The sequence below is a fragment of the Cucurbita pepo genome, chromosome 11 (genome assembly GCF_057944985.1).
Source record: "Cucurbita pepo subsp. pepo isolate OVF chromosome 11, ASM5794498v1, whole genome shotgun sequence".
NCBI classification, from domain to species: Eukaryota; Viridiplantae; Streptophyta; class Magnoliopsida; order Cucurbitales; family Cucurbitaceae; genus Cucurbita; species Cucurbita pepo.
Window position 1 is genome coordinate 2,449,989 of NC_141808.1, and position 67,549 is coordinate 2,517,537.

Consider the following 67,549-nt stretch of genomic DNA (forward strand, 5'->3'; position numbering starts at 1 on the left):
GGAGTTTAAAACATTCCTTGGAATTTAATAGCCATTTTTAGTCATTATTAGAAGTAATTTTTGAAAATTGATTTCCATTTATTCTCTCTACTTTTATTAAAAAAATTATTTTTAAATGATGGAAGATATATTTGGGGAGTGATTTTAGATAAAAATAGTTTAATTATAGTAATAATTATTGTAAAGGCTTTTAATTATAAATTATTTTAATATTTGATTCCACACACCAGAGATTTCGATTTCATTTAGAAGTATTTTTTTTAATGATTAATGTTTATTTCCACAAATAATTTTAGAATCATCAAAAGATTAAAACAGACATTACCTAGATGTTAAAAAAAAAAAAAAAAATCAAAGATATTAAAGAATATTGATGACAGAAAAAAAGTGAAAAATAAATAAACATTTCAGAGGGAATAAAGTTAAGAATATAGAATAAAAACCTTGGAAATAAAATTAAGTTAAAATAAATAATTATGGAGAGAAAAAAAAAATTAGAAGGGAAATAGTCTAGTTTTCATAATTTTTTAGGGTAAAATAAAATCAAATGGGAATATATATTAAATAAAATAATAATAATTTTGAAACCAAAATCTCTTATAATCATTTATTAAAATAACCGATGATTAATATTTTTGAATTATTGTCAAATATTAGAGATTTAACACAATTATAATTATGAATATTTAGTGAAATATGTAGTAGTTATATTCTGTATATTTGTTTAATTAATTAATTTTATATTATTTAGATCTGTAATTATTACAGGTAGGTTTCTTAATAATTTTTTATTAGTCATAGCAACATTAAAAAATTAACTTAGTTGAAATAAAATTAATTTAGAGTATCAATTAAAGATTTAATTTTGAGTTTGTTAATTAAAGGGTAGAAGAAGTAAATTTGATACAATTTATTAGTTTAATTCATATTAGGATATAAATGTATTTTTTTTTGTTTTTTTTTTAAAAGAAAAATATTTTCGCTAACTCGCCAACGGCGGCGCGTCAGATTTGTTTGGTTTATTTCGTGGGCGCCGTGGGAAGGACTGCGAAAATTCTCCGAGCACGCGGCTGACGAAACACGGTCTACACAAAAGTCAGCTTAACATTTACGCAAACGTCTCAGATGCTAAACCGGTTCCATTCCTATTGCTCTCCCTTTCTTGAACGGCTACGGACATAGGCGCGTAAAGCATTTGATTCCCTCCAAAAGTGCGCACAAATGGAGAGTTTTGGAGCTCCGGCTACGGTTTACGGATTCAGGGATCGCAGACTAGAAGCTCTGGGGGATCTCCGACTGCTTCCCGACGAAGTCATCAATACCATCTTGGAGAATCTTACTCCTCGGGATGTCTCTCGCCTTGCTTGTGTTAGCAGGTCAATTCACTATTTCTCTGCCAATTGAATTGAGATTCATGGACTTTTCAATCTCTTCTGGATAATTTCTGATTGAAACCATTCTGAAATTCAATTAGGATTCCTTAATTCGCATAACTTACGTTGTAAAATAAGACCCAGTCGTGATAGATTGGTCTGAATTTTTGGATGCAAATTGGTGTGGAGAACACATTTCTATCTAAATATTTGAACAAGAAATTTACTGTGCTCATGTACACTGCAGCACCGCGATGAGAACTTAACTTAATTTTGAACTAATTGAAATTTGGTTTCAATAAAGACATTTGCCACTAGGCCAAGCTTCAACTAGAGCTTTTGCGTTATGCAAGCCAGTCAATCCATGGTGTAACCTGTATCTACGTTCCCAAGTCCCCAGTTACACGCTCATATCAGCTAGGATTATAACTAAACCATGGTGTAAATTAGCGAAAGTATATGTCTTAGATCATCAGTGGTAGTAACACAATGCAAACCCTCCTCTCATCTTTACGTGAATGGAATGATTTCATGGACCGGCATCTGATAAATGCAACCTTGTCATTTCATACATTATTTTTAGTTCTTAAAACCAGATATTAGTTTCTGGGTTATACATACCTTTTCAGATGAGCTGCTGGGGGAAGGTTTCCCTGGTAGATGCGTATTTTCTCTGAATGCTCTTTAATATCTGTTTCCTTTGTAATGCAGCGTTATGTACATTTTATGCAATGAGGAACCACTCTGGATGAGTCTATGCCTTAGCCGTGTAAAAGGTCCATTTCAGTACAAAGGTTCCTGGAAGGAAACGACACTCCGTTTGTATGTTTAAGCGAAACAAAATTGAATGGCCCTTGATTGTATTGTTTTCACGCATTCATCTTTCTTCATTTGTAGTTGAGATTCTTTTAGTCATTTTTATTTTCTACGAAAATTTTATTCTCTGTCTCATTGTTTTCATCTTCCATTTTCTTCTTCACTACAGAGAAAATGCTCCTCATGGATATGAAGAACCCTGTAGAAAGCAATTACAGTTTGATGGTAATGGTTATTTTGTTTAAGTGAATTTTATTCTCTTTGGGGATTTTTTTTTTTTCTTTTTCTTTTTCTTCCTGTTATGATATCAGGAATTCCATTCTGAGGTGGCTTCTATTTATTATTGACAACTTGTCATGGCCAGGGTTCAATTCAATATTCTTATACCGAAGATTTTACCGGTGCCATACTACACTGGATGGATTTTATTTGGATGCTGGCAATGTGGAAAGGAGAAACGATCTTTCTTTGGAAGAATTCCAGAATGAGTTCGATGGGAAAAAACCAGTATGTTTACTTAGTTGATATCTTAGCATGTCCTATCTTATTTGAGCTACATTAAGTGAACAAAATTGATCATTTTAGCCATGTGATACTAGAGGATTTCTTTAAAAGCAAAAAAATCATTTTTACTATCCAAAATCCTTCAAACACTATAGACCATCCTCTATTTATAGAGGATGCCAACCCACAAATTGAGAACCAATTATTACAAAACACTTTATTGACGAACAAACTAAAATAGAAAGTTACAATTTATCCATGGTCCTACTACATCAATAGGTAGGTTTTTTCACATGACTAGCATCTGGTTTCGGTCAATCTCATGGGCTATTTTATGCCAGATTATACTTTCTGGCTTGGTTGATTCTTGGCCAGCCAGGCGTACATGGTCACTTGACCATCTATCACAAAAATATGGAGATACTGCATTCAAAATCTCTCAAAGGAGTGCTAAGAAGATCTCAATGAAATTTAAGGATTATGCGGAATACATGCAACTTCAGCACGATGAGGATCCCTTATATATATTTGATGACCAGGTAGTCCAGGGAGATGATAATAATATATACGTTTTTTTTTTTTTTCTTCCTTTTTTCTATTTTAACTTCACATAATAAGTTTATATCATCCATCTTTTTCCATATTTTGTGCAGTTTGGGGAAGCTGCACCAGATTTATTAAAAGACTATGACGTGCCACATCTATTTCAAGAAGATCTTTTTGATGTTTTGGATGGAGATAAGCGGCCTCCTTTCAGATGGCTTATCATTGGCCCTGAGAGGTCCGGTGCATCTTGGCATGTTGATCCAGCGCTTACAAGTGCCTGGAATACTCTTTTATGTGGTCGTAAGAGGTATAACTCCTGAGCTATGGCTACTTCAAAGAAGCACTAATGTTTGTGACAATCCTATTACTGTAGTAACGCAACATACTTTTTTTTTTTTAAAAAAAAAAAAAGATGATTTGCAACTGCTTAGAGCTTTTTCTATATTTTCATGTTTTGTATGAAACCATGACCATTTGATATTGCAGAAGTTCAATACTTGGCTTAGGGATCATTCTATATATGCATATTATGGATGAATTCTTGTCCATATCATATTGTTGAGTTCAATATATGGTTTAGACTTCATTCTATGGTGCACGTTTTGGGCAAAACTGTGCCATATTATATTGTCGAAGTTGAATATTTGGTTTCTCTATTCCTCTATCTGCTTAACAATTCTACCTTGGAATTGTTCCTAGTTTATAGGGATGCATAAACATTTTTTGGCCAAGAAACTAATTAGGCTGTTTTAGGGGGGAAGTTAGTCATAAGGTAGAGAGGTTTCTTAGGGAGACGGTGTATGAGCCACTTCAATGTGTTGGATTAGGGATAAGTCCTCAAGTGACAGTATGCTAGAAGCTCGAAGGGTTTCAATCGTCTGATTGGTGGTCTTCTTGTTGATATTCCTCCCAATAATGTGGCCTTCACTTGGTCAAACGTAAATATCTCCCTTGTATGGGATTTTAGATTTGTAGTGTTTCAGGCCAGGATTTGTTTCTGAGTGTGCAGTGGCCTCTTATCTTCTACAACTTCTGATCATTTTTTCGATTTCAATTAGTTAGATAACTTTCAAATTGGTTTTATACCCTTTAGATTTGAATATATGGCTGGAGCTCAAAGATCTTCCCTTGGTTGACTTTTGGCGGAAGGAATTACCTAATCAGCAGTTGCCAGGTCTCAATTTCACGTGCAAGCGAAAGCATATTGAAGATCACGCATAAAGATGGAATAAGAGACCTTGAACAATGTATTTGTAAATGAGACTAAGATTGTAGAAGAGGCGGTGAATTTTGTAAAAAGTCGTGCCAAGAAATTTGGTTTAGTCTTGATCTAGAATGAGATTGTAGAAGAAGCTTTTAGTTTTTCTTATGCCTCTTTATACCAAGAAAGATCGGTTCAAATTCCCATTAGAGATGGCTTGGAGTGGGGCTTGATAAGTAGCGAAAATAGTATACAGTCGGAAAAACCCTTAGAAGAGAATGAAATCTTGAAAGCCATCGAAGATAGTGGCCCTCTTAATCTCCCGGTATAGCTGGTGATCTTTTTAATAAGACCTGGAACATAATCACAGATCTGATTTATTTAGAAGAAAGATGGGACAACCATTTGTGCATTTAGATCCATTTAATATTGGTATTCATTGTTTGATTTTTTCAATCTTTAATGGGTTTTTTCCGAAAGGTTCGAGCAGTAATGTGTTTTGGCTTTTATATGGTGCGGTTTTATCTTCTCAAACTACAAGTGATTATGAGCAGTAATGTGTTTTGGCTTTTATATGGTGTAATAAGATGTGTTGCGGTTTTTGCTGTGTGAACATGGGTGTTCCAAGAGCTTATAGGAAGATGTTGAGAGATTTCCAATGGAAAAAGTGGCAACAGAATGGTGTTTGATAATGTAGTGCAAGTCTAAAAAAATTTAAATCAAGGATTTTATCAAAAGAAGGAAGAAGGACCTTTTGCTCAAGTGGTTAAAATGGATGAGTGGGTCATAGATAAAGCTAGTATGCAAAGAACAGGAGGAAAAAAAAAGGAAGAAAGGAGGCATACGATTTGTCTCCAATTGATTGTGCATGTACCTTTGTGATTATAGGACTCCATTATCATGATAATTTGTATGCCACTTCTGGAAGCTTCAAGGAAAGTTACTAATGAAGATCGCATTCTCAATCCATTCACATTGTCAATGAAGCTATCGAGGATTCGTAAGCAAAAGGGAGTCATTTATAAAATTAACTACGATAAAGTTTATGGCTAACTGGAATTTCTTGGTTAGAGTTCTTGAAAAGAAGGGGTTTGAGTTTAAATGGAGGTCGTGAATTTGGAGTTTTGTGAGATCAATGAGTTATGCTATCCTCATTAATGGGATGCTCCGGGGCTAGGAAATGCGTGGCTTGAGGCCTTAGGCAAGGGAACCATTTCTTCCCTTTCCTCTTCTTATTAGTTGTGGATGTCTTGAGCAAAATGGTGTGAAGAGGGATATAGCGTAATGTTATTGAAGGGTTCACCTTTGGAAGGGTTAATTTGTCTCTTTCTCATCTTCAGTTTGCAGCGATGCAATCTTGGACAACTTTCTGGTTTTTCTTTTGAAGTTATGTTGAGTCGTAAGATTACTAGATGCAAGTACCAGTTGTTGGGTCTGAATAGTGATACTGTTAAGCTAAATACATGTGTTGATTAGGTTGTTTGTGAGGTTGGGCATTTTCCTTTGGCGTATCTAGGTCTAGGCTTGGTTCGTTTGGGACCCAGTTGTGAGTAAATTGTGAAAGAGGCTTACATCCTGGAGGAAAAGTTTCTTACTGAAGGGGGGTAGACTAGCTCTCATCCAATCGGTCTTGAGTGGTATGCTATTACATGTCCTTTTTACGATTCTTGTCTTAGTAACTTCTTAAAGAAGAAGATGAGGGATTCCTTTGAGAAGAGATTGAGGTAGAGAAAGTCCAACTCCATTTAACCAAGTGGCTACCCGACTAAAAAGCACCCTCCTAGAAAAGTTTCTCACAATCTTTCCACATCATTGATCACCATTACAGCAGCCTTGAAGACTGAAAAGCTATGAATAGAAAAGCTATTTAAAGTACAATTAGCTAAAGTATGCCTCTCAGCCTTAGACGGGTCTGTGCTTCCATTTTTCAAGTTTTGATTTGAATTTATCGATGATTGGATCCCAAAGACTTCTTGAGCAATAATTCCCTCCAAGAGGCGCACCTAAATATGTAATCAGAAGTTCCAATGTAGTCTAGGGATCAGGGATGTTCATTTTTTGAGCTTTTGTCCTTCTGAAGGTTTATCTTGCAAGTCTTTCTTTCGTTGTTTGGTCGATCCTTCTCCCTCAAGTGATGTCTTTGCCTCGCTATGGAAGGTGAAAATTTCAAAGAAGGTTAATTTTTTTTAACCAAATGCTTCATGGATGGGTTAACTCCTTGGGATAGAGTTTCAAGAAGGTTACATAATTTGATTGGGTCGTTATGTTGTATCCTTTGTAGGCAGGCAAATGAGGACCTTGACCACATCTTCTAGAGTTGTGACCTTGGGTAGGCGATTTGGAGTTCTTTTTTCGTGGAGTTTGGCTTGAGTCTGGGTTGTAGGCGCCATGCTTGAGCTGCTCCTTCGCCCTTCTATTTGTGACTTTTTTATGGTAGACTGGAGAGTGCACGGTCGTGTGGGATATCCTGGGGGAGAGGAATAATAGTCTTTCGAGGGCTTGAGAGACCTTGAAGTAATGTTCAGACCCTTATTAGATTCAACATCTCTCTGTGGGCTTCAATGGGTAAGAGGTTTGTAACTATTCGTTAAGTCTTATTTGGCTTGATTGAAGGTTCTTTCTTTAGTTTGCTTCAGTTTGTGGAACCTCTTTTTGGTGACATCTTTCTTTTGTGGGTTCTTTTTTGTATGCCCTTGTATTCTTTCATTCTTTCTCAATGAGAGTTTGATTATTCATCTTGAAAAAAGTCAGACAAGTTATGATGTGTAGAAAAGGAGGTATGGGCAGCATGGCAGGGATTTCTCCCTAGAGTTTGAAATATTGAGTGATTGGAAGCATGGAAACCAGAGATCATTCCTTGCACTAGGGGGCTTCCTTTTGAAATTTATTGATAATCTTGGTTGGATGCTTTAGTAGCACTATCCATTTCCTTGACTACCTTCTTTGGATCTGAGGTCTGTGATAGAGCTTGTGGAATCTCAATGATTTTGGAGATTAATTCATTATCTCGTCTAGAAACATAGGCAATGCTATTCACATGGCCGTCAACATTTTGATGCTACCTTGCCTTTTCTTTTGGCCAGTAATGTGTCAAGAACGGATATTTGTTATAAACATTCATTCATTCTTAATGTTTCTTATGTTTAGAATAATCATTGTGATATCTGATTGAACATCCAAAATTTATGAATCGTGCTTCTTCTGTGTATATGTACATAGAAACTTATGATGATTTACTTCTTTTTTTCATTGATGTAAAGAATTAATCCACACAAAGCAGTATAACAATGTTTGAACAGGTGGGCACTATACCCACCAGGTAAAGTGCCTCTAGGTGTAACAGTCCATGTTAACGAGGAAGATGGCGATGTCAATATTGAAACTCCATCTTCGCTGCAGGTATTGTCTTAAGTTGGTTTCCTTATCATTAATTTCACATTTTACTAAGGTGGTTGCATGGGCCCTTCCCTCTTTTCATACTGTTTCTTTTTGCAAAACAAAAAGATAAAAATTTACTCTGTGCTAATGTGTATATAGTGGTGGCTTGATTTTTATCCGCTTCTTGCTGATGAAGATAAGCCTATCGAATGCACCCAACTTCCAGGAGAGACAATCTATGTACCAAGTGGTTGGTGGCACTGTGTCCTTAATCTAGAATCAACAATTGCTGTCACACAGAATTTTGTAAATGTCAACAACTTTGAATTTGTATGCTTGGATTTGGCACCTGGTTACCGTCACAAGGGAGTTTGTCGTGCTGGATTCCTTGCTCTTGATGGAAATGGATTTGAAGATGCTGAAACTCCTATTCCCTGTGATAAGGGTAGTTTGAGTAATTTTGACCTTGAAAGGAAAGGAAAAAGGATCAAGGTGCACCAATGTGAAGATGATTCAACTCATCAAAATTCAATAAGCAGTGCCTCTAAATTCTATGATTTGTGGAAGCAAGGTTTTTCCTATGATATAAAATTCTTGGCCTCCTTTTTGGACAAGGAAAGAGATCATTATAATTCTCCGTGGAGCCCAGGCAATTGCATTGGACAACGGGAACTGAGGGAATGGTTATCCAAGCTCTGGTATGAGAAACCAGCAATCAGAGAGTTAATATGGAAGGTACAAATCTGTTGTGGCTGGTGCACCATTCATAGTGATAAGTATCATTTTTTATTCATTTTTATAAGACACTATCTTGTAATTAAGTTGGCTTGGTTGTTAATGCGAGCTGTAGGAGATCCAACTTTAGTGACCTTTATTTCCTTTTTACCCACTCGTGAGGGATTGTTTTTTCCTTTTTTGTCTTATGTTAATTAGCATAATACGTCATGCATAAACCATACTTCTTGGTCATTGCACTTGTAACAATTTTGTTTCTTTCTCCCTAATTAAAAAGTTTAAATTCTGGTGTATTACTTGTTTACGTTAGCCTTAACTCCTCTTGAAAGAAAGCGAACTATGGCAATAACATTGTTGAGACTTTTAGAGGTTTTGATCGGTCTTGGGATGTTCTTTGAGAAAATATAAGGTTTAATACTTCCTTGTGGGGGTGACCCTCTAAGGACCTCTGTAATTATCATTTAGGTGTAATTCTTTTTTACTGGAAGCAATTCTTATAGGTTGAGGCTACTTTCTTGTAGTTTTTTTTTTTTTTTTTTTTTTTTTTTTTTTTTGTATGCTTTGTATATCCTTTCATTCTTCTTATAAAAGTCTGGTTTCTTATTATAAAACAAAAGAAAAGAGAACATTGTTGAGATTTAACTTGGGATCTCTAACCTTATTGCTAGTTTAATTTTTACTAGTCACATATTTCATCAGTTAAAAGTATAGTTTAGGATAAGTTCATTTAACTTATTCTTAACAAATTATAAGTTATTGATTACTTTGAAATGTCTCAGGGAGCATGTCTTGCTATAAATGCGGGAAAATGGTTAGAATGCCTTGAAGAAATTTGTGCCTATCATGATATGTCTTCTCCCTCTGATGATGAGCGGCTTCCTGTTGGCACGGGTAGTAATCCTGTAAGTGTTCTGAACTTTTTACTACCCCAAGTTTCTATTCTCTTCCTTGTCGGAAATATTTCGTTTTCACGCTTGGTAGAAATGTTGACAGGCTGAGTTAATGATCTTGAATTTCCTTTTTGTTTTTTCTTTGTTCCCCTCCAAAACAAGGAAAAAAGAATGAAAGAAGTTCAATAATATATTTGGAACGCAGTACAATCCATATAACAATATCATGTGCACCTTTCCGGTTAAAAATATGTATACTTCTACTATGAATGCACAATGACAAGGGATAATAATAAAGGCGCCCCAATTAAGAAGGCAACACAATTAAGAAAAATGGCATTCGAAAAAGACTCGAATAAATTAGAAAAAGAACTTAGTCAGTGTTAATAAGAAAGGCAACCCAATTAATACAAATATCTTCATCGTCTTCTCTCTTTCATGAAAAAATTGTTTCTTATGTAAAATAGTTGAAATGTATCCAGAAGCCCGGGGATTGTGCCAGTGTTAATAGTTAGGTCAATGATCTTATTTTTCTGTTGTCTGTTCTGACTGGGACCAAAACACCAGAAATGGCAAACATCTCTAGCTTTGCCTGAACAACTTTCCTTTCCCTTGAAAAGTATAGTTCTAAACATTTTTTGGGGAAAACCCGAGGACCCTGAATAACGGCTATGCTGGTGCTCAAAACTTACTTGAATTTACAGCAAAAAGAAACCAGTGGTCATTGGTTCTCTGAATTTACCTTGGGCAGAATAATGAATATACTGTTGAGGATTAAGGCATGAAAGGCATTTCTATCATGTATACAATCATAGGAATTTATCATTCTGTGAACCATCAACCAAACAAAAAACCTCACTTTCTTGAGTACACGAACTTTCCAAATCCTTCGAAACAGGAAGCTGGTCGGGACAAGAGTTTATTGAAAGCCAAGAGTAAAAAAACAGTTTAATGGAAAAATCTGAGGGGTCCAAATCTAAACTCTCGATTCACAGGCTAGTGACAATGTAGAATGCACCCTGAGTAATTCTTTTAGAAGACACAACCAGCCAAATCCCATTCAATTCGTTGTTGATTTAAGTTTTGTAGTTCTGGTACAACATGAACGTGATCATAAATTCAAATGTAGCAGATAGTGATGGTAATTTAAATATCAGACACTGAACCGATCAACCCAGGCCATATATTTTACAACTTAGGATATGAAATAAGCCATTTTTGTCCTATTACTCGTATTGTTCATCGTGATTATTAGACACTGGTTATTGCAAGTTCTGCATTCTACTTGGAATATTATCAAACTGGGATGAATAAACTTATGATGATTGCTTATAAGAACTAAAGATGTTTGACTCTTTTTACATTTGAGCATTAAATTTCTAGCCAGCACACTATCACTATGCATTTTGTGTTAAACTAATGATGTTTTCTGAGAGGATGAAATTCCTTAAGTTTGGATCACCGTTTCTCTGTCTCTAGGTTTATCTCATGGATGATCGTGTAGTAAAAATATATATTGAAGAAGGTGTTGAAGCTTCACTGTACGGTTTAGGCACTGAGGTAGGCATTGTACTTATATTTTTATCCTAAAATATTATGTATATCCATCTAAATGCTGTGCTGCGTACTTCACAGCTCGAATTTTATAATCTACTATGTAAAGGGGATTCTCCACTGAAAAATCACATTCCTGAAGTCTTAGCATCTGGGATTCTTTATCTTGAAAATGGAGATTATAAAATTGTGCCTTGGGATGGCAAAAAAATTCCAGAAGTTATTGCCAAGGGCAACCTCCTTCCAGAGAGGTACCAAGCAAATGATTTCGCGTTTGGTGTATGGAGCAAGAAACAATTTGAATTCAGAAAAGCTGGCCTACCAATGTATGAACCAATGGATCCTGCTGAACCAATAAATATATGGCCATATATCATTACAAAGCGATGCCGAGGGAAGATGTTTGCTGAACTGTAGGATCGTCAACTACTTGTTTAATTTCAATTTCTCATCTTATTTTTTAAAGGATACACGTTATTTAGTCTTGAATGATTGTTGGAATGTGTGCAGAAGAGATTCTTTATCATGGGACGATGCTTCAAACTTGGCTTCCTTTTTGGGGGAGCAGTTGCGCAATCTTCATCTCTTACCTCATCCACCTTTTAATAATATAATGTCATCAACTAGCTATACATTGGAGGCTATTCCTGATGGCTCAAAAATTCCTTCCAAGTTGGATGTTTTAATTAAAACTTTAAATAAGAAGAGGAAGAGCACGTCAGATTACGTGAATAAATGGTATGTCTCCTTATGTCACTTCAATGATTTATTGACGCTCTCTATTAGTTTGTAATCAAACATTGATCAAATGGCCAATTTAGTGTTTGCAAGTGTGATTGATGACTGGGTTAAATATTTTATGCATTTGAGTGCAGATGTGATCTTACTGAATGGTCATTAAACGTGCAGTTAAATGTTTTTGAACTTGAGTAGAGATTCAATTAGAGGTTGTTATTTCAAAGCTCTTGGGATCACCTAGTCGAGATGTTAATATCTCATACTGATGCTATTAGTTGTGATAAATGTAATCTATGTTAGAGTATCTGTATGATGCAGCGAAGCATTAAGCATTCTAACGTGCCATGGAAAGATATAATTTGTCCCCCTGAACCAGTCATTTAAATTTTGCAGGGGTACTTCTATTCCAAGATCGCTGGTTGAGAAAGTTGATGAATATTTGCCAGATGACATGGCAAAGCTGCTTGAGACAATTGAGGTATGCTTTTTACTAGGTTTTCTGGCTACTTCATACGTTTTTAACTGCGTGGATAAGGAATATTGTATTGATGGAAAGGTCAGCCTGCTCTCGGGAGTGCAAAGATGAAATATCCACCACCATTACACAGTAGCAGAAAGAAGAATAAAGGCTTTTATGGCTTGAATAAAAAAAATGACCTTCATTGAAATTTTAAAAGTTAAAATATTAAAATGAAAAACAAGACTTAGAACTTCATCCAGATAGAAGCATCGGTGAGAATCAAGTTTCAATGTACTTATCATCTTCACGGAGCTCATGAAAGTTCTGTGAAGTAAAAAAAAAAAAAAAAAAAAAAAAAAAAAAAAAAAAAAAAAAAAAAAAAGAACTCAGCAAGTATATGGTATAGACCTTAGCTTTTCCTTTGAAATTTGTTTTTTGTGAACTTGCTCCAAGATGGTTTGGATCTTATGTGGCCAGCCCCATTTGACATCAAAGAAGATACATTTCTTGGTCTTTGCTATTGTTGTTGCACTGCACGCTTCAAGAGGGATTGGGAGATACCTAGATTTGAATTTCTTTAGGAGGGTTGGTTTTTTCTAAGAGCTAAACCCAATAACCTTGGCTACCAACATGTTCATACACTGCACAAAACTAGAGAGTCTCCACTTGTGGCCATCCACCATTGGAGTCTCCACTAGCCATTTCCTAATCCCTGATCAAGAAAAGTATCTAATTTTAGTCCTCATCCAGATCATGTTATACACATGGGAATGACCCTCTGCCAACATTAAGATACAAAATAACCTGTTAAACCAATAATCCAATAACTACATAGTCCTCGATGGAATAAATAAAAGGTGAAGGGTCTATTAGTAGATTGGCATACATCATTATAAAATAAGGAATAAAAACCTCTGGAAGAGAGGAACTGTCAAAAGAGAGTAGAACATGATTTGGGTCATTTTATTGGTCAACTGTTCATCAAAAGCCTATTTTGTTTAAATTGGTATTTTTCGTACTGTGTATAGCCTTCGATGATGTTTATGTCATTTCAGGATGAAAATGATCTCAACGACCGCATGGGTTTATCGTGGATTCATTCTGATATCATGGATGATAATATTCAAATGAAGCCATGCTTAGCTAAATCGTGCTTAGGTGGAACTACTGGAGATAATTACCTGCCTTCCAATGGCTCTAAGAATGGCTGGAATGACATTGAAGAGAGTGAATCTTGGTGTCCGAGTTACATACTTGATTTTAGCAATTTGTCAATAGGTTTGGTTTTCTTTTTTCCATTAACGTTGCATGGTTCATTTATATAATATGGGTATGAACAGTCTCATGCCTTTGTAGTTTACTTTTTTTTTTTTCTTTTTTTTTTTTTTTTTGGATTATATCTATACGTGGATCATGAAATTAGAAATCCCATGTCTTTTCTTTTTAGAAGTGTGACATCAGTCTTAGAGCCGAAGAGCTGAGACTCATAACACTAATTTTCTTTCCTTAAAGCAAGCTTGAAATGAGGCCCCTCTTTAAAGTCCTAAAGTGGTTAGAAAGTCATGTATAAAGTGGTTAGAAATTCATTAAAAAAAAATGAAACAAGTCGTGTATATAGGACAATGATAAAAATCATTTGTTTTCTTTTGCAGATGACCCAATCTGTGACTTGATTCCTATATACCTTGATGTATTTAGAGGAAACCCAAATCTTCTTCAAAAGTTTCTGGAAAGCTATAAACTTCCTCTGGGGAGAGGATCGCAAAAGTTTGATTCTGGTGACAAGTTACACAGACTTTCGTATCGTATCATGTAAGTGAATGGATGTATTTACAATGCACAAAAGTTGATCTTGTCTCTCTACTTCTCCTGTGGTTTGCAGATGTTTTAATCGTAATTGGTGGACAACAGCTCGTTAATGTTAACAATCAAATTCAGTTATACCTACATATTAGCTAAACAAGTAAAAGAAATAGGAAGTTTGGTAATAGTCATGCTGTCATGAAAAGTTGCCTTGATTTTTAAGTCTGACAAGTTCTCACCCGGTAGACCTCTATGACATATGACATATGACATGACATGACATAGTAAAGATCGAGGAACAAATGAGGTAATAGGATGTGAACAGCTAACAGAACTTTGTTATTCTACATGGGTGAATAAGTTGCCATGAATGATTAATAAGGATTTAGTTAGCAGATAGTATCCTAATACTTTAGGAATGATCAAATATATAAGATAGAGTCTATATGAGAATCTCTATTTTTCTTTTCTAATTCTTAGGTTAATTTTTTTTCAAGAGCCGCGTCCAAGCGCCATGTCTAGCTATGTCCAAGCCATAGAAATCCAATAACCATGGTTCACAAGATTGAAGTTTTAAGTGTTTGTTTCATAGTCTGTTGTCTGGCATTAATGAATTGTTTCTGTGGCTTTTTACAGTTGAAATTTTGAAAGTGGGTGTGATTACGGTTTTTTATCTGCAGGTGTTACTGCATCTTGCATGAAGAAAATATCTTTGGTGCCATGTCCAGCATATGGAAAGAACTGAAAACGGCCAAGTCTTGGGAAGAAATTGAGCTAACAGTATGGGGAGAATTGAATAACTATAAGGGGGAGAATTGAATAACTATAAGGGTCTTACATGATCCATTTCTGCATTTGAGACATAAAGTTCAAAGAATGACCCACACATTTGCGATTATATATAAGATCGATACACGGGCGGAGGCGATAATTTGTCATCAATAAGGTATGGGATACATAACTATGATAGAATTTTCATCTTGGAGTTTTGTCTTCTTTTTTTTCTCTCATATTACTTAAATGCTGTAAATTTGTCTGGATGAATGTTTACTTGTACAAAACATTCAATCAAATATATTAACACTCCATTTGTCTTAATAATTATTCACATGGGCCATGTGAGCTATAATGCAAAAATTGTAGGCTATGGAAGCAGGCCATGACCTTACCTCTTCAGTACAATGAACAACCGTTCTGTGCAATATTGTGAGAACGAACAGGAATATATGTTTTACCTGAACTGCGTACTTTCAGTCTATGGATGCTTTTGAGTCTTCTGCGACTGTTTAATGTAATATGTTATAGAAACCTGATTTGATTTGGTTGATCTGATTATTAATAGGATGGTTTTAGTGATGATCCTGCTTTTTATGTTTTTAAACCAACTCTAATCAACTACCAATGTTTTATGGTATTTTATGTGTTAATGAGGAAGGGTCTTTTTTTGGTAGTGATGAAAATGATAATAAAGGAGATATAATTATGAGTTTTCAAGTTAATGATTTTGTAAAACTCATGAACCCGAGTGAGATCGTTGATGCAGTTCAGTTATAAGAAACAATTCTTTTAGCCTATGTTTACATTTTAGTTTTTGATAAGAATGAATGGCGATTTATTTAAGTTTAAGTTTAAGTTTGGTCGGTTCCTATTCAAATTTATTCATTTTCTCCAAGATTCTAAGATTTCTGCAAGATTCAACAACTGAAGCTGAAATAGCTACTTTCAATCATGCAAAATTTTATTTACCCATTCATTGCTTCATAAATTGTATATAGTCCTTCATTACTTTGTACGTATATACTCCTTCATTGCACGTATATACTCGTATATAAACTTCTTCCAATTACTTGAAGAAATTATGATTGAAAGTGAAAAAAATTATTTATGAATTCAAAATGCCAAATTGAAGCAAGAGGAACGAAAAGACTATTGGAATTCGAAGAGAAGTCCCCCCACACCCACTTTTAAATACAAGAAATTTCAACAGTATTCTAAGTAGGAATAAAAAAACTTAGATATTGGAAACTAATAATTACATTCAAATAAGAAAAATAAATAAATATATTAAGTTGCACAATATATTTAATGAACTTTAATTTTAAAATTATAATCAAATCGAACTTGACCAAAAAAAAAAACATGCAGACAGACTAGTTAGAAAAAATTGAGCATATTAGGTACTTTAAAAGTTGAATTCTTATAAAAGTTTGAAAGACAACTCGTAATTAAACAATTTAACCTTGAAGGACACACTTAAGTTAAACAAACAAATGTTTTTAAATATCTTCTGAGGTTGGCTGACTAGTGAGGACGTGAAGCTAACCATGCTGGAATTTCAAAACTCCTCTCAACTATCATATCATAAAAATATGAAGTATGTCTAGAAATAACTGTCAATTAGGAAACAAAAATATCAAAACATTCGAGATGTCATGCAAGCAGCCTCAAAAAGTGGATCCTTTTAAAAGCAAAACAAGATGGCAAATATAAAAGATAACAGAACCCTGACCACATAAATAATGCGAACCAACTAAGCAGCAATGGACGGCTTTGAAGCAGCGGAGAGCCTGGACCTCTTCTTTGCCAAACTCTCACTGCGACGTTCTCTTTGTTCCTTCAACCTGGAGGCGAGGAGCTTTTGATACTCAGCAGCCTCAGACTTGGCCTTGGCAATTCTCTTCTTCTTCTCAGCAATTCTTCCACGCTTCCTCTGCAAGGTCAGTGGGGTAACCAACCTCTGAATCTTGGGAGCCTTGCTAACCTTTTTGCCTGACACCAATCAAATAAACCATCATAAACTTGAATCAAGAATGAATGGAACTAAAAAAACAATTTGTATGAACAATACTCTGTTCATAGCCAAAACAAGACGGCCAAATCCAGATTAATTAAGCATAATCCATCTATGGGTGCAAAGAGCTATACTAACCATTTGTAATACCTTGCCAACTTTATTAAAAAAAAAAAAAAAAAAGAGTACTTAACCTCAGACCCTTTATTTACAAAATCACAAGCACAGTGGAAAATCACAAACCCTCTAAATCTCTCCGACCGACCCCCAACCAAAAACAACCAACAAACAACAACTTAATCTTCTAAGACAGGTTTAAAAAACCCACACAAAAAACAAACAATAGTAAATCATACCAGCTTTTGTGGTGAACGATCTACGGTATGTGTTAACATACTTTCGAACATCATCCTCCTTTGACAGATTGAAAAGCTTGCGGATCTTGGATGCTCTTTTTGGACCCCTCATTCTAGGTTTCTCAGTGTCTGTCAAGCCAGGAAGATCATTATCTCCCTTCTTCACAATAACCAGATTCAGAACAGAAAGGTCCTGGCTAACAATGCATCCACGCACAGACTTCCTCCTGCGTTCTCCATTACGCCTTCCATAACCACGGAAACAAGGGGTACCTGGCCACAAAAGTAATACATACATTAATTAGGATAGTGTGCTATAAATTACTGAAAATAAATAAATGTAGACCACAAATTTTGATTAAATTGGTTGACCAATCAGTAGCACAAAAATTTCAACAAACCTCTGTGTAGCAAGAGACGAACACGTCCAGGGGTCAAAACTCCCTGTTTCATTGGGAATCCCTGCTTGTCACAGCCTCCCATAATCTTGAAAACGTAGCCCTTGAATTCCTGAAAAGAGGAAAATAATCAATCAGAACACTCAACCACAGCTGCTATAAGACTGAATTAATTGGATGACAGAAGAGAACACATACCTCACCGAGGGAATCTCCACTGACCTCCTGAGAGATCCTCTTGTCAAAAAAAGCACGGCTAAACAAAGAAAGGATGATTTTAGTCCATTATAAACACAAAAGTACGATAAATATGACGAAAAATATATGACAAAGAGAAAAAGGAATGGCTAAAATTATTCTTTTCGCACATTTATAATTTATAAAATTTTGTTGCTCGGGGAACTGTTGCTTTGCCTAAACAAATGGGGGAAGACATACAGGGAATGCTAAAAACAAATAACGACGAAATAACTACAACTGGATTTCTAAAAACCAAAAGGAAGTACTCCGTAGCATGCTGAACAATAACATAAAAATTTACACGGAAAATATATCGAATTAACGCTTTAGCAAAATGGAACCCAAACATTTACTATATATTTCAAAAACCCTAGTTCCAGCAGGACTTAGTATTTGAATCAACTAGAATGCACATTCGAGATTAAAACAACAAATTGAAGTACAGAGGGATTTGAAAGCTAACAGTTTCTGGTCATCATCGATTTCGAGCTTCTTCTGGCATCCAGTCGTCGGATTCGCGATATTGAACTGAATATATGAGAAGACAACGTTAGCATTGCATAGAAGATAAAGAAAACAGTGAGGAAGAAGATGAATCTAAGGACCGAACCTTCATCTTGGAGCGCTGGGATTGTCGTAGAGGCGGCCGCAGAAAAGAGAGGAACCAGCGAGAGAGCGAGCAACGCCTTACAGTTTAGGGTTTTAAAAGCAGCGCCTATGAGAGAATTTATATATGTGCTGCAATATTTTAATATTGGATCTGAAACATTGGGCCTAATCTATTCAATTATGGGCTTTCCACATACGGGCCCAAATCATCCACTAAGCCCAGATCATCAACTAAGCCCAAATCATCCACTGAGCCCAGTCCTACAAAGATATATACTCTCTTTTTTTTTAATATTAATATTTTTTTTATTAAATATATCCTATTATCTCAAAATTTTATGTAATTCTCAATTAATCAACCCTTAAATAATTTAAGTTTATTAAGTTCTTTCTTTAAACAAAATAATAATTGTTAGACGAACACGGCTCTCCACAATGGTATGAAATTGTCCAATTGTCCACTCTGAGCATACCAATGAAGTTAGTATTCCTCACTTATAAACCCATAACCATTCTCTAAATTAGCCAATGTGGGACTATCTTCATCCAACACCTCCCCTTCGAACAAAGTGCGTCTCTCCTTAATCAAGGCTCCAACACCTCCCCATTAGCCAATGTGGGACTATCTTCATCCAACACCTCCCCTCGAACAAAGTGCGTCTCCCCTTAATCGAGGCTCGACTTATTTGGAGTCTTAGTCATTTTTATGGCCGAGGAGGCTTGACTCATTTTCTTTTGGAGTTACCTCCTCCTAGAAGAGGGGTTTTAAAGCGCTTTGAGGGTAAGCTCAAAAGAGTTTGTTGGTTTCAATCGTTCACCATCCTTTTTGTGTGAGTCACATATTGGTTGAACGAAGCACCCTTTATAAGGGTGTGTTTTGTTCTCCTCCCCAACCAACGTGGGACATCATAATCCACCCCTCAAAGGGCCTAATGTTCTTACTGGTACACCACCTCGTGTCTACCCTCATTCGGGGAACAACGAGAAGGCTGGCACATCGTCCAGTGTTTGGCTCTGATACCATATTAGACGAACACGACTCTCCACAAATGGTATGATATTGTCCACTTTGAGCCTAAGCTCTCATGACTTTGCTTTGGACTTCCCCAAAAGGCCTTGTACCAATGGAATTAGTATTCCTCACTTATAAACGCATGATCATTCCCTAAATTAGCCAATGTGAGACTTTCATCATCCAACAATAATAACCCTTGGGATTAATTCATATTAATTATCTAATATCATGAATTATTAATACATATGGATTAGTTTAAGATAGGAGATAATTACTAAGTCATCTCGAGGGAAAATTCAATTGATTTGAATTTTTTTCTTATATAAATTTATGAAATATTGAGTTTAAATAAATAATAATAAATTTTTAATAATATGAGTGATTTTTTTCTTCTTTTTGTTTTATTTATTTATTTATTTATGAATTAGTGATAATTTTGCTTCCAAATTTTGATATAATATTGGGCGAAAATAAGTTTATTTAAATGATTTTGAGTTATTTAAAGTAAAATTAAACAAAGTCAATTAATCTTATAATTTTTAAAATTTTGGATGTAATATAGAAAGAGTGAATAGGCTGTTTTCGTCTATACATTAATGGTAATAACTTTTTTAACGTTTTTTTAGGGCTAAACCATATTAATTAAAATTTCATAAATATTTTTTAAACATGATACTAACGTATTTTTTTTTTAATATTTTTTAAAAATTGAAGAATATTAATGAAAATTTTCAAAGTTTAAATGTATTTTTTGTAACCACCGAAGATAAATTGTTTTTTTTTTGGAACATTTGAGAATATTTTTATTAATTTAGTTTTATATTTATATATAGTCTTTTACACACTAAATTTATTTTAGGCTTAAATATTATTTTAATGCCCAATCTTTTTAGTTTGTATAAAGGTTTTGGATCTTTATTTTTAACAAAAAAAAATTGATTTTAATACGTGTCATATTATTTTCCATTTAAAAAAATCAAGAATAAAAAACAAGTATGGTAACCATTAGGAGAACAAATAAAATAAATTTTAAAGATAGGAGAATTAAAATTGACATTTTAAAAATTTAATAATCAAAATATAATAAATTTGATAAAATTAGTTATTTATGAATTAAAATAAACATGTTCGAACTCGTTAGAACAAACTCTATCGTTAAATATTAAAAATATTAAAAAAAAAATTCATATACTAAATTCAAATATTTTTTTTCATTTTTTTATTTTCTTTAATAAATTTATTTACGTGAATATATAAATTTTATTAATATTTCAATATTTCATTTAAAATATCAATATTAAACTAGCTAAATCATAACTAAAATTTTGTATTTTAAATTATCTTTTGACTTTTGGAATATTAATCAATTAATATAAATTTATCATCGTCACCGTTTCACAATATACTAACTATATATATATAATCTTATTAAATGACCATATTTCAATCCACCAACTAATTATTTTATAATTGCATCATTATTTTATATTTGCATCATGGTCCACCATTGATTACCACTAATTTAGCGTTGACTTAAAAAATTTAGATGAACAATAATCAAATTATACGTATGAAAAATATTGTATAAGATTTAATTTATATTATGAATTTATGGTGCGTTAGTATAAGATAATTTTGGTAGATCGATTAGTTGAGACGATGATGACACGTGTCCTCTATTGAGTCTGACGTGTAGTGCCTCATAAATACATTTAAAGTCGGTTAAAAATTAGTTTCTGGCTCGAACCCTATCTTGGTATCCAATTCAATTTCAGATTTTCAGTTGCAAAATTGTCTCTAAAACATTGTATTAAAATATCAAGAATTCGAGCATAATAAAATAAAAAAATAAAAAATAAAAAATGGGTCGGGTCAACCAAGAAGGGCCCTTTTCGGCCCAGGCCCATTTAATTTTTTAATTCAAGTGGAGGAATACTTATTTTTTTGGTTATTTTATTCAAATTAATTTATAAAAAGAAAAAGGAAAAAAAATTCCCTGGCAAGCTGGTAAAATAAAAACGTTTTATTTAAATTAGTTATATAAATGTACAGACAGATTTGTCCGACCAACGGCTGAGATTGAATCCCTGAAATCTCTCTCCATCCCGACCGCAATTATCGGTCCACTACCTCCTAAAAAGGCCTGCATTCGGCATCAAAAGCTCACCTCTTCCATTCTCCGTCTTCCTCTCCTCCCCCTTTCCCTTTCCACTTTGATCCCAAACCACTAGACCTCGGATCTAATCTCCTTTCCCTCCTGCAATGGCTGCCACCCCCTCTGTTCGTGAGGAGCATGTTTACATGGCCAAGCTTGCCGAGCAGGCAGAGCGCTACGAGGAGATGGTCGAGTTCATGGAGAAGGTTTCAGCTGTCATCGACAAGGAGGAGCTCACCGTCGAGGAGAGAAACCTCCTTTCTGTCGCCTACAAGAACGTTATCGGCGCTCGCAGGGCTTCCTGGCGGATCATTTCCTCCATTGAGCAGAAGGAGGAGAGCCGAGGCAACGCCGACCATGTCTCTGTGATCCGTGATTATAGATCCAAAATTGAGACCGAGCTCTCCAATATTTGCGATGGAATCCTCAAGCTCCTTGATTCCAGACTCATTCCCTCCGCCGTTTCCGGAGATTCCAAGGTTTTCTACCTCAAAATGAAGGGCGACTACCACAGATACCTGGCCGAATTCAAAACCGGAGCCGAACGCAAGGAAGCCGCCGAAAGCACTCTCACTGCTTACAAAGCCGCTCAGGTCTGCTTCGTTGATTTCCGATCCATGTATTTGACTGCTATTTTGTCATTATAGTGAGCCTATTTCTATGTCTCTTTGTTTGTGTAATTATTTTCTTTATTTAAGATCACGATAGTCAAATTATTGTTCCTCTTTCTAATTAGAAGGTCAATTCCTGCTACTTTCTTTCCGCTCGATAGATTTTCGTATTGCGTAAAATTGAACGAACTTCCTATTTGATTTACAGGATATCGCGAATGCTGAGTTGCCTCCTACACATCCTATCCGACTTGGATTGACCCTTAACTTCTCTGTATTCTACTACGAAATTTTGAATTCCCCTGATCGTGCCTGCAGTCTTGCAAAACAGGTTAGCGAACTTCCGAAGTTTATACGCTATGTTAATCAAATGTTCAAATGATCTTTACCGTGTTTGGTATGAAATTATCATTACGTTACTCTTTTAACTACTCGGGCAAACTATTGAAGTTCGAATCATCTCATAATTGCCTGGTTGTCCGTTTTCATGTTGACTGAGAATCCGAATCTAGAATGCTCTGCTTTTATAAAGCCTTATGTAACAGTTTCTTCTCATAAAACCATTTAATTCATCCGTTATTTCCATGCTTAAATCAGGCGTTTGATGAAGCTATCGCTGAGTTGGATACCCTTGGCGAGGAATCCTACAAAGATAGTACTTTGATCATGCAACTTCTTCGCGACAACCTCACTCTCTGGACATCGGACATGCAGGTACAGAAATTAAATGCATCCCACTTTAGTATTATGGTAGATGTACTGAAATAATTCATTACTCAACGACACAGTGACCGTGGCTTAGTTATAATTTGAATTCAAATAATACGGTGAATATTTATGAACATATTACTCAATAAGCTATTTGGAAGAGCTACCATAGCTGTTCTATTATAAAATCTAATTGATGGCTGAAAAATCTACCATGCATTGAAGTACGTTGAAATTACTGATAATGGTCCAAAGGAATTACAAACCCTCCTTTCCCTTTTCAATCAATGCCTAAGTTTACCAGAATTACACCCTTTTAGGCTCTAATTTTTGTTTTCATGATCTTGTTATAGGATGATGGTGCGGATGAGATTAAAGAAGCTCCCCCCAAGCGTGAGGATGAAAAGCAGTGAGATTAGTGGCTCCCCAAGTAGAGTTAAAACTTCTCCTTTATATGTTTTTGATAGGAGAAAATGCTTGCTTGTTGTTGCTTATTTTGTACTGTCCTGCCTTCTCTAAGGCTCTCATGATATTTCGTTGCGATCCGAGCTGCTACAGAACCTTGTTTATCTTTTCTGATTAATTATTATATATCGAAAATCAGTCTCTGTGTTCCTTCTCATTTTTATGTTACTGCGTTCCTTCCATGTCCAATCTGAATGGATGCTATTTGAAGCTCTGATAGCATTGGCTTCTATTTTGTTGCCAAGCTATAATGGCTTCATGTTGAATCATCCGCTCTATTGATTGATCTTTAGTTATAGGTTGTATCTAAGATTCCACCTCGATTGGAGAGAGTAATGAGTGTCATACCTCTATTTGAGAGAGGAACTAGTTCCAGCTTGGGCTCGGATGAGAATGGATTGTGAAATCCCCATTACTTATAGAGGGAAAATAAATATGTTTTATAATGGTGTGAAAACCTCTTTTTTAAGGACGGCCTCTTAAAAACTTTAAAAATGAAAGTCCGAAATAGAAAGGCTAAGGAGGACAATATCGAGTCGTTGCATTGAAGTACAATAAAATCCGGGTAGGAAATATGAACTAATTTATATCACTCGTGTTTTTTTATTTAAAAATAAACTAATTTATTAATTATGTTTTAAAATAATCCCACCAAACAAAAAAACATATTCTCATTGACTAAATAAAAAATATTTAAAAAACAAATTGGAGACGGAAATTGAAAAACTAACGGTATTGCATTTTTAAATTCCAGAGTGGATAATAAAATAATAATATAATAGCAATTTTCCCTCTTTCTTTTCCGAGGCTTCCTTCTGACGCATAAAACGGCAGCGTTTCCTGAATGTACCCGTCCGAAGGGAACTAGTCGCCGACCCATCTAGGGCTTGACGCGGGTACAGTTGGCGAGAGAGGCAACTATGGAAACCCTAATTGACTTGTCAATGGCGAGAACATCAGATTTGGGGAAGAGGCGATGATGGCGGCATCTGAAACTGTGGATGTGACTGTAACATTGCAGACGATGGTGAGAGAGGCATCGAACCTTGCTGCTGTGTGGTGAAATTGTTCCAGCAGGACGAGGCTAGATGGTTGAGTGGTGAGAATCCTTGGGGCGGCGGTGGATTTGAATCGGCAATGGGAAATGAGTTTTGGATGTATCGCATGTATGCTGAGATAGGAGATTCGGCCGCTGCGTGGACGGCCGGGAATGTTGGCAACGACGATAGCGGCGCCATAGGCCGGCCGGTCAGGCCGAAATTCAGGGCGGTCGAGGGGTGGAAATGGGAACTGTTTGGCAGCTGTTGTGGAGGGGGACGATTAGTAACATGAGCGAGAGGAGGAGGGCGAATTCGATGGAGGCGGGAGCTTTGGGGCTTAGGAGGTTGAATGGACGGAGGATTTGAGAAGCGCTCGTGAGCGGGTGAGCCTGTAAGCTTCTGAACCACATCGCGGAAGTCATTCTTGTTAATATTATACACCGGGGGCTGGTGCTGTTGCGCCTTTAGATTCTGTTGCTGCTGCGGTTGAACTGCAGGGGCTGCCGATTGAAGTCGATTTTGGGTATGGTTGAAGCTCGGATGATTTTGATTCACAGGAGCATCAAAACAGGGCTTTCTCAGCTGGGATTGGGAAGTAGCCTTGGAGATCTTGTGGGATAGTTTGCTGAGATTGAGACCATTATTGTCTCTCCCTGTGACACTGCTACTGGTCCTGGTCGATTCCACAGATGTTTGACTGCTTTTATCCATAATGTATATTATCCAATACGTTTTTGTTGTCTAACCTATACACAAACAGATGAATCAGGCACAGGGCTCACAGCAGGCAGCTCTAGGAGTGGTGGGGATGGCGAAAGAGATGAATCAGGCACATGGGTCACAGCAGGCAGCTCTAGCAGCGGTGGGGATGGTGGCCTACGCCTTTCTTCTTGCGCGGCAGTCGGTAAGTAGGGACACAAACCCTCTGTGCTGCTCACAGTACATATATTATATCATCTCAAGCTTGAAATTGTAAGAAGATGGTTGAATGATAATTACAAAAGGGAAGAAGCTGTCCCTCATTTTCATTTACTAATACACTTTTAATCCAATGGCACTGTTGCTAATTTCGTGATTAAATGAAAGATAATCAAAGCTTACGTCTGCTAATTTGTTGTGTGATCTGTTTGTTGTGCCATAGGAAACGAATTAGAAAGCACTGTTGCTGGTCAAAGTTCAAGATTCGAACAGTGTTCTTTATGTAGGATTGAAAGAGAAAGAGAGACAAAGGCTGTGTAGATCATCATCATGTTCGCCTACATTGGACCCATTAGCCGTAAGAGATTTTGAATTTGAATTTGAAGCGTTTGGTCCTTTTCTATTGATTATTAAATGGAAATTCTGAACTCTTTGTGTTCCATGATTTTGCAATTATTTGTTGTAGAACATATGGTAACAATTTTATGCATTAGATTTCATATAATTTGACGATGATTTTTAAATTATTATATTATTTGTGACCTATGCTCGAAATCTTACTTTTGATTTTAATATACGTTTCAAAACTATTTCCAATTCCATTTTACGTCCAAAAATTGAAAAATCGATTTGTGCTTTACATCATTCTAACCATTTTAATTTTGTGTTTAGTAAAAAATATAATAGATTAATAATTGATGGCTCCATGAGTTCGTTTGATGGGTCGTTTGTTGATCTCGATTCATGAGCTACCATTTGAGTTTGCTTTGTGGGACTCGACCGAAGAGGACCACTCGAGTAAAAAAAAAAAATCCCTAATCTAACACAAATTACATTAATAAAATTTCATAACTCTGTCTAAAAAAAATTAAGTTATATCATTTTTTTTTGTTCGTCACTTTAATTAAAAAAAATATTTAAAACAAAGTTGGAAAAACTAAATTGACGAAGTTCAGGCAAAAATAAAAGAAAAGAAAAAGAAAACAAAATTCACTTATTGGGCTCCAATTTAAATAGGCGGCCCGTTCACTTGGCCCATCACAGCCCATTACCCAAATTAAAGGAGTGACGTGGCAATTTCTAATTGGAGAACCATTCTCGCTCTTTCGCCTCAGCTGGAATCATCGGAACCAGTGAGTGGTCAATTTTAACCTAACCAACGGGTTAGTGTTTGTTCCTCTTTGCTTTGCTTTGCCCTATCGCTCGCCTCTGGTATCATCGAATCGTTGGGTTTTGTAGCTGCAACCGAAGCGGATCGCTTCTTCTTTTTCCATACATGGCGGAAGCGCAGAGTGAAAAACCTCCTTCCTTGTCTGAGGTATTCTTTTTGCAGCTTTCATTATCTCAAATCTTTCACTTAACCTAATTTCTGTTTTAGTTACGCCCTTCCTTCAGTTTTTGTAAATTTTTCCCCGGAAATGTATTTTAATCGGTCGATTAACGGTCGATTTTGATAGATCGGTTCTTTTATTGTAGGATTTCTTCAATTATAATGACAGGTGGGATTTTTAGTTGTAAATTCATCATTTCTTAGTATTCTGGAAAAAAATTGTACAACAGTGGTAAATTCCCTGGATTAGAAACCCCGATTCCATTGGAAATAGAAATAGTTTTGAGATCCATTAGCAATAAATGGTTGGAGAATGCTTCCCGCGGGTTCTGGTGGTTTGTTTTGCTCTCTTTATATTATTTGTTTTGACAAGATCAATATGGTTAACCAAGTTTTAAAGAATTGTTACTTATAGTTTCCTAAAAGATATATATTTCTTCACTCCCCATTAAAGGAAAAATAAAAACCAATAACCCAACTCTAAGCAATGGCCATTGTTCTTAATAATTTCGCCTTACAGCTCTGTATACGATAAAGAACAAAAGAAACAGGTTTGAGCTGCCTAGTTTAACAGGGGAATTTGAATTTGAGGTCAAATTTTCTCCTTAACTAGAACTCCCAGCAGTAAATCGTGTTGGTTTGTTATATAAATCCTGGGAGCTATGCACCTTGTGGTTTCTCTGTGCTACTGTAATTTTGGAGAGTGAGAATTTTTTACCCTTAAGATCATGGTAAGAAGCATGTCTCGGTCATTATCGTTCTCATATCGGGACATTGTTATAGAGCCTTTACAAAGAAAATCTGGTAAAGTTCGGATTTGAGAATTGAGAATAACCTTTTGTTAATTTGGCTTTTAGCAATATTCCTTGAAAGAAAAAGAGGAGAAGGTGGATATACCGAAGCCCTCTGAAGTAAAAGAGGTGGATAACTCGGAAAATGCTGCCCCTGCTGAAGTTGTTGTGAAGAATGATGAACCACCTGTTGAAGCTGATGCTGATCAAGGCAGTGACAACACTCCTGCTGATGAAAACAATGGGGATGCTTCGGCAGCTGCTGCTGTAGAGGATTCTGAAACCAATGCTGCTGCTGGAGAAGAGGAAATATCTGGTGACCAAGAAAGCACGGATGAGCGACCTGAGATCAAGGTTGCTGCCCTGTTTATTTTTGAAATGCATGACTTGTAGGCATCTTGTAGTTTTGATTTTTGTGTATATATTGTTTGCTCATTCTTTTGTTGCTCATATGCAGCTCGAAACAGCACCAGCAGATTTTCGGTTCCCTACTACAAATCAAACTAGGCATTGCTTCACTCGCTACATTGAGTACCATAGGTAACGTTTAGCGTGTTTTTTGTCTACTTCTTGTATTCAATTCTTGGTCCTTTCATAATTTAGTTGAACTTCCTTGAAAGTATGTGCTCATCTTTGTGATGCTTACAGATGCACACAAGCCAAAGGGGAAGGCGCTCCGGAGTGTGACAAGTTTGCGAAATATTATCGTTCTCTTTGCCCAAATGAATGGGTATGTGTTTTCGCTTCTGGATCTATTTTCGTTCACTTAGAGAACTCAAGGACACTGTTATACATCCTACTGTTCAAGTAAGGTTGTGTTCGATCACTTAACTTAAACTTGGTAAAAAGTGGGAGATTAAAGTCAAGCCATATGCTTGATGTAAAATGTGCTCTATAAGACCTTTATGTTTGTCATTTCACCAACACCGGGCACGAGCTCGATGTTCATACGTATCCCTACTCATAGTTAATCAATCAAAGCACATTACTTTCTCGACGAATTCTGGCAAAAGCACATCAAAATTTGACATGAGAATTTCTCTTAGTAACGCATTCTTTGATAACTGTTGCAGGTAGAGAAGTGGAATGAGCAGAGGGAGAACGGATGCTTCCCAGGTCCGCTGTAGGAGTGTTGTCTATTCGAAAATTCATCAGCAGTTTGGCTCACGCTGCCGTAAGACAGGCAAATAAACTGGAGAATGTTGTCTCTATCAAACAATTGAGTTAATAATTTTCGGCTGGTTTTGTTCTTTATTATTCAAATCCATTTGCAAGCAAGTTTTGTTGATTCAGTACCAAATGGTTTTTCCATATTTAGATCACGTTTCATCAATGGCTACATGGAGTTGGAACCTAACCACTCCTGTAAGACCCATATCGGATGCACTGATACATGCTTTTATGAAAATTCTAATAAACTGTAGTTAGCTATTCTCTTTGTTCTCGAGCCATTCTTCTGACCAGAGCCTTGCACATTCTAAAGTTGATGGAGATCCGTCCTGAAACCAAGATGGAAGTTGTGTTGTTTAAAAGAAGAAATTGATGCAGAAAATAAAAACAATATCTACACGAATTACCCTCACAACGTAATTTTCATATGAGTTTTTGGTGTAAATGTACAAATTCTTGAACGAATTTAAATCCAGACAAGTAAAAACTCTTCGAAGTAAAAGATATAATTAAACATAGCATTTAACCAAGAACATATAATCAATTACTTAGATGTGTCAACGAAGGACTCGATTTGAATTCCGCTGAGGATCGTAGTTGACACAAATAACAATGTCCTTAAATGTATAACTAGGATTGTGTTTATTATCAAAACACAATTTACACATTGATTGCAATTGGAGCGTAAAAAAGAAAAAAAATAAAAATAAAAAACATTTATAGATCGACGCATAGTTCTTATAATCTGGAGATTCTGGTTAAGCTCTTTCACCACGGATTCTTCTGGCAAGTTGAATATCTTTCGGCATTATTGTAACACGCTTAGCATGAATGGCGCAGAGATTGGTATCTTCAAACAGCCCAACGAGGTAAGCTTCAGCCGCCTCTTGCAACGCCAAAACCGCGTGGCTCTGGAAACGCAGATCTGTCTTGAAATCTTGTGCGATTTCTCGGACAAGCCTCTGGAATGGGAGCTTGCGGATAAGAAGCTCAGTACTCTTCTGGTACTTGCGGATTTCTCTGTATCACATACATTACAGAGGGCATAAGATTCATGTAAACAAGAAACCATGATTGATTTTTTCGAATGTGTAAAGTAAAGATCAGATGTGGTAACATACCGAAGAGCAACTGTTCCTGGGCGGTATCTGTGTGGCTTCTTCACGCCTCCAGTAGTGGGTGCCGACTTACGCGCAGCCTGGCAAAATATTGGTCAGATTTACAATACATTAGGTCAGGAAACAAATGAGAATTCAGAACTAGATTGCTTGCTATCATCCTAGAAAATACCTTGGTAGCAAGCTGCTTTCTGGGAGCCTTTCCACCTGTGGATTTGCGAGCAGTTTGCTTCGTACGAGCCATCTGAATCAATGTCGTGCGAATTAAGTATCGTCGCTCAATCAAAACAAAACAGATCGCTAAGATAATTCCAATGTAAAGTGCGTATCCGCTTCCAAATTAGAATGAACAGATATATCTGAATCTGACGATTGATTGTTCCAAAAAACCTATAAATTAGAAGTAGCTACTAAACCTAACCAGCATTTAGCCTGCGAATATGAGATTATTTGACCTACTTCTCCCCATTCCTCTCCTAAAACTTTTCACGGATAAAAGCACAAGTTCTTCGACTATGTAGAGGTTTCTACAGATTAGTTATCAACAAACCTCAAAGTTCAAGAAATAAATTCCAGAAGAAAAACTAACCCTAACCGTAAACTACATTCGATTAGAACGAATTCGAGCAGAAGATCAACCATATCCTCCAGGAATGAAATTGAAAGGAAAACCAAATAATACTAATCAATCACAAGAAAATAAGTCGGATAAACGAGACGACGATGAACTAACCTGGAAGAAGAGGAGGGGCTTGACACGCGAGAGAGAATTTTCGTCCTCGGATAGATAGGGATTTCTTTCAAAATACGGATGAATGCGAAGAATGGGGAACCAAACCCCTTTATATAGGGCCTCCCGGTCCGACCCAAGCCTGTGCCGTATGGCGGCGGATGGACACGATTAACATTCACTGTGTTTCTTCGTGCTTAATCGGACGGTAGAAAGAATCCTACCGTACTTCGTACGAGTGGATCAATGGACGGTCACGATTCGACTTTCCGAAACATTGGACGGATCGTGAAAATGACGTGGTGGTTCCTTATTGGTGGTAGGGACACTAGAAAATTTTGAAGGCAGAAATGATTTTGTCCGTCTTATTATACTTTAAAATTATTTGAGATTTATTATATTATTTAAGATGAAAATGTTAATTTTCAACTAATTTTAGTAATTTCAAAATTGCAATTTCAACAAAATATAATTTTTTTTTATAAATATATTTGTTTACGAGTGATTTTAAATAGTTAATCATTATTGTCATATTTAAAATAACTTTTAAGGTAAAAAAAATATATTTTTTACTATTTTTTAATTTGAAGTTTAATTTTACACTTTAAAATATGATTTCATACCAAAATTAGAGTACATTTCAAAATAATTTTAAACTTGAAAAATATGATTTTTAACCGTTTTAATATCATTTCCAAAATTATATAGGCAACTTTCAACTTATTAAAAGTCAGCAAGATTACATAATCAAACTATAATATGTTGATGATTAATGGAGGTGAGTTCCACGTTAGTTAATTTAGTAGATGGTCATGAGTTTATAAACGAGGAATACTATCTCCATTGAGGCCCAGAAGCCCAAAGCAAAGCCATGAGAAGTTATACTCAATGTGGACAATATCATACCTCTGCCGAGAGTCTGGATTTCTAACCTAATATATTTTGCACAATTGAAAATCTGTCGAATTGTAAAAATAAATTTAATTGCTTCATTATTGCACTAATTTAATTACTATAAGATGCCAACTATCAAAACTCGGGTTATAAGCACTCCATTGTCGTCCCGTTGTAGCTGCCTTACTGTAACGACGTACAAAGCTGGTGCGACGATGGGGGGTGGAGGGTGGGGCGCCTGCATATACATTGAGCTGTAGGGGCATTTTATCTTGCTATTTAATGGAACTATCTGAAAATGGAAGTCATATTCCCATTTGGCAATTCTCTTTGACATAAACAATCTGGCAAAGGGTTGACATAAAAGGCTTCTTCTGAGCGGAACCTGTCCATGCCCTTGGTTCCTGAAATCGGACCTTTTCTCTTCCTCGCTGAGCCTTGCCTGATAAAACAGGTTAAAGAGCAAAATCAAATACATGTTTGTTTCTTTAAAGAAGATCACTAGAATTTGCTCCCACAATTCAATATCCAATTAACTAACAAACAACAATAAGAAGAAGAAAAACATACCTTCTCTTGTGCATTTCAATGATTCGGTGTGCCAAATTTTTCCCGTCTTTCATTGTTCCGTGATCAACTTTGTCGAACAAACGAACAAGCCCTTTCCTGGTTGACGATGACATGATGATACAAACAGTTTCAGAGGAAGCAATTTGAGGCAACATTCTAGTAGAAAATGCTTATAATGATAAGTTTCTTGCCTGTCAGGAGATATTGTTTTCCTATGTCCAAGAAATCGTCGGTGACCTTCAACTGCTCTTGCCATATTCCCGGAGTATGAAGGAACAAAAACGTCACTCTCAACAGACACAATGTAGTCCAGAGCAGCCATTTGAGATGCATGATTGACAAAAGGTTCGAGCTCCTCAACAGATGCTAACTGCTCCTGAAATTAGCAGAAGAAACAAATAAGCCTATCATTGCAAATTCACAAGCCATTCGACACTTCTGTAAGAAGTTTGTGTGGGAAATCCCAGGAACCCACCTTACTGCTAACACAGGAGAATCTTGAAAATGATCAACTATCGATCGGCATAGCTAACAGGACATGGGATTTGAGTTTTCTAAGTTCATGAAACTTTTGATATAATCAAAAGTTTTTAAAGAAATCTTGTAGTTTTCAAAATAGGAAATTAAGGTAGTGAGGTCCAAAAAGTTACAGTACATGTTCATACCTTGCTCATCAGTAATGGATACCGTGCTTGCAGATCAGACATGTGTGAATCACCACCATAAATCTCTCCAGCTGCAATGTATATAGGAGTTTTGGACGGGTAGCCAAGTGCACTAAGAAATATTCCGACCTCCTTTGGAGTTAGTGGGCAGAACCCTTTGGATCTTTGTTCCAAAGGATCAATCTCCTTTACCTTCCAATATGACGTATTTTCTCTGCAGGCATTGAACTCAACTCAACACATCACCAGAAAAACATGTACGATGTAACCAGACACATTGAGGTTTATAGGAAGGATCTTATACCTAATCATCCGTAGCTCGTCTGCTTCAGCAGGAGATAAATCATGTGTACACCCACTAAATGCAAGCATGTCCTTCTCGTATCGTAAATGTAGAGCAATATAAGGACCACGGGACCTCATTCGATCCACCAATAACTACAGTATGTATTTCAACTATTTATATAATTGCTAAAAGAAGGGACACGATCACTGCAGCAGCAAAATAAGACTAGAAAAGAATATTACTTTGCCCAAGGCTTCAATTTTAGGTGCAAAAAGAAGGGCTTGGTAGCAAGCACGGCAGCGGAGTCTCTGGATATCTAAAGGCAGATTATTGTTTGCTAATCGTGAATCAGATTTTGCAGCTCGAATAACCTACAAATAGCACATTAACTATTGAAGAACAATAATAGGGATTTTCATTGACAAGATCCAAATTTGGTCTAAGTACCTGATATTCATCCCAAAGGGTAGCAATCTCCTGCTCGTAATAATCCTTAGCTGACCAGCTTCTAAAATGCTTAATTATCTTCGTAGCAGTAGCCAATTCTTTAGGAAGTTTTTTTATCACTTTTACATCGTTAGCAAGAGCATTGATAAAATGATCTTCATCAAAAACATCCGAGAAGTTGCTGAAGATTAAAACAAATAAAATGAAATCAATCATGGACTGGGCAATGTGACACATGGAGATTGGGGAAAAAAGGATGAAGAAGAACAAGAAACCTAGTGTCCTGCCAGAACGATTGTTTATCGAGTTCTGGAATTACAAGGGTAGCATTAATGATGCGGGCTACAGCTACCATGTCACATATCTGCAATTCAAGAATGAAAATGGTTTTTAAAGACCAAAATTTCCACTGATTCAGTTATGAAGTACTGGAACATAATAAACACAAAATGACCTGGTCAACAACTCCGGGATCTAAAATAAGCTTACATAATCCGAAAGATACTAATTTCAGGACAAAACTATGAGCTCTAAAAATGGGAAGTTATATTGGGGGCTAATTTATGAATGCTTTAGAATCCCTCCTTCAAGCACTCAAATGTTCTTATGTTACAGTGTATACATGTACCATAAAATTGAATGATATTAGGACTAAACTTGGAATTTAATGTGTTGAATGACTGAATTGAGAGGTAAAGATGACAGTCCATGATGAAATGAATATAACATTCCAAAATGGAATATAGATCATCGACAAAGATAAAGTTAAAAACAATAAAAACAAAATAAAATAAAGTCGAGGAACTGAAACCGTACTTTGAGAACTCTGATTGAAATCATGTGAAATTTTAATAAAAACTATATTCTAGCAACAAAAAAAAAAAAAAAAAAAGGCTAAAACACTTTGATAATAATTAATGTCACTATCATAATGTAGGAGAGGTTACAGACCCCAGCGCGCATTTGATTGAGTCCCCCATTTGTATGAACTAGAAGGTAACCTCGTGACTCTACAGGAGCTGCATATCCGACAGAAGTTTTGAGATTAACTACAAGAAAATTTTGTTTGGAACGAGATGAACAAAGTAACACTCTTACGTGTATAATTGAAACTAGGCTCTACACATGGTAAAAAGTCACGGTTCGATGGAGGCTTCCATAGCTTGTCCAGATCCGGAACCAAGTTTGCACTGCCCAACTGTCAAGTCTAAAGGAGTGAAAACATGAAAGGTGCATAACTTCTTATCAATACCGAAATTACATCTGATTACCTATTTTACCAAAGACTAGAAAAATTATATTCTACTAATTGCTAGAAAAACAATGGTTGTCAAGAAGAAAAGTCTCAGACGGCATATTATATTTCCAATTCTTTTCAGTTCTCATTGCTATTTTTGAGTTTCCACCAAAAACTGAGGCCATTCTGGAAATGAATCATAACTACAGAGTTAAGGAAAGTAAAACCTTGCGAGAAGCAACAGGAGCTTTGGACAAATGAAGCGGAACAATCTCTTGAGTCCAGCTATTCTCGGTGCTCAACCTCTGGTGTTTAAATTCACGTTGCTACATGATGAAGAACACAATATATGTTAACGAAAATTTTCCAATATCAAAAGCAGCACAGCCTAAAACTTAAGACCACTCCGTCAAACATTTCACGAGTAATCAGTCAACAACGCAACTCAAAGTCAAAGAGTGCCCTACCTAATCTCAATTTACAATCGAAAACAACTCCCGACCGAGAGAATTAATGAATATAAACGTAAAATTGGAATGCATTATACACATCCATTTCATAAAAAATTGAAGCTATTCACTGCGTTCACTCGCTCGTCGATAAAGCAATCTAATCATTTCGAATCCAAACGCCATAATCGGGAATGCTTCTCAGAAAGATTTTAGAAACAAAAAAGAAAACGAAAATACGCGGTTAAAACACAGTAATACGTGAAGGAGAAAAGAAGAAAATGAAGAAATGAAGAGCGAGAGTAGAGATTAAGAGAAAAGATAGGTCACCGCAGGAAGCTTGTGGGAATCGGAGAAGCCAGGGACTTTGGAGGACGGAAAAAAGTGAAGATGAACAGAAAGAAGCGCTAATAAGGCTATAAAACATATGGCGCAGGTTAGCAGCTTCCTCAGCACCGCCACTGCTCTCCTCCTCCGCTTCAGCATCTCTTTCTCACCACCGTCACTCTGAGCAATGGCGAGCAAGCCGCTTAGAAAATACAACTCTCTGTTTCTCTCTGTCTCTCTCTGTCTCTCCGTCAGCCTCAACCTTTGGCTTTGTTCGTCTCCAGCAGCAGCAGCAGCAGCGGCGGCGGCGAGAAAGAGATCGGCGCGGCTGAGCGGTGTGTAGTTTTGGTTTTATTGTTAATTCTTGTACGGCATTCGGCCGCACACTGCCTTTTGCTGGATACCATTTCCGCGTTGAGGGACGAAGCTGTAATTAAATATTGGGATTTCGACCTTTCCTGGGTCCCACATCGGATTCCAAATACCCTTAGAATTTTCTTTTCTTTTTTTTTAATATTTAAATACGTGTTTTAATGCATAAATCCAAGCTTATAATACTAATCTGCATATGAAGCAGTGTCTATTAGAGCATACTAGAATTATCTATCCCTCTATGACGAGAATGTTCTCCATTTATATTAACCTCATTTGACACGAGGCGTGTCTAATGACCTAAAATTTCCTTACCCTTTTCGTGTAATAGGAAACGTCCTTGGCTCCAACGCGTCACAGCCTTCAAACCATTCATTTCCCATTTCGTATGTGTGGGCTTGATGGGTGGTCCATTCCTAGACCTTTCACATAACTATCCCCGTAATAACTTCTAAGTTAAAATTAGTTGGTGGGTTTAGTAGAAATTGAACGAATTTCACTTAAACCTTCCATTTTACATTTATATTCCAATATATGGTCGGTGTCAAAATTGCCAAAACTAACCAATCCACATGAGTCCAGTCCCCGTAAAGGGTCGCCATCTTTTATTCATAGCACAATAATGACAATACCTAACCTCTACGAGTCACATTCTATAGGATGAAAAAAGTATTAAAAAAAAGCACAAAAATTTCACCATTCCAAATTGTTTAGATACAGCTAGTTTCTAGTTTAGGTAAACTTTTTCAACTTCGTTAAATTCGGGACAATTTCGAGTAAAATTCACTCGATCATCGAAAATACTCTTAAAAAATGTAGTAAAAATTAATTTTTTTTTATTATTTAGTCAATAACTAAGTTTTTTTTACAATTATAAATATTTTAATGGCTCGTGAATGAGAGAACTTCCGACATAAATTACCCAGGAGGGCGGTGACATGAGACGGGTTGCGGCGCCTCTTGCTTTATTTTATTTTATTTTATTTTTATTTTTATTAATTATGCTATTTGAGAATAAAAATAATATTTTTTATATTAAAAAAATATTTACTTGACCACATCGTGAGAGCAAGACACTAACTTTAATACACAAAATGATTTGCTTTCTCTAATTTTATATTATATAATTAAATGCTAAATCACGTGATTACTGATTAAATTCAGAATATATTTTAAATTCCAGATCCGTATGTGTCGTTAATTTTATATTTAATTTTTTCCAATTCAGACATCTTTTCATACGTGTTTGACGGGGAAAGCATCAGATCTCAGTCTTGTTACGTGGCACAATCCAGTTGGTTGATAAGCTACAAATACCAACATTTAAGATTTAACCGTGTAATAACTTGAAAATATTATTAATAAAAATATGCGAATGATGTGTACGTGGCGGAAGATGACGTGATCAAAAAATGGGCCCCGCTTGTTTGAAACTTTTTACCAACATGCCACATGCGCATCATTTAATAATACAAAAATAAAAGGTAACCCAAATTTTATGGGTTTTGTTTGCCACGATAAACTCGCCACCTATTTCAATTCTTTATTTATTTTTATAAAAAATTAAAATAAATATTAAAATAATTTTAAATACCTTAATTACTCTATAAACATAATCTTATAATACGTATGGTAATTTAATAATATATGAAATACTATATTAGTGAAGGTTTTTATCTCTTTTAATATTTAAAATTTAGAAAATTATAAAGAATATAAGATTAATTTAATGTTGCTTATGGATAAGGTGAGTTGACATGTCACCACGAGAGTCCAATCTGATTAGTGATATTTATCGTATAATTAATTGGTTAATGCATCATATCACTTCCAACATCACAAATTCCAATGAATAACTTTGTAGGCCACGTTCTTTTCTTTTGGTAATCATTGTTAGACGAACACGACTTTCCACAATGGTATGATATTGTCCACTTTGAGCATAAGCTCTCGTGGCTTTGCTTTGGGCTTCCCCAAAATGTCTCATTCCAATGGAGTTAGTATTCATCACTTATAAACCCATGATCATTCCCTAAATTAGCCGGTGTGGGACTTCCATCATCCAACAACCATTAAGTCAATTATCATTCTGATTACGCGTGTTTTGCTTAAAGTAATTTTATGTCGAGTGACCTCAGTAAAATTTTTTTAAGATGCATGTGAATGAGGATAAAATATGGTGATTAAATTTTTTAAATATTGGGTGATATTTGAACATGGAAGCTCCATGGGCCCAAATGGCCAATCTTGGGCTGTGGAGGGTACAGTTAGTGTTGGATTGGACCCTCAAATCAAGGAAACGAATTGAGACCACGCGTTAATAAGAGCGATCATGAGAATAGGATAATTAAAAATACTTAAACATCTTTTCTCGGTGACTCAAACATGTTGGAATAACTCACGTTGGACTATGAATGTAACAATTCAAGTTCACTGTTAGTAGATATTGTTTGTTTTAACTCGTAACGTATCATCATTAGTCTCATGGTTTTGGAATGCGTTCATTAGGAAGAGGTTTTCACGTTATTATAAGAAATGTTTCATTTCCCTCTTCAACCGACGTGAGATCTTACAATCCCCTTTGGAGGGCAGCGTCTTTGCTGGCATACTGCACAGTATCTATAGCTCATACCCACCGTTAGTAGATATTATCCACTTTGGTCTTGTTATGTATCATCGTCACTGTTTCGTTTTTATCTCCAACCAATGTGAGATCTCATAATGGAAATGGTTTTTACTTTTAAGAAACGATGAATAGATAACGTAACCATGTTGCAATAAAATGTTGAGACCATCAGATAAACAATTCGAATTTCGTATCGTCGAAATTATCAATGGTTGGTAACGAAGCACGTCATCTTGTAAGAGGAAGGGTGTGAGGGGCGAAGGGTAGAGCTGGCTGGAGCAAGGCTGTCATGCGCAGGGAGGGTGTTCTGTTGACTGTGAAAAAATTCCACGGAAAGGACAGCGACAGTCCAGCTAAAGTACCAAACAATATTGTTTTCCTTTATTTATTTTATTTTATTTTTAACAATAATAAATTCCTACGCCAAACTGTTCTGTACTATACACACTCAATGAATCATTAATAAATATTAACAATATCTTGCTTTTTCCCTGTTCGAACCGTTCTTAGAGGTCCAACGTTCTGATTGTCGTACGGTTTAGTATCTTATTTTAATACCATTTATAACAGTCCAAGCTCACAACTAGTAGATATTGTCCGTTTCGGCCCGTTATGTATCATCCTCAGCTTCACAGTTTCAAAACGCGTTTGTTAGTAAATGATTTTCACACCCTTATAAAAAAGGCACACCATCTGATCTATAGCTATGATGTCATTTCTAAAACTCACCGCTAATAGATACTATCAACTTGGACTGTTGTACCCTTTTTTACACTTTATATAATTATATAGTTAACATTAAAAAAAATGATTTTTTGATTAAAATATTAATATGACATTATTGCAATCAAGGGGTATTTAAGTAAATTTACATGTGTTTGGGGGAAGGGTAAAATTGGAATTATGGAAATATATAGAAGAAGTGGAGCATGAAGTCTCCAAGAACATGCAATGTTAGACTTTAAATCATTTACAATTTTTTCTCTCAATTTTTCCATTTCTAAATCTCATACCAAACTCGATAAAATCGACTTCAAATATAAGTTACGTGGAACAAAATTATAAAAAAAAAAAAAAATTAAAAAATTAATATTAGAATAAAATATAAGATATGCATAATCTCGGACAATAATTAAATAATGAAGCTCACTCAATTATTAAAATGGGATAAATGTTACGCCCAAAGTTTGGTGGTAATACAAACAACATAAATTCCATTAACAAAATCCATAAATCATACAACTATGTAAGTTACCTAGATCAAATTATACAAAATATTGATGAATTTGTTGGATCAATCCAAGAACAAAAAAACAACCACCAAAAAGATTGGACAGGTTTTTGGGTGTAAGTTCTTGGATGGAAAAGATGATAAAAATGATGAAAATGATGAAAAGAAACAATCTTCATCTGGGGTTTGGAAATTGGTTGGATCTGTGTGATAAAGTAGATACTAATTGTTTTGGTCTTCGATTCATCATCAATTTGGACCAAAACCCAGGATTTGTTGCTTGAGTGGGCGTTGATCTTCTTTTGAACAAGGAAGAAATGGAGGATTTGGTTCTGGGGAAGTATGGGGAGGCGGAGGAAGAAGGGAAGGAAGAAGAGTAATAAGAGGATAGAGATGATAATGAAGAAGATGAAACGGATGCCGCCGTCTCCGCCGCCATTATTGGTTTTGTAATTGTTAAATTACTCAGCTTTTCTCTTAGACAAAGTGAGCACACGCCTGGTGATTGCTTGTGTTTTGGGTGCTTCCGACATCGACTACTATTGCTGCTGCCGCTGCCGTGGTTGGGGTTTCTTCCCTTTGCCGCCGCCGTATGACCCTTTAGTTTGCTCAAATTCTTAGGCATTGTTGTGGTGGTGGTGGTGGTGGTTGTTGTATCATTTTAAATTTGGGAAGGTTTTTGGTGTTGGGAAAGGATTAAAAGGAAAAGTAGAAAGTGGGTGCACTTCCCGGATCCTTCATCGGCAACTTCCTTGATTTTTCTCATTAAAAAATTAAATTAAATTAATTAAATAATATATATTTAAAATTTTAATTTTGTTGGTTGAAAATTGGTGTTTTGACTGGTTGTGTGTACACAAGTTGGCAGTTTGAACAGCTGTGATTCGAGGAGACAGTTTCGGGTGGGGACCACTGCCACTCTTCTTTTGGAAATTCAACCAACTCCACCTCGACTCACCCGCCGTGGAGCCCAAACCGGACATTATTTAATATTAAAATATTCATAAATTTACCTTAAAATTTCAAAAATGTTTAATAAATACAATTAGTTTTTTTTTTTTTTATGACACAATATCTAGATATGAAAAATATTATTACTTAATAAAAGAATACAAATTTAAAAATATTGAGCGATAATATTCACAACATTTAAATAAAGATACAAGATATTAAATAATACCAACAGAAAAATATAAACTAACTAAATCTAGAAAATAAAATAAAATATACTACTATTCAAATTTAACTGATATATCATATATTCAATAACTAATTCAAATTAGAAATAAGTTGTACTAAATTATGACATTTTATTTATTAAAACTATTAATACTTTAATCATTAATATTCTTAAATATAATTAACCGTAGCATAAGAACTTTTAAAAGTTTTTTTTTTTTAATTATAAAAAAAAAAGGGTAATTTTAGAGTTTTTTTTTTTTTTTTTTTTTTTTTTTAACATTTTTCAAAGTTTAGATGTAAAATTAATATAATTTTTATTTTAAAGTCTAAAGGTATTTTTGAGTTTTTTTTTTTTTTTTTAATTTAAATGAAACTTTCAAGAAATTTGATCCAAATAATTGGAATTAAATTAAAAATTTTCACATTAATAATTAATTTAGGGAAACAAATACACGACAAAGAAAAAAAAACAACCCAAGCAAAAGATGAATTTTCACAAAAGACACTACATAGTGAGCATCCTAAAGCGCAGCCAACAAGCCCAGGGTGGCGGCGCCCCAAGTGCAAACCACGGCTGCAAACGCAGAGGCGCCACAAGCGGAAGATGCCTCCACAGGAACCTTAGACGTGGGAGAGTTCACCAATGAGGAGTCCGCATCTTTGGGAGTAGCACCAACCAATGGCGTTACGGGAGCAGCAGCTCCAACAGAACTTGGCGCTTCGGACGGTGGAAGTCCATCACCAATGGGAGCTGAGGCTGTCGAGGGGGGACCTCCAGCTTCGGCAGCTGTGACAGCTAGCTTCATCCCGTTGCCACAGTGACCAAATGCACCACAAATGAAGTAATGAGTGCCAGGCTTCTTGAGAGTGATGGACGTGGCGCCAGAGCTGTCGCTACTAATGGAATTGGCCGCCGTACAAGAGGTGTACTCGCTAGCACTCACTTCGTCCACCGTGTGCCCACCCCCATAATTGAACACTGCCACGTCAGAAACAATGGGTCATTTAAAAAAAAATAAAAATAACAAGTTGGATGTAATTGACAAACACTCTCGAATATAAGACATGATTTTGAACGGACCCAATGTGTCGCCTACGGCGAAGGTTTTCCCGGAAGACCAAGAGGTGTAGTCGACGCCAGTGGACCAACCCGCGGTGTCGCCAACAGTGTGGACAGTGGCAAAGGTTGGGATAGCCATGGAAATGGCAATGGTGGCTAAGGCAAAAAGTGCAGTTTTGAAGGAGTAAGCCATTGGAGTTGATGATGGAGGGGGAGGGATGGGGTTAAGCATTTATAGAATAGAAGGTGGGAGTGGGTTAGGTTCATGAATCATGTAGATTCCATTGATGGAACCAAAACAAATAAGAAGGGTTCGCCGAATTGGTGGAGGAGATGATGGGAGTCAGCTCAAAAAGGGAGAAGTAGGTGTACTAGTAATCAAGTAGTTGGGTCACCGCCCCCAAATTCCTAACGCACCAACTTAATTAACCAAAGTGGGTTTATTAGAGCTTCTCTACTGCCCCCAACCACCCTACTGAACCTATTGTTAGCGAGTGCTAGCTCGACGAGTCAAGTGGGTCCATGTTCACATTTGTGAACCAAGTTGTCTAAGATTATGTTGTGATGATATCAAATGATAAGTCATGTGTTTGCATTTTTCGACCCTAACGATATTGTTTATATACTTTAATAATACTAAATTAATAAAATAAAATAAAAAATTAATTAAAGATCCATTTATTAATATAAGCATTACATTTATTTGGATTATTCCATAATTGGATTTATATTTAAAATAATAATAAGAATATTATTATAAATATAATATTTGAATATTTGATTGAAGAGGTTGGTCTAGGGTTTGGGTTTTGCGTCGCCTTCTTTACTTCCTCCTTTCTTCTTAATTAATGAGTTCAACCCGTCGTCAAATTTCTCCACCTGAGGTAATTTATATTTAGAAAAAATCAAATTAATAATAATAATAATTGATTGAATTATAAGGAAAATTAATAATTATAATAGATAGTTAGTTAACACGTAATCAATTTTAGACTGAAAAGGACAGGATTGTCAAATTAGATTTCTCAATGGAGTAGGGTCAATTACGTCTTTTTGGTTAGGTAGGGGCCGAGGGTTCTATAAAAAAAACACGTGGATAATAATATATTTAAATATCATGCCTCTATCCATTTATTATTTCATTTAAATTATTGTTTTTGAAAATGGTATGAGTTTTTTACGATGTTTTTTTTTTTTTTTATTTTCTAAGAAAACATTTTAATTTATTGTTAAATTGAAAAATAAAAATGATTTTTTAGTTGTCTTGAAAAACTTTTTTTAAAAATAAAATAAATTATAAGTAAAATAATTTAAATTTTTTGTTAATAATAAGTAGAGTGTTTTAATGAGATGGAAAAGGAATTAAATTAATACACGCAATTAATAATAGGCATATATATATATATATATCCCACCATAAATTGTAATTTGTAATTATTTATTTATGTGACGAAAACGTCTTTGACATTTTAAAAGTTAGAAAATTAAATTATAAAAGTTTAAGTTAGAAATTAATTTGAATTTTGAAAAAGAATTATAAGTTTTAATTTTCTAGTTCCATAGATTAAATTAATAAAAATATTTTTGAATCTTAAGCTTTATTTTTTTTCGATATTTTAAAATTTTTGATTAATTTTTTTTAAAAAAAATTAAAATATACTTAAACAAATATAAATTTTAATATTTTGTTTAAAAAATACCCAAATTTCAAAATGTTAAAAAAAAGACCGGGTTAAAAGTTTAAAGATATTATTAATGATTTTTTTTTTTAAATCAAAGGTATTTTCAAAACTCGGTTAAAAGTTTAGGAATATTTATGAAATAACTAAAAATTTAATATATATAGCTCTTTCTTTCTCGAGTCTCCAAGGGGAAAGGCTTTCGCATTCCTAATCTAGTGGGGCGCCAGATGGCTTTGTCTACCCTAGCTTGACAAATCGCATCCCCGCACAATGACATTGTTTGTGCGCCCTTACCGTTCTCACTCAGTGTTTGCAACGGCTGGGGGAGGCAGTCGTAGAAGCGAAGCCTATCGTCACGCCGACCATCAAATATGACCTTCTAAAAAATTTGATGGAATGGCCCCACGAGCTGAAACAACCCTATCTATCTCTCTCTATATATATTTTAAAATTTAGTCTATATTTCAAATAGATTTTATAAAAATACAAAATTTTTATAAAAATATCAATAAAATAAGGTTGTGAGCTAAGAAAAAGTGAAGGGATGGAGTGGAGTGGTAAGTTTGGAGAAAAGGACTAACCTTGCCGATAATTTCCGCCGCCAAATTGGCGTCCTTAGCAACGGTTTCAGCTGCATTTTCCACTAAAACTGCCGTTTTTTGGAGTATGCTGTCTTTGGGGAGATGATCAGCAATCTCTTCCGCCACCTTATCCACTTCCTCCGCCGCCGTCTCCACCATATCTACCACGTCCTCCGCCACATGCACCACCTTCTCCACTCTCTCTACACAAATTCAACACAAATTACGCATACCCAAAAAACAAAGTGTTCAAATTCATCATTATATTCCTCACGCTTCAACATAAGAAAAGGCGCCCAATATTTGGTCGTCTTCCAAATGGATAGAATTGCTGACAGCACCGCCCCTGCTACCCACAATGGCCTGCCAAAAACAACACTCTGTTTCTAATTTTCCACCTGGAAAATACGACAAAAAAAAAAAATTAATTCAAAACATAATTTAAATACCAAGGAGTCAATGGGGGAGGAGGAGGCGGCGGCGGAAGGGGAGATCCAAGGCCGCCACCGACGCCGTAAACCGCCATGTCTCTGTAAGTCGTGATATGGGTGGCTCTGTTTTTGGGAATTGTGCGTGGGAACGGCAAGCTCTTGACTTTGTGAAGGAGATGGCTGAGATTAAGGTTTGATCCATGGCGGCGGGACTCGCCGGTGGAACGGAGGCTGGCTGAACCGGAAGAAACTGAAACGATCGACATTTGTGAAGGAATGGGACGGTGAATTATGAATGCTTATGGCGTAGAGAATTCAAATATATGAGCCTTTCAAGTCACCCTACCTAACTCGTTTATTGATTCTTATATTTATTGCTTCACATTATTTCTAAAGAAAAAATGGGTTTAAATCGTATATTATATGCTTTGAATTCTACGTCATTTTGAAATTAGTTGTGGTTTGGGGGCGTTTGGCCTACCGAGTCGGGGTTGCATGAAGTTGTATAAAAAACTTAATTCCTTGTTTGGTTCACAACTTGAATCCAACCTCGAAACTCATTGCCTCAGTCTATCGCTAATAAATATTGTCCAATTTTTCATGTTCAAAATAATTTATGATCCTAATTGATTTAGTTCAAAATTTGCATTCTTATTATTATTATTATTATAATATAAGGTGTTATAATTGTGTACAAATTATTTAAAATGAGCCATTTTTATTTTTATCCTAGGTTTAGCTATTTGTCAAGTTGCATCAAAATTGATGTCGGTACATAATTTTCGATCCATAATTGTTTCCTTGGTACATGTGTGGGCTTATATAGTAAAAAAAAAATAATCCCCAAAATTTTAGAATTTCGACCCGAACCTAAACCAATAAACCATCAAATTTGGGTTCGGTTGAATTTTGGAATGTTTTTTTTGTGTGGGTTGACATTTTTTGGTCCGGTCAGTTCAACCAACTTGAAAATAAGTTACAATCCAATTTAATTGTACCTTACTTTTAAAAAAGATTAAGACTATTTAAAACATTTGTAACTTATATGTAGTTATTAAACTCTACTGGGTCAATATACGCTCTTAAATTTAAGTTCATTTTATCAATTAAACACTAAATTTAAATAAATTCTAAGATAGCAACAGAAAACACGTCTACCAGTAAAGGTTTACGAGAGTGTATTGTTTCCTCCTCCAACCAACTGGGATCTTAATTACCTTAAATTTTTAACAAAACAAAAAAAAAAAAAAACATTTATTAAAAATTTAATAATCTCAGTAGAAATAAATTTTATTTAAAAACAACACTAATTGCTACACAAAATAAATCCATCTTTTAAAAACTCATAAATTATAAATTAAAAAAAAAACTTTTTAAGAATTTTAAGTCTTATATTAATTAAATAATAAAATATTGAGTAACAAAATAGTCAGAAATATTTAATTTTATTTGCATTTAATTTTTGTATTTTTTTAAATATGGAAAATATTCTAAAATCTCCATTTTTTGGTGGGCCGAGCCCACATATTTGGGCCCAAACTAGTCTTTAAGGAACCATATTTCAGAGAGCGGACAGCCCGAAAAATAAGATAAATATAATATTAGGACCGCTCAATAACGCACACACTCGATCTAAATGAACACAAAGAACAGAGAATATTGGCTAAAAGTTTGTATTGATGACTTCAGGTATGTACAGTAAAAAAAATAACATACAGACTATAGAAAAGTACATTTTCACGCTCTGGAGATATATATATATATATAATTTAGCTTGCTATATATAGCTGGACCAGAAATAACAATCTACTATATATAATTCTCTACCATATATATAGCTTACTAGCTTTTTTTTTACTGTAGATTGGATGACAATTTACTTTACATGTCATTTATTAAATATAGCTTTACTTTGTATAACCGTCTACTAAGTTGTAAATTAGCATTACATATTAGATATTCGATTGAAACGACTTCGGACGTAAAATTTATTATTCATCAACAAAAAGAAAAAAAGTTATTTATTATTTTAAATAAAAAGTTTTATACACGTTAATCTCAAAAAACGGGGAAAGAGAACCTAAAGATGAGCAAAATTAGGTAAGACCAACTTATGGGCCCACAAGTTGGAAAAAAAAAAACAACTTTACATCCGGCTCAGAGCCGAAAGAGCTGGTAAGCTATCTCGCTAAATGAAAGGAGTACGTACGGGTTGACCTCGTTACAAGGGGCGGAGGCCAGCCAAAGAAGGTCAGTCGGACTCAGTTAGGACCCTTGATCCGTTTCAGCTAGGTTGTTCCATGCGAGAATGTATGCGTATCGGTATCCTCTTTAGGACCGGTTGTTTCCTCTTTTTGTTTATATGTTTGGAGAAACCTAATAAGTATACGTTTGGAGAACCCTGCTAAGCCCGCCTTTCTTACCCGGTGTGATTCAATCTTTCAGCTCAAACTTTTCTATCGTCGGAATAAGAGTAAGTACTCTTACCTTTTCCTTTTCTTGCCCGAGCCAAGATATATATATATATATATATATATATATATATATATATATATCATGGATAGATTTAGCTGAGTAGATAAGATATTAATCGTCTTAAATCGGGACTATTTGAATATTAATGTCATAAATACGTTTAATTTCACCCACTTTAGACTTTGTAGCAATCTTGATCAAGACATACTACCAAATATTGCTTTTAACTCGATAGACATATTTAATTTTTTTTTCTTTTAAATAATGAATAAAAATAATCTTAGATAATTAGTACAAACAACACAACTTGTTTGCTCACGTCATGACATTAATTAAAATTGGTTTTTTTGATGGGTAGGGGAGAGAATTGTCTGGCTTAAGCGTTACGAGCTAAAGGGTTGTTGGTAGTAACGTAAATTAATTTATACGACAAATTCCTCGGTCTCGATCACTATCAAGTTTAATTTAAATGTTTGAAAATTGATCAAAGTCTTATGTTGGCTTAGTAAGAAGAATATCATACGTAGATGATGATTGATTTAAAATTTTATTGAAAATATATGTAACCGTCCAAGCTCACCTTTTTGGACTTTTGATTTCGGGCTTTCTCAAACGCGTATGCTAGTGAGAGATTTTCAGACCCTTATAAAGAATGTTCGCCACTCAAGTCCACCGCTGATAAATATTGTCTTATTTGGGTTTTCTTTCGGGCTCGAGATTTTAAAATACATTTGTTGAGGAGAGGTTTTTACAATATTTTTTTCTGTCTCCAACCAATGTAGGATTTCACAATCCACACCATTCCCATTCCGAGCCAGTGTCTTTGCTGTCACTCATTCCTCTCTCCCTCTACAACCGAGATGGGATCTCACAATCCACACCATTCTGGGCTAGTGTCTTCGTTGTCACTCATTCCTCTCTCCCTCTACAACTTAGATGGGATCTCACAATCCACTCCATTCGACACCTAGCGTACTTGCTGATACTTGTTTCTCTCTCCAACCGATGAGGAATCTCGAAATATAGGTTTGAATTGAGATAAAAACAAGTTTTGAATGTCGAATTTTGATGTCACGAACATGCTTGTCCAAAGTATGTTGCCTATGGCTGCATGACAGATGTCCCAATCTTGTTTGTCTGAGTCGGTAGACAGTGAGGATGTCACGGTCATGCTTGTTTGTCTGAGTCCGTAGACAGTGAGAATGTCACAGTCATGCTTGTCCAAAACAGGTTGCTTTTTAGTCGTTTCTTATTATAGTAATAAAATTGAGATTGAAATTTAACCTAATTGTTAAGGTGGAGGAGCTTAGTCGTGGTTTAATTACTTTGTTTATTTCATTTCTTCAAACCAAAGAAATTCAGAGATCTTCATTTTTCCTTCCATTCCTCTGTTTCTCTCTCAACATTCTAAGCTTCTTCGCAGCTCCCCTGCCATGGCGGTCGGAATAACCAGAAAGCTTTTCCCCGTCGCTACCGGAACTCACCAACAAAGCTTCAATTGTTCTGCCTGCCCTTACGACTGCCCTCTCGACTGCTTAGATCTCCCAGATTTCTACTTCTCGCCGCCGCCGCCGCCGCCGCCGCCGCCGTTTGACGACCACCAAAAACAGCTTCCAACTATAGTCATCGTCATACTTGCTCTGTTTGTTGGGTTCTTCTTCACTTTTAGTTTCTACATCATTATCGTAAAATGCCAAGCTTGGCGTAGCGGCTCCGGCAACCAAGGGGCGGAGACGTCGCAATTGGACGGCGAAGATGGAGAGTTTCTAAACGAGAATCAAGTCGATCATCCCATTTGGTTCATAACCACCGTCGGGCTACAGCAATCGATCATCAACTCAATCACGGTTTGCAAATACAAAAAAGGTGAGGGCTTGATCGAAGGAACAGTTTGCTCTGTTTGTTTGAATGAATTTCAAGAAGACGAAATGCTCCGGCTGTTGCCGAAATGTAGCCACGCGTTTCATATTGGGTGTGTTGATACTTGGCTAAGGACTCATACCACTTGCCCACTCTGTCGAGCCCATATTCTTACTGATTTTCCGACCTCCAACACCGCGAGACCGCCAAATTCAAGTCACTTGAATCAAAACGAAGCTAATTTGGTCGTAATTGAGGAGACCCAGATGGAGAATTTGGAGGGGGAAGAACAGAGTGCTGTCTCCGGCGGCGGCGGCGGCGTTGAAAACAGAGGAGATGCAGTTGATGAACAGAGAGACATTGGGGTTCCTCCGATTGGGGAGATTGTTCCAAAAGAAGGGGTTTTTGAATCCGATGATTCTAAAATGGAAGTAAATGAAACAATGATGAACTGTTCTTCTGCAACATGATCTGAACCAGATTGGCTCGATTCAGAGTATCGAACAGGGTGAGCCCAGGTTTTGTGTATGAATTGAAAAGAACAGGTTCTGTTATTCATTGAATGGGTTTTGGGGTTATGGGTTCGAACCTCTGTTTTGATGCTTTCGTGTTCTTCATTTTCTCAGTGGGTATTATTATATTAAGCTTTTTTCATCATTATCTTAATCATAATTAATTAATGATTAATTTAAATACTTTTGATTAATAAGGTTTGAAATAAATGGACTTCACTCTTGGCCCAAATACACTAAACGGCCCAAATTCTATCATTTATGGACTTCGCTCATGATTATGGGCCGCAATAGGCCCAGCCCAATAGAATATGCAGTTAATTTTGGAATTAATTTGCATTAAAATGTTTTCTATATTCAAACCTACAGCTAGCAGATGTTGTTTGTTTTGGTCGGTTACGTGTGGCCATTAGCCTCATAATTTTAAAACGTGTCTACTAAACAGAGTTTCCCACACACTTATAAGGAATATTTCATTTTCCTCTCCAGCTGACGTGGGATCTTATAATCCACTCCCCTTGGAGATCCAATGTCCTCATTGGCACACAACCCTGTGTCCGGCTTTAATACCATTTGTAATAGCCGAAGCCCACTACTAATAGATATTGTCAACTTTAGCTCGTTACGTATCGTCATCAATCTCACAGTTTTAAAACGCATTTAATAAGGAGAGGTTTCCACACTCTTATAACAAATGTTTCTTTTCCTTCCACAACTGATGTAAGATCTCATAGTCCACCCCCTTGGGGGTCCAACGTCATCATTGACACACCACGCAGTGTTTGACTCTAATACCGTCTGTAACAATCCAAGCCCAACGCTAGTAGATATTATCCGTTTTGACCCGTTACATATCCCTATCAATCTCACGATTTTAAAACGCTTCTACTAGAGAGAGATTTCCAAATTTCCCAAACATGGGATCTCACAAAATCACACCAAATCAACCAAAGATTTAATCAAACTCCAACCATCGTAGCACGAAGACAACTGACAATATAGCCAACTGGCCCAACGGTTAGACTTATTCGAGTTCAAGACCACTTCCATTTTGAACTTCTCTTCGTCGGCCTTTCTCGAGCCTTTGACCTATTTCGTTAGGTCTAATTTTACCGTAGAGTAAGAATAATCGAAACACAAGGAAAGACAAAATGATTTAAAGTTTTGTGAGTTGGTAGGAGATAATTGGATATAAATTTGTTAGATTGTGAGAACAAAATGATGTGGTGAAAGGAATATTTGTACTGTTAGGTATGGTATCCATATTATAAGCCATGGGGCCCTCATCTCTCTTCCTCCCTATCTTTTAAATTCTTCAAACCCATAATCATTATTTTCTGTCTCTTCATCTTCTCATCATTTCATCTCATCACTTTAAATTAACTTTTACCAAAACCTACCTGGGATCTCTGCAACTCATTGCTAACCCTAAAAATGCATAATCACTTCCTTAATTCATTCAAACCCTAAATTATGTTAATATCTCCACGATGCCATGTTCTTCGAATGTTGTTCTAGAGTGTTCGTTCGGTGGTTCGTTGTGAAATGAAATCTTTGAAGAAAAAAGATTGTGTTTTTATGATTAGGGTTGGTGTGTCTATTATTGTTCAAACTTGTGACCTAATTTGTAAACATCAAATCTCGAAATAAATAGATTTTCATCATTTTATCATTTCAAAATCAAAGAAAATAGCTTAATAATTGCTCGTTGGTGTTTGGAATACTTCTTGTTTTGTATAGATATGGTTGGTAGAAATCTCCTTATATGAAATTTCAATGGTTCGTAAATCGGTTCATAACATCCGAAGCTCACTACTAGCAAATATGACACCCTTCTTCAATCTTAAACAAGAACACCCAAAACCCAGAAATTAAGAACGACCCATCTCTTAAAATCCAAAAAGTTGCAAACTTTAAGCTATAATTACGTTAATGCTTAGAGAATAAAGAACCATTTGATCACAATTTTAAAACGCGTCTATCAGTGTTAGTGAGAGGTTTCTAAAAAAAAAAAAAATAGATCTACGATCATTGTTCTCTTGGACTTTTGATAAATTTTGTAGCGATATAAAGGTTCGAACTTTTTGATTGAACATACGATGTTTTAACGAGTTTAAACGAGATTAATTGACGAGTTTTAGCACTTCTCTTACGTGGAAAATTGTGGGGATACCATAAGAAACTGAACAAAGAAATTACATTAAAGAAAGAAAGAAAAAACAGATTAAATTGTTTACTTTCTTTCCAAAAAAGTGTCAATTTAAAGCAGCTTCCTCTTGAATAAACAGCAGAATTTGATTCACAGCTGCAGCAATTTCATCCACTGTATTCAACTGACACCCTTCTTCAACCTTCAAAAACAACACCCAAAATCCAGAAATTAAGAACAACCCATGTCTTAAAATCCAAAAAGTTTCAAACTTTGAGCTATAATTACCTTAATACTTAGAGAATAAAGAACCATTTGATCTGAAGCAGTGACATTGAGATGAAGAACAGTGAGTCTCAAGCTTTGAAATCCAGCGACCATTTTAAGGAGCTGTCTTGGGCGTTTTGGCGACAGTATTTTAAGGTTGGCATGGGTATCAATCATGGTGACTTCAATATCACCGGCCGGCCACTGGGTATGAGTAATGGATGAGTCATGAGCCGTGTTCTTCGTTGAGTATTGAGGGAAGGAAAAGAATTCAGCAAAAGGGGAACCGCCATTTTCGATTGTGTTCTTATGGGTGTTGATGAACTGCAGTTGTTGCTCTAATTCCTTGACGAAATTAATGGCGCCACCAATAATGGAAGCTTGGTCTCCCTGCTATGATATGCAAATAATTAGGCTCACGACATCAAATTGTTCTGTCGTGAAATTGAAGTCATTGAACAGTAATTTCGCGCAGTACTTTTTGTCATTATCATTATAATCTCTCTCCTTTCTAAACAAATTGACTGACCCTTTGAACGTAAGACGACGGCATTAATGATCGGAGAATCGCTAGATACTCATTCATTTGTTTCCGACGGTTGCGCTCCACCGCGATATGTGTCATCCTCTGGTTTTCAATTTCCTCTCTGTTTTTTGTGCTCCGTGTCCGCCGTCGCTTTCTTCTTCCGGTAGACGGCGGCGTGTAGAGAGCTCCTCCGGGAATAGGCTGATTAATCGAACATTCCTCCGGTGAAGCCTCCCAATTCGCGGCGAATTTTGTGTCCTCTGTTTGAGTTTCAGGCACTTCAAGAAAGGGTTTTTGTTGTTCTAATTGGAAGCCATGATCATAGCCAGCCCAAGCTCCTCCTCCGCCGTGAGAACAGACATCCCTGCAAACATAAGTAAATGGATCTTGTGGGAAAACCACCGCTTCCAACGCCATTATCAACGATGACTCTGTTTTTTGTTCTTCTGGATCATAAAAACAGAGCACGAATTTGATGGAGAAAAGGAGAGAACTTTGGGGTTAAAATTCACCCAGAATTGAATGAAAGAAGAAGAAGAATCAAAATCAAGGAGAGAATTGAAAAGGGTAAGAGCTTTTTAAAAGAAATGGAGTGAAACAGAGCATTAGAAGCGAACAAAGTGCACGTGAGAATGCATTGTATATGAGTACGACAGGGAAAGAGAGGAATCTGGGTGTTGCTACAAATAACACATTGGGTTCAGGTCTGGGCTTAGTTATTAGTCGATTATAAGCTCTTATTTTACTCAACTTGCTGCACATTTGAGCATTTAATTAATATAAACAAACAGATTTTGGGTCTCTGTTCAACCTGTTCTGTCTCTCTACGGCCGCGTTTCGCTCCAACTCTGTTTAAAAAATGGGAGATTTTCGGTTTAAATGGAGAATGAAGGAGTTTATAACATTTTTCTCCGAGGTCAGGGACGATCTCGTCCCCTCCCTATTTAGTATAAATATATTTCCACCGCTAGCAGATATTTCCCTTTCGGGCTTTCCCTCAAAGCTTTAAAACACATCGGGGAAGGTTTCCCCACACCCTTATAAAGTTTGTTCTCCTTCCCATCCAATGTGGGACATCACAATCCACCCCCCTTCGAAGCCCAGCGTCCTCGCTGTCACTCGTTCCTTTAATCGATGTGGGACCGCCACAAATCCACCCCCCTCGGGGACCAGCGTCCTTACTGGCATATCGCCTCGTGTCTACCTCCCTTCGGGGAAGAGCGAGAAGACTGGCATATTGTCACCCTTATAAAGTTTGTTCTTCTTCCCAACTAAGGTGGGACATCACAATCCACCCCCTTCGAGGCCAGAGTCCTCATTAACACTCATTCCTTTAATCGATGTCGGACCGCCACCAAATCCACCCCCCTCGGGGACCAGCGTCCTTACTGGCATATCGCCTCGTGTCTACCTCCCTTCGGGGAAGAGCGAGAAGACTGGCATATTGTCACCCTTATAAAGTTTGTTCTTCTTCCCAACTAAGGTGGGACATCACAATCCACCCCCCTTCGAGCCCAGAGTCCTCATTAACACTCATTCCTTTAATCGATGTCGGACCGCCACCAAATCCACCCCCCACGGGAACCAGCGTCCTTACTGGCATATCGCCTCGTGTCAACCCCCCTTCGGGGAAGAGCAAGAAGGCTGGCATATCGTCACCCTTATAAAGTTTGTTCTTCTTCCCAACTAAGGTGGGACATCACAATCCACCCCCCTTCGATGCCAGAGTCCTCACTAGCACTTCTTCCTTTAATCGATGTCGGACCGCCACCAAATCCACCCCCCTTCAGGGACCAGCGTCCTTACAGGCATATCGCCTCGTGTGTACACCCCTTCGGGGAAGAGCGAGAAAGCTGACACATCGTCCGGTGTCTAACTCTAATACAATTTGTCCCCTAGTAGATATTGTCCTCTTTGGGCTTTCCCTTTGAAGCTTTTCCTCGAGACTTTAAAACACTCCTGATAAATAAAGGTTTCCACAACCTTATAAACGTGGTTTGTTATCCTCCCCAACCAACGTGGGACATCACAATATATATATTCAAAAGTAGAAACTTTAAAATAATTTTTTTTAAAAGAATAATAAACCGAAAAAAATTACTCGTGAAAATTCAATTCCCGCAAATTTCTCGTGAGTAATTCCCATCCCAATCTCCGCAAAAATAAATGGAGAATAAAATATGTGGTAGATATAAGATGGAGAAAGTTTCGAGCAGACATTTCGTGTTACTTTTAATTTTTTTAGTATTAAATTCTAAATAACATATTTCAATCATATTAAATGAACTAGTTGAGTCACGATGACGATTTGATTTAATTTTTAAGACATGATCTTATTTGATATTTTTTTTATAATAATTTTATTACACGTATATATTAAAATAAATAGGTTTGAATATTTATAAATTGAATTTTGGTTGTAAATTTAAAATCAGAAATTATAAAACCAAATGATTACACCAACTTGTTAGATTGAAATATAAAATAATTTCAATTGGATCAATACATTATATTATAATCTACATTATTATTATTATTAAAATTTTAAATTATAGACAAAATTAAATAAATAACACAAATAAAAACAAATTTATGTATATTTCAATGTTTTTTTTATATATATATATATACCCTCTTCTTACCTTACTCTTAATTCTTGAAATTAAAAAATAATAATAAATAACGAAGATTCTTTCTTGATTGTATAATTGGCACCAAGCAAGGATTCAAAATAAGAACAAAATTTACATTTAAAATAAATAAATAAATATATATATAGAACTTGGCCTCATGTGGCCTCATTTGATTGGCTTACACCTTTTGTCCTCATACCTTAAAAATACAAGATTTGTTTTTTCCTTCTACACCCACGGGTGATGCTATACTTGTCTTAATCATAAATTTTTTAGTTTAGAGTTACGATATTAGAGACATTAATCGAGTTTAATTAGTTTAATTATGTGAAGTTGTGACGAAACAGTTGTTAGACGAACACGACTCTCCACAATTATATGATATTATCTACTTTGAATATAAGCTCTCATGGTTTTGCTTTGGGCTTTTCTAAGATGTCTCGCACCAATGGAGAGTATTCTTGGTTTATAAACGCATGATCATTCCCTAAATTAGTCGAGGTGGGACTTTAATGAACCATGATTATATCTAAACGAGAGCAATAGAACGGTTTATAAGAACTTAAAGTTACTATCTATATCGACAAGATGTGTAAAAAGAGACAGATTAAAAAATGAAACAGTGGTAGGAGGGGGGACATGGTTGCAGAGGAATCCATGTGAGGTTAGAAACAGCCACTCTGGTAATCATCTACCTTCACGACTATGCTATATTTGTGTCCCACACCCTTTCCAACGCTACTTACTGTTCTTCTGCACCAATCTTTTTTTTTTTTTTTTTTTTTTTAAATCTTTAAAATGTTTATTATTTTTCGGATTCTTATACTATTGTTTTTTTTAATAAAAACATTATAATATACACAAATTAACCCACATTTCTATGTCACATTCTCAGACCCATGAGTTTAATTGCTTCAATCGAATATTCCTTATTGCTTTGTGTTCTGTGTTTCCTTTTTTCTTTTCATTTTTCATTTTAACATTTATTTACAAAAATCCCCATTTTTTATTTAAAAAAAAAAAACACTAATTTCTGTAATAATTAATTACAAAGTATTTTTCCAAGAAAATAAAATAATGGAAATCATTGATTGACGAAGGCTACTGTTTGAAGTATGGGATTTTACTGACACGTCATCATTTCCTTCATTTTCTTCGTAGTACTTATATTAAAAAAAAAATGGAATTGCATGTGTTGACCGTAAACTCCGGTCACCAGAAACCCTAATCTGTGCATGTGGGAACAACGTACAAGTCGGCCATAATAATAATAATAATTAATTAATTAATTAATTAAAAACCCTAATTTTGTAGAGCTATTAAGGTGGTGAGATTTGGATTTATTTAATATTTTTAAATACCTAAACGCGTGTTTGGATAAACGACGAGATGTCGGGACCTCAAATTGTGGGAAGCTGTTCTTTAATTTTGTAAATAAATAATTAGTGACTAATAAAACTGTATTATTCTCCAAATCATGGGTTAATATAAATGATTAATTCCTGATTAAGTCATTAATTAAACCTAATTAAGCTGTGTTTAATCCCCATATGATATACTTAATATTCGTTTACAGTTCAAGTCCCAAGGCTTGGCTCTTCTTGTATTACACGACAGACCATCCATGCATTTTGCTACCTCCCAGATGTGCTACTAGATTCTCTTTTTATTTTTATTTTTTTTATAACTCATATTTTAATTATAGCAAATAATTCAAATAAAAATGTTATTGATTTAATTACGTGGAAATTATTTATTTATATATATATATATATATATATATATATATATATATATATATATATGTTACTAGATTCTCTTTTCTTTTTTTCTTTTTTCTTTTTCGTCTGTATTTTTCTGTCACTCCATTTCTTGCCAAATGACGTGGAAAGTGTTTTTTTTTTTTTTTTGTCTTTTGAATTTCTTTTTGAAAGAGGAAAAAAATGGTACGAAAAGATTTAAGGGAAATTATTCGATTATTTTATGTAAATTTAAGAGATTAAAAATTGATTTACGCTACAATTTTGAAATATGCTCCTGTGTTTTAGGGTGTAACGTGGAGCGGTGTGATTGGGTTAAAGTAGAGACAAGTTGGGGGTAGCAGTCAGCCGTACACGTGTTGTCAAGGGGTCCACGTGGTGTGGATGCACCAAAGCCTACGCTACCATCTACCGCGCCTAAACCCAACCACCCGCCATTCCCCGTCGTCAAATCCACCGCCTTTTCCTCTTTTCTTTTCATCTATTTTCGCCTTTTTTTTTCTATTTTTTTTCCTCCTTTTTGCTTGTCGTGTCTTTTTTTTTTTTTTTTTTTAATTTACTGTTTAATATAAACAATAAAAAAAAAAATTAGATTCCTTTTTTTTATTTTTTTTTATTTTTTTTTATTTTGTTTCAAATCAGATGAAACATCCAAATTATTCCTCAAATTTCAAATCATTGGATTTTTTTTTTTTATAAAATAACTATTATATATCATTTTTTTCTTTAAACTAATTTCTTTTAATTAATTATAAAATATATATTATCTAATTATTCGTAGGAAAATGAAACAAAAATCAGATTTTTTTTAAAAAAAATTAGTTTATTGGAAATTATTGAGAGAATTTAAGTAAGAATTGAAATTATTTTGAAAAGAGAAGTGAAGTTTATATGCAAACGAACTTATATAACTTTGTATGGAGAGGTTTCCTAGTAGACGCATTTAAAAATCGTGAGGCTGACGACGATACGTAATAGATCAAAACAGATATTGTTTGTTAGCGGTGGACTTGGACTATTACAAATGATATTAGAGCCAAAGACCAAGTAGTGTGCCAACGAGAATGTTGAGCTTGTAAGGGGGTGGATTGTGATGAGGGTGTTGTGAAAATCTCTCTATAAGACGCGTTTAAAACCATGAAGCTGACGGTGATACGTAACGAGCCAAAGTGAACAATATTTGTTAGTGGTGAGTTTAAGCTGTTATAAATGGTATTAGAGTTAGACACTAGGCGGTGTGCCAATGAGGACGTTAGACTCTCCTAAGGAGGTGGATTTTGACGAGGGTGAAGAAACCTCTCCCTAGTAGACATGTTTTAAAACCGTGAGGTTGACGGCGATACGTAATGGGCTGAAGCGGACAATATTTGTTAGAGATGGATTTGGGCTGTTACAAAAACATTAACAATTTTTCTTTTAGAAAAGATGTACGATTAATAACTTCTAGTAGTTATGCTCTACGATTACTAACTTCTTAATGCATGACTTTCACATCTCATGATTACAACGTGATACTTGACGAGTATTAAAACGACTCGCCTACTGTGGTGCTTGTTGGTTGGGTCTTGTGATTGAAGGAACATAACGGGCCAAATTCAGCAACTTTTTCAGTAAGCCCGTTTGTAAGTTGGCCCATTTGAAAGGTGTCGGCCCACGTTTGAAATGGGCCAGAGAGTCCAAATGGTTCCAAACGATAGAGGGGTAATTTAGGAATTAAAAATTCAAAGTGTTCCAGAAATTTGGAATGGGGATTCATTATTGTTGTTGTCGTTATCCTCGTATTTTGTAAGAGGATCCGTCAGTTCTGTTTGCTAACGTGGCTAACACTCACGTGGATAATCAGATAATATGGGCCCTACACTTCGTTCAAAAGTCAACCCTCTGACATGGTCAAAGATAAACCACCAACTCACACCTTTCAAAAAAAAAAAAAAAAAAAAAAAACAAATATCTATTCATTTTTCTAGGATGCGTGTGAGTGAGTAAGAACGAATCATGCTGAAAGTAAATGGGTTAATCTAGTTTTTGGTAATAGTCTTCACTTTTAGAATCGAGAGTTAAGTAACATGACTATGTCGTGGAGGATGCAGAAGAATGACAGAGATATCAGGTGTTGAATTTGAGTTTCAAATCTTGATCCGAATATAAAACGTCAATTATTTAATTTAATATATTTTTCAACGTGTGTTTAAGTAAGATATTAGGTGGCTTAGAAAATTGAACTATAAGCATCTCTAACACCTAGTTAGTACATATCATAATGATTAATTAGAATTTAATTATAATATTATATCACCCAATTTCCAAACTGGCCGGAGCTCAACGTGTTGCTTATCTCTGTCTCTCTCTCTCTGTTTCTCTCTGTTTCTTGTTCCTTTTCCAAATGACCTCTCCACCCCTCCGCCGCCGACATGTCCTCACCGGCTTCCTTATCCATTCCATTCTCCTCTCCCACATCTCTCTCGCCGCCGCCCAATCCGGAGGACCCACTGTTCCCAGTCCGCCGGAGATGTACTCTTTCAAGCAGACAATCAGCAAACGAATGGCCGTCGTTTTGATTGTTCTCGTTTGCTTCTTCATCGTTCTTGCCCTCCTCTCCGTTTACACCCGCCAGTGCAACGATCAACGTTTCGGCGGCCACCTTCTCCTCCCCACCGCCGCTGAAGGTATCAACGGCCGACCCAGAAGGGCGGCGCGTGGTCTCGATGCGGCTGTTATAGCTTCTTTCCCAACCTTCGTGTATTCCAACGTAAAGGGTCTCAAAATTGGGAAAGGCGCATTGGAATGCGCGGTTTGTTTATCTGAATTCGAAGACGATGATACGCTGCGTTTGTTGCCGAAATGTAGCCATGTCTTCCACTCCGATTGCATCGACGCTTGGTTGGTGTCTCACTCTACCTGCCCTGTTTGCCGCGCTAGCCTCGTTCCCAAACCCGGCGACATCTCCTTTGCTGCTCTGCTCGATTCCGATTCGAGAATCCACGGCGATGATGGAAATCGAGTGGCTGGACTGGAAAATTGTCAAGTGGGTATACGAATTCCGGAGGGGAATCCCCCAAATCAGGGATTGAATCAGAACGGTCCAATTAGGTCGCGATCGACGGGATGGAGATTGACCGGACTGTTCCCTCGATCCCACTCGACGGGACACTCGCTGGTTCAAATAGGGGCGGATTACGAGAGGTTTACGTTGAGATTGCCGACGGAGGTGAGAAGTGAGCTGTTGAATTCGAATTTGAATCGGGCGAGGAGCTGCGTGGCGTTGCCGAGGGTGCAGAGTTCGAGACAGGGGTATCGTAGTGAATTGGGGAAAAGTGGGTTTGTGGGCAATCGAAGCCGCAGTGGGCGGTCGGAGTGGTGGACATTTTTTCCGGCGACGCCGTTGTTCAGAAGGGAGGGTTCTAGAAATGATACGAATGTGAATGGGAATGGAGACGGCGGTGGACGGCCGTTTGTACGATTGCGTGATGATGGAGATGGTCAAAGTCAACAATAACGTAGACGGCTGTTGGTTTCTGGACATTTGGGCCGATGTGGGCTTTTGTGTGATTTTCTTAAATTTAATTTTTTATATATATAAAAAAAAAAATCGAATTTTTATGGGAAGAAGGGTAAACGGTCAAAAGTGATTAGTTGTGGCGCGTGGGACACACGCGTATAGAGAATTAAACGGTCAAAAAGTATTTACATATGTAAAATTAAGTGGTTATTTGTTGAAAATTATTCATAATTTTTTTTTTAATTATTTGAAAATTAAGTAGTTGGATGATCACATTACCAAGTTATCTATTGATTTGTTTTCATTTTAGTATTAAAGAAATAAAAACTATATGAATTGTGGTCGAAACAGATATTATAGCTGAAGTGAAACTAGCACTGTAACAACTCAAGCCCACCGCTGGTAGATATTGTCTTTTTTGAATTTTCCCTTTCGAGCTTCTCCTTAAGGCACCAGACGATGTGGCAACGAAGACGTTGTGCCTCGAAGGTGTTGGATGATGAAAGTCCCACGTTGGCTAATTTAGGGAATGATCATGGGTTTATAATCAAATAATACTTTTTTTAATTGGCATGAGATCTTTTGGGGAAGCTCAAAGCAAAGACACGAGAGTTATGCTCAAATTGGACAATATCATACAATTATGGAGAGTCGTGTTCGTCTAACATGGTATCAGAGCCATGCCCTCAACTTAGTCGTGCCAATAGATTGATAAATCCTCAAATGTGGAACAAAGGACTCCAAAAGAAAAGAAGTCGAGTTCGCCTTGTTGAACCTCCTCGAAGGCGAGCTTCGATTAAGAAGAGGCGTATTTTGTTTGAGGGGAGGTGTTGGATGATGAATATGAGCTTATACTCAAAGTGGACAATATCATACCAATACAATGAGAACGTTGGACCCCGGAGGAGAAGTCGAGCTCGCCTTGTCAAACCTCCTCGAAGGCGAGCTTCGATTAAGGAGAGACATACTTTGTTCGAGGGGAAGTGTTGGATGATGAATGTGAACTTATACTCAAAGTGGACAATATCATATTATTGTGGAGAGTCGTGTTCCTTCGTCTAACAAAATGGAGGTGGATTATGAGATCTCACATCGATTAGAGAGAGGAACGAGTGACAATGAATAGACAATTGGTATAAGGGTTTTTAAACATAGAAAATGATTAAACAACAATATTATGCTCTATAAAACACGATTTCGATTGTACTATAAGAAAAGAATAGACAATTGGTATAATTTGGAATTAGAATGTCTCTAATTATATTTATATATTTAATATTATTTGTGGCGCCGACAAACTGACCAAAAATTATGGAAATTACCTATAAACTTCCGAATTTAGAAGAATGAAACATCCAAGAAAAGAATTTAAAAAGAAAAATACAAACATTGGTTACCGTGTGACAATAATTCATCAATGTGAATCATTATTTTAACCTTTTTGCTTTCCAAATATATAAAAAATTAAAAAAAAAAAAAAAAAGAGTCAAAGTTGGATCCTTTTATTTGATCGCCTTCCGATTCGCAGTTGTTATTGATTGATCGTGTGAAAAATATGCAATGGCCATAGATCAGACCAAGAAGCTCAAGAATCTCATCGACGCTTTCAAAGATCAAGCCTCAATAATCAAAGCCACTTTCTCAATTCATCGCCGTTCATCTTCCATTAAAGTCGCCGTCGTCCGTGCCACCACGCACGGCGCCAGAAACCCACCTTCCGACGCCCGACTCGCTGCTCTGTTAGCCTTTGGAAATGACTTCCGTTCCTCCACGGCATTCGTCTGCATCCAAGCCTTGATGGAACGGCTTCATACCACCACGAGCGCCGCCGTGGCCATGAAATCGCTTTTCACTCTGCATATAATTGCAATTCGAGGTCCGTTTAATCTGAAGGGTGAGGTGGCGTTTTCCCCTTATTACGGAGGGCGAAATTTTCTAAATTTGTCCGCGTTTCGCGATGTATCGGACTCGGAAATGAGCGAGTTGTCGTGTTGGGTGAGATGGTATGCAGGGGTTGTGGAACATAACAGGAAATTGGATCGGATTCTGTATTTTCGTTCAAGAAATCCCGAAATTGTGGAAGGTAAAGACAGGAAGATTCCCAAATTGTTGGAGGAATTGGATGTTCTTGTCGGTTTTTTGGAGCGGATTTCGGAAGTTCCCGAGTCGTTGCATGTCCAGAAATCGGATTTGGTATACGAGGTTGTGAGATTGGTTCTTGAGAGTTACCGGTTGGTGCAGAGGGAGATTCGGGTCCGAGTTACCGAAATCGGAAACAGAGTCGAGTGGCTGAGTCGGGACGAGTTAACTGAGTCGGTGGAGATTCTGACTCGGATGGAAAATTGCAGAAGGAAAGTGAGTGTGTTGTTTGTGAACAGAGGGAAGAACGAGGAGTTGTGGGAATTGGTGACGTGTACGAAAGGGAAACTGGTGGAGCGGAGGAGGAGGATGACGATGACGATGACCGAGTCGACTCGGTTGTGGAACCCGTTTGTTGAACCGGGTTCATTGAGACCGTTGGGCCCGGCTTTGCTTCCACTGACCGTTTCAACGGTAGGATAGTTCGAACCTTTTGTCTGTTTCTTTGAGCTTTAAATCCGTTAAAGAAAGGATTTTTTTTTTTTTTTTTTTTTTTTTTTTGGAAAAATGTGAAAAAGTTACCTGTTATGTTTTTTTATTCATTGGGTTTTGAGTTTTTACTGATGGTAAAGTGTATTGGCGTGGCTTTGTGCATAAATGACGTTAAATGGAATGATTCGGTTTAGTTTCGGTTAGATTATTTTTCGATTTGAATTAAGTTGAATTTTTCGAAAATGGAAATCTCGGGTAGATTCATGGGTTGACATTTTTTAGTTAAATCAACTCGTGTAGATTCATGGGTTGACATCTTTTAGTTAAATCAACTCGGGTAGATTCATAGGTTGACATTTTTTAGTTAAATCAACTCGGGTAGATTCATGGGTTGACATTTTTTAGTTAAATCAACTCGTGTAGATTCATGGGTTGACATCTTTTAGTTAAATCAACTCGGGTAGATTCATAGGTTGACATTTTTTAGTTAAATCAACTCGGGTAGATTCATGGGTTGACATTTTTTAGTTAAATCAACTCGTGTAGATTCATGGGTTGACATCTTTTAGTTAAATCAACTCGGGTAAGTTCATGGGTTGACATTTTTTAGTTAAATCAACTCGGGTAGATTCATGGTTACAATCTAATCCAACCTTATTACACTCTTGAAATTATTACGAAGATTAATAATATTTGACATTTGTAATCAATATCATTGATGTGCTATAACTTACGAACAATATTTGAATTTTATGAGATTTTAGTGATTAATGTAATATGCATGAAGAATAAATATATATATATTTTTAATAAATAACGAAAGAACCCAACAACATAGTTTGGCTAAATTGGGTTGTAAACTTTATTCGGGTCGATCAAGTTACCAACCCATGATTGGTCCAACGAGATAAATATAATATTCTTAGTCTTTATTTTACTTTTACTCCAATTATTAATTAATTAATTAATTATTATAATAATGAGTTGTTAGAAATTTAAAATTTTAAATTTATGTCGGTTGAATTATAGACGTGTAACATTAGATATATATATATATATAAAGTTGAAAATAAACATAATTAATGAGGAAGTGGTTAGTAGTAATTATCAAATGAGAGGCACATAAATATTTTGTAAAATATTTTAGGGCGGAGTCTATCCTATAGTTGGGTTGTGACATATTTATAATGTTATGACCTTAATTAAAAACTTATATTTAAATTTACAAATATTCAATAATGCTTAGCTCCAACCCAAAATTAAAATATACTTCATAATTAAATAGGACGTCAACATCTTGTACTAAAAAAAAAAAAATATGAAAACATTATCAAGTGGGTGAATTTAATGGCTTAAGAAAATTTTAAATCATTTTAATTTTAATAATTTAAGCCTTTAATTTCGTATTTAGTTACGTGCTTAAGTTAATAACTCCAATATTCTTTGTTTTGGTATTAAATTTTCTCAATAACATTTAATAAGTAATTATGTATAATGATTAGGAATATAATATAATCATAAAAAATAACTTTATAGTATTCATTAAAATTCACGTGAACTACTTATTTGATTAAATTTTAATTTAGCGAATTTAATTTTTATCTCATTATAATATCTTAATTTTTAAATTTGTGTTAAATAGGTCTATCAATCTTAAAAGACGTTGAATATGCTAAACATGGATAGTTGTGATTGTGTTGCTGGGTGTTGGTGGGCACGATGTGTGCGAAAGGTGATAAGGGTGTTGGTGTGGTGTGGTGTGGGGCTTGGCAAGCACATACTCAAGATCATGTAGGACGTACATGATCTAGCCCGGCTTAGAGGTGTTCATTCATAATCCAACGCACGGTAGCTTCACACTACTGCTTTTCAACCAAATCAATTATGTGCTTGGATCTTTGACAAAGTGGAGATTGTTGTGAATTGTCATAGAATTTTGGTTCATGAATACTTATGGTACATCTCCTATAATTGTGCACCTTTTCTTGGAAATGTGAGTCAAGCCAACTTTCACTCTCACTACTGAGTGAGTCAAGCCAACTTTGGATTGGGTGTGCACTTTTCTTGACAGGAAATTTGGGACACTCCCTCTCACCACTGAGTGAGTCAAGCCAACTTTGGATTGCCTGTCGCACTTTTCTTGACAGGAAATTTGGGACTCACTCTCACCACTGAGTCAGTCAAGCCAACTTTGGATTGCGTGTGGCACTTTTCTTGACAGGAAATTTGGGACACTCACTCTCACCACTGAGTCAGTCAAGCCAACTTTGAATTGCGTGTCACCTACGACCAAACAACATATACTCAAGCTTAAAGGTTTAAGAAAACGGGACAAAGAGATTTCGAAAAAGAGTTTAAAAGCAAGGTCGAGAGAGATTAAAAACATTATTATACGACATACAAGCAAAATACAACAACAACGGCTTAAATAATATAAAACTTTTCAAAACAGTACGAGAGCATTAGTGTTTGCTACGCGTGTACAAGGTTTATCTAGCATTGTTTTGAGGTGCAGAGTCATATCATTTTATATTTTGTTCCCCTTCCGTTCCGTTCCAACAATTGTAACGAAGACAAAAATTAACATAAAAACAATCAACGTGTTTTCATTAAATCTCGAACCCAAGCACTCCGAGTCAATCTACACACTCTCTCTCTCACTAATACATCTGAATATAAAAAATTAAAAATCCTGTCAACAGTGGTACACCACAATTATAATTATGAAAAAGAAAAAAAAAAAGAAAAAAGAAAAAAGAACCAATTTATTAATTTTGGATAATTATTATTCCAGTTCCATCCCCACCCCTTACAACTTAAACTATTATTATTACGCCAGAAGAAGCTTCTCATTGTCCTGAGGTGTCGACCACTCCTCTACGTGCTTCAATGCATTCTCAGCCTAAATTCAAGCACCAAATGAATCAAATTAAGCTGCTGCCATTAAAACACTTCCATTATAAACACACCAATTCCATTAACTTTTACCTCTTTTTCCCAGTCTGTTCTAATTGTTATGATGATCAATATCAGAGTTTGAAACGCACTTCCTCCAAACAACATCCCTCCCCAAATGCCCTGTTCCAGTAAATTCAAACGAGTCAGTCGTCGTAATCGATTCGAAGAACATAGTTGTAGTAGTTGAGGAAGCACGTACCGATACGCCCGATTTGTAATACCATTGCATGATGAAACCAAGTGGGAGACCTATACCATAATAGCATCCAAGGTTTATGTATGCTACCCAAGCTTGCCAGCCTGATCCAACAGCCACGCCTGCAATATCCCATCTAATGTCTTCAATATTTGAACATGAACAGAATGTGTATCAGTTTTGATTGGTTTGGGAGAGAGGGATGAACCTGAAAGAACTGGTTGGATGCTGTTTAAGAGGATGGTAATGGCTAGCAGATTGGAGAGGGAATCCACTGCTTCCACTACGTCTGTGCTGCTTGAGAAGATCAGTGCTATCTTGCCATGAAATAGGACTATGACAAGACATATTGCTATTCCAATCACTGTTGACTGTGCCACTGAGACGATTGTTGCAAATTTGGCTGCTTTCCCGTTGCCAGCTCCTAGCTCGTTTGCTACTCTTACTCTGTTCCATTTGGATTAAAGAGGTTTTAGTGATTCATTCATTGCTTGTGAAAAAGCTAAAAAGTGTTGGTTTTTGTCAAGTGGGTATTACCCGACACCAGCTAAGAAGGCTACAGGGATCATCATTTCCCACCCATTGATGCTCATGCTGCACAAGTTTCAACCACAAATTAATGATAATCGTAATGATATAATGAGCGTTCGGAAGATCATAAATGCTTAAAGATCAGATATTGTCTCTGGGTTTTTCCTTTCGGGTTCTACAAGGCGTTTCTTAGGGAGAGATTTTCACATCCTTATGAAGAACGTTTCGTTCTACTCTACCATTAACCGGATCTCACACTCGACCCCCTTTGGGGCCAATGTTCTCGCTCGCACTTGTTTACTTCTCCGATCCATGTGGGACCCATGAAGGGGAACAGAGAGAGAGAGCCAGCGAGGATGCTAGGCCCCGATGGAAGTGAATTGTGAGATTCTACATCCGTCGTAGAGGAGAACGAAATGTTCTTCATCAGGGTGTGGAAAACTCTCCCTAAAGACGCGATTTAAAAACTTTGAGAGGAAGTTGAAGCCTAAAGAGGACAATATCTGCTCATCAGGGTGTGGAAACCTCTCCCTAAAGACACGATTTAAAAACTTTGAGAGGAAGCTCGAGCCTAAAGATGACAATATCTGCTAGGTATGAGCTTGAAAAGTTAGGTTACTATTTCACATACCACACGGATAAGGCATCAACAGCGATCGTAGCATTTTCGAGATTTCCGGTCATCAATACGAGGATTCGAAAGTACCAATTCTCCAAGCTGCCATAACCCAATTGAGAAACAAATTGATTAATAACTAAAGTTATGGAGCAATGATATTTGAGATGTTAAGAACATAGGAATTACCAGAGCATGAGGCCAGCAGCAATGGAGAGTTTAAGAAACTCCCAAAGGCCATGAAAAGCTTTAACAGAGAATCCAGTCCATGTCAAAGGACACCAACCCCCAACAGTATAGAAATACAGCCCCAAACCCAAAACCCACCAAGAAATATCAAGAGCAATAGCAGCCCCAATGACACCAAGCTGCAACTCATAAATGAATAGCCAACTAGTGACAACATTCACCACCAACCCCACCAAAGACACCCAAGCAATCACAAGTGTCTTATGCTGGCACTGCAAGAACACCTGCAATGGAAACTGAAACGCAAAGCTAAAATGAAGTGGT

The 67,549-nt window shown here is 36.1% G+C and overlaps 14 protein-coding genes across 15 annotated transcripts in view; 6 read left to right on the forward strand and 8 right to left on the reverse strand.

The window, feature by feature from the left end:
- Positions 1-980: 980 nt before the first annotated feature.
- LOC111805072 (putative glycosyltransferase) lies at positions 981-15,238 on the forward strand. Its single transcript, XM_023689945.2, has 16 exons — positions 981-1,376; positions 2,085-2,195; positions 2,359-2,414; positions 2,554-2,696; positions 3,035-3,232; positions 3,347-3,546; positions 7,740-7,839; positions 7,978-8,553; positions 9,333-9,455; positions 10,923-11,003; positions 11,079-11,410; positions 11,508-11,735; positions 12,129-12,213; positions 13,251-13,473; positions 13,848-14,007; positions 14,679-15,238. The coding sequence occupies exons 1-16, from the start codon at positions 1,222-1,224 to the stop codon at positions 14,815-14,817; spliced, it is 2,910 nt and encodes a 969-aa protein (XP_023545713.2). The 5' UTR covers positions 981-1,221; the 3' UTR covers positions 14,818-15,238.
- A 1,093-nt stretch (positions 15,239-16,331) lies between these two features.
- Positions 16,332-18,523, reverse strand: LOC111805936 (small ribosomal subunit protein eS6). Its single transcript, XM_023691236.2, has 6 exons — positions 18,394-18,523; positions 18,247-18,311; positions 17,742-17,799; positions 17,547-17,655; positions 17,146-17,418; positions 16,332-16,767 (listed from the first exon to the last, which is right to left on the reverse strand). The coding sequence occupies exons 1-6, from the start codon at positions 18,397-18,399 to the stop codon at positions 16,529-16,531; spliced, it is 750 nt and encodes a 249-aa protein (XP_023547004.1). The 5' UTR covers positions 18,400-18,523; the 3' UTR covers positions 16,332-16,528.
- A 3,034-nt stretch (positions 18,524-21,557) lies between these two features.
- Positions 21,558-23,484, forward strand: LOC111805951 (14-3-3-like protein A). The gene is made up of 4 exons (XM_023691260.2): positions 21,558-22,155; positions 22,382-22,504; positions 22,771-22,887; positions 23,235-23,484. Exons 1-4 carry the CDS (start codon positions 21,670-21,672, stop codon positions 23,292-23,294), a joined length of 786 nt encoding a protein of 261 aa, XP_023547028.1. The 5' UTR covers positions 21,558-21,669; the 3' UTR covers positions 23,295-23,484.
- Positions 23,485-24,064: 580 nt separating this feature from the next.
- LOC111805950 (VQ motif-containing protein 9) lies at positions 24,065-25,104 on the reverse strand. Its single transcript, XM_023691258.2, is given in 2 exon segments — positions 24,065-24,317; positions 24,320-25,104. Coding segments are annotated over 2 exon segments (885 nt in total). The 5' UTR covers positions 25,098-25,104; the 3' UTR covers positions 24,065-24,210.
- Positions 25,105-26,446: 1,342 nt separating this feature from the next.
- On the forward strand, positions 26,447-28,856 carry LOC111805952 (uncharacterized). Its single transcript, XM_023691261.2, has 5 exons — positions 26,447-26,622; positions 27,492-27,779; positions 27,883-27,965; positions 28,074-28,155; positions 28,499-28,856. Exons 1-5 carry the CDS (start codon positions 26,581-26,583, stop codon positions 28,550-28,552), a joined length of 549 nt encoding a protein of 182 aa, XP_023547029.1. The 5' UTR covers positions 26,447-26,580; the 3' UTR covers positions 28,553-28,856.
- A 260-nt stretch (positions 28,857-29,116) lies between these two features.
- Positions 29,117-30,599, reverse strand: LOC111805953 (histone H3.3). 2 transcript variants are annotated; one of them, XM_023691263.2, is made up of 4 exons: positions 30,447-30,599; positions 29,886-29,957; positions 29,717-29,793; positions 29,117-29,615 (listed from the first exon to the last, which is right to left on the reverse strand). In XM_023691263.2, the coding sequence occupies exons 2-4, from the start codon at positions 29,955-29,957 to the stop codon at positions 29,354-29,356; spliced, it is 411 nt and encodes a 136-aa protein (XP_023547031.1). In that variant the 5' UTR covers positions 30,447-30,599; the 3' UTR covers positions 29,117-29,353. The 2 variants fall into 2 exon arrangements, with proteins under 2 accessions (XP_023547031.1, XP_086984256.1); XM_087128130.1 differs by having other exon boundaries at positions 29,886-29,990; positions 30,447-30,527.
- A 723-nt stretch (positions 30,600-31,322) lies between these two features.
- Positions 31,323-35,731, reverse strand: LOC111805954 (O-fucosyltransferase 7). Its single transcript, XM_023691264.2, has 12 exons — positions 35,322-35,731; positions 34,770-34,868; positions 34,404-34,503; positions 34,257-34,324; positions 33,581-33,669; positions 33,306-33,486; positions 33,101-33,229; positions 32,877-33,010; positions 32,573-32,786; positions 32,099-32,283; positions 31,908-32,003; positions 31,323-31,779 (listed from the first exon to the last, which is right to left on the reverse strand). Exons 1-12 carry the CDS (start codon positions 35,475-35,477, stop codon positions 31,626-31,628), a joined length of 1,605 nt encoding a protein of 534 aa, XP_023547032.1. The 5' UTR covers positions 35,478-35,731; the 3' UTR covers positions 31,323-31,625.
- Positions 35,732-41,127: 5,396 nt separating this feature from the next.
- LOC111805957 (blue copper protein) lies at positions 41,128-42,125 on the reverse strand. Its single transcript, XM_023691267.2, has 2 exons — positions 41,811-42,125; positions 41,128-41,708 (listed from the first exon to the last, which is right to left on the reverse strand). Exons 1-2 carry the CDS (start codon positions 42,019-42,021, stop codon positions 41,251-41,253), a joined length of 669 nt encoding a protein of 222 aa, XP_023547035.1. The 5' UTR covers positions 42,022-42,125; the 3' UTR covers positions 41,128-41,250.
- Positions 42,126-42,439: 314 nt separating this feature from the next.
- LOC111805911 (uncharacterized) lies at positions 42,440-44,782 on the reverse strand. Its single transcript, XM_023691201.2, has 4 exons — positions 44,502-44,782; positions 44,327-44,415; positions 44,053-44,255; positions 42,440-42,668 (listed from the first exon to the last, which is right to left on the reverse strand). Exons 1-4 carry the CDS (start codon positions 44,747-44,749, stop codon positions 42,585-42,587), a joined length of 624 nt encoding a protein of 207 aa, XP_023546969.2. The 5' UTR covers positions 44,750-44,782; the 3' UTR covers positions 42,440-42,584.
- Positions 44,783-48,287: 3,505 nt separating this feature from the next.
- On the forward strand, positions 48,288-49,475 carry LOC111805750 (RING-H2 finger protein ATL54). The gene has a single exon (XM_023690969.2). It carries the CDS (start codon positions 48,392-48,394, stop codon positions 49,286-49,288), a length of 897 nt encoding a protein of 298 aa, XP_023546737.2. The 5' UTR covers positions 48,288-48,391; the 3' UTR covers positions 49,289-49,475.
- Positions 49,476-51,513: 2,038 nt separating this feature from the next.
- Positions 51,514-52,937, reverse strand: LOC111805962 (transcription factor bHLH96). The gene is made up of 3 exons (XM_087128705.1): positions 52,276-52,937; positions 51,768-52,136; positions 51,514-51,681 (listed from the first exon to the last, which is right to left on the reverse strand). Exons 1-3 carry the CDS (start codon positions 52,687-52,689, stop codon positions 51,586-51,588), a joined length of 879 nt encoding a protein of 292 aa, XP_086984831.1. The 5' UTR covers positions 52,690-52,937; the 3' UTR covers positions 51,514-51,585.
- A 6,111-nt stretch (positions 52,938-59,048) lies between these two features.
- LOC111805846 (RING-H2 finger protein ATL34-like) lies at positions 59,049-60,236 on the forward strand. Its single transcript, XM_023691095.2, has one exon. It carries the CDS (start codon positions 59,049-59,051, stop codon positions 60,159-60,161), a length of 1,113 nt encoding a protein of 370 aa, XP_023546863.2. The 3' UTR covers positions 60,162-60,236.
- A 1,394-nt stretch (positions 60,237-61,630) lies between these two features.
- On the forward strand, positions 61,631-62,769 carry LOC111805857 (putative clathrin assembly protein At4g40080). Its single transcript, XM_023691111.2, has one exon. It carries the CDS (start codon positions 61,725-61,727, stop codon positions 62,724-62,726), a length of 1,002 nt encoding a protein of 333 aa, XP_023546879.2. The 5' UTR covers positions 61,631-61,724; the 3' UTR covers positions 62,727-62,769.
- A 2,546-nt stretch (positions 62,770-65,315) lies between these two features.
- LOC111804994 (protein DETOXIFICATION 27) overlaps positions 65,316-67,549 on the reverse strand; it is a 2,934-nt gene continuing 700 nt past the window's right edge. Inside the window, exons 2-8 of the mRNA XM_023689844.2 lie at positions 67,226-67,549; positions 67,052-67,138; positions 66,427-66,483; positions 66,098-66,336; positions 65,893-66,011; positions 65,724-65,813; positions 65,316-65,637 (exon numbers count right to left, since the gene is read on the reverse strand). The exon at positions 67,226-67,549 is cut by the window's right edge and continues 218 nt beyond it. Of these exons, the coding sequence (XP_023545612.1) occupies positions 65,566-65,637; positions 65,724-65,813; positions 65,893-66,011; positions 66,098-66,336; positions 66,427-66,483; positions 67,052-67,138; positions 67,226-67,549 (988 nt within the window). The 3' untranslated portion in view covers positions 65,316-65,565. The remainder of the gene's footprint in view (positions 65,638-65,723; positions 65,814-65,892; positions 66,012-66,097; positions 66,337-66,426; positions 66,484-67,051; positions 67,139-67,225) is intronic.

Bases quoted from the DNA above. Each gene is read 5' to 3' on its own strand.
- LOC111805846 (XM_023691095.2), top strand. From the start codon at position 59,049: ATGACCTCTCCACCCCTCCGCCGCCGACATGTCCTCACCGGCTTCCTT.
- LOC111805962 (XM_087128705.1), bottom strand. From the start codon at position 52,689: ATGGCGTTGGAAGCGGTGGTTTTCCCACAAGATCCATTTACTTATGTT. The intron at 52,137-52,275 runs GTCAGTCAATTT...ATATCATAGCAG, and splicing joins CGTCGTCTTACGTTCAAAGG to GGAGACCAAGCTTCCATTAT. The intron at 51,682-51,767 runs GTAATTATAGCT...TTGTTTTTGAAG, and splicing joins TTTATTCTCTAAGTATTAAG to GTTGAAGAAGGGTGTCAGTT.
- LOC111805952 (XM_023691261.2), top strand. From the start codon at position 26,581: ATGGCGGAAGCGCAGAGTGAAAAACCTCCTTCCTTGTCTGAG. The intron at 27,966-28,073 runs GTAACGTTTAGC...TGATGCTTACAG, and splicing joins CGCTACATTGAGTACCATAG to ATGCACACAAGCCAAAGGGG. The intron at 28,156-28,498 runs GTATGTGTTTTC...TAACTGTTGCAG, and splicing joins CTCTTTGCCCAAATGAATGG to GTAGAGAAGTGGAATGAGCA.
- LOC111805857 (XM_023691111.2), top strand. From the start codon at position 61,725: ATGGCCATAGATCAGACCAAGAAGCTCAAGAATCTCATCGACGCTTTC.
- LOC111805957 (XM_023691267.2), bottom strand. From the start codon at position 42,021: ATGCTTAACCCCATCCCTCCCCCTCCATCATCAACTCCAATGGCTTAC. The intron at 41,709-41,810 runs GTCCGTTCAAAA...CTGACGTGGCAG, and splicing joins CGCCGTAGGCGACACATTGG to TGTTCAATTATGGGGGTGGG.
- LOC111805954 (XM_023691264.2), bottom strand. From the start codon at position 35,477: ATGCTGAAGCGGAGGAGGAGAGCAGTGGCGGTGCTGAGGAAGCTGCTA. The intron at 33,230-33,305 runs GTACTTAGACCA...TGCTATTTGTAG, and splicing joins CCCTTTGGGATGAATATCAG to GTTATTCGAGCTGCAAAATC. The intron at 32,004-32,098 runs GCAAGAAACTTA...ATCGTCAACCAG, and splicing joins AAAACAATATCTCCTGACAG to GAAAGGGCTTGTTCGTTTGT.
- LOC111805911 (XM_023691201.2), bottom strand. From the start codon at position 44,749: ATGTCGATCGTTTCAGTTTCTTCCGGTTCAGCCAGCCTCCGTTCCACC. The intron at 44,416-44,501 runs GTATTTAAATTA...TGTTTTTGGCAG, and splicing joins CCTCCCCCATTGACTCCTTG to GCCATTGTGGGTAGCAGGGG. The intron at 42,669-44,052 runs GTTAGTCCTTTT...AAATTACCTCAG, and splicing joins CGGCGGAAATTATCGGCAAG to GTGGAGAAATTTGACGACGG.
- LOC111805951 (XM_023691260.2), top strand. From the start codon at position 21,670: ATGGCTGCCACCCCCTCTGTTCGTGAGGAGCATGTTTACATGGCCAAG. The intron at 22,156-22,381 runs GTCTGCTTCGTT...TTTGATTTACAG, and splicing joins CTGCTTACAAAGCCGCTCAG to GATATCGCGAATGCTGAGTT. The intron at 22,505-22,770 runs GTTAGCGAACTT...TGCTTAAATCAG, and splicing joins CCTGCAGTCTTGCAAAACAG to GCGTTTGATGAAGCTATCGC.
- LOC111805953 (XM_023691263.2), bottom strand. From the start codon at position 29,957: ATGGCTCGTACGAAGCAAACTGCTCGCAAATCCACAGGTGGAAAGGCT. The intron at 29,794-29,885 runs GTATTTTCTAGG...ATATTTTGCCAG, and splicing joins GAAAGCAGCTTGCTACCAAG to GCTGCGCGTAAGTCGGCACC. The intron at 29,616-29,716 runs GTATGTTACCAC...TATGTGATACAG, and splicing joins CCAGGAACAGTTGCTCTTCG to AGAAATCCGCAAGTACCAGA.
- LOC111805072 (XM_023689945.2), top strand. From the start codon at position 1,222: ATGGAGAGTTTTGGAGCTCCGGCTACGGTTTACGGATTCAGGGATCGC. The intron at 2,196-2,358 runs GTATGTTTAAGC...TCTTCACTACAG, and splicing joins AAGGAAACGACACTCCGTTT to AGAAAATGCTCCTCATGGAT. The intron at 2,415-2,553 runs GTAATGGTTATT...TGTCATGGCCAG, and splicing joins AAAGCAATTACAGTTTGATG to GGTTCAATTCAATATTCTTA.
- LOC111805750 (XM_023690969.2), top strand. From the start codon at position 48,392: ATGGCGGTCGGAATAACCAGAAAGCTTTTCCCCGTCGCTACCGGAACT.
- LOC111805936 (XM_023691236.2), bottom strand. The intron at 17,419-17,546 runs GTTTGTTGAAAT...TTTTGTGGCCAG, and splicing joins TCGTCTCTTGCTACACAGAG to GTACCCCTTGTTTCCGTGGT. The intron at 16,768-17,145 runs GTATGATTTACT...GATTGGTGTCAG, and splicing joins ATCGTTCACCACAAAAGCTG to GCAAAAAGGTTAGCAAGGCT.